The sequence below is a fragment of the Phodopus roborovskii genome, unplaced genomic scaffold (assembly GCF_943737965.1).
Source record: "Phodopus roborovskii unplaced genomic scaffold, PHOROB, whole genome shotgun sequence".
NCBI classification, from domain to species: Eukaryota; Metazoa; Chordata; class Mammalia; order Rodentia; family Cricetidae; genus Phodopus; species Phodopus roborovskii.
This window is the reverse complement of record NW_026126567.1, coordinates 31,436,378-31,508,466: the sequence shown is the minus strand read 5'-3', so window position 1 is coordinate 31,508,466 and position 72,089 is coordinate 31,436,378. Positions and strand designations below refer to the sequence as shown.

General features: G+C 39.6%; 1 protein-coding gene across 1 annotated transcript; it reads left to right on the top strand.

The window, feature by feature from the left end:
* Window positions 1-27,178: 27,178 nt before the first annotated feature.
* Window positions 27,179-54,210, top strand: Tnfrsf11b (TNF receptor superfamily member 11b). The gene is made up of 5 exons (XM_051202537.1): window positions 27,179-27,342; window positions 45,790-46,156; window positions 49,850-50,041; window positions 51,758-51,982; window positions 53,675-54,210. Exons 1-5 carry the CDS (start codon window positions 27,310-27,312, stop codon window positions 54,061-54,063), a joined length of 1,206 nt encoding a protein of 401 aa, XP_051058494.1. The 5' UTR covers window positions 27,179-27,309; the 3' UTR covers window positions 54,064-54,210.
* The last annotated feature ends 17,879 nt before the right edge of the window (window positions 54,211-72,089 follow it).

The window sequence follows — 72,089 nt, the reverse complement described above, 5'->3', positions numbered from 1 at the left end:
AAGCAAATTAGGATCAAACAGTTGGCAAGCAGTGGAGTTGAGAGTTCTAACTCAGATGAAGTGATTCTAATATTTGTCATTGTGTAATATTCTACTACTCCACGTGAGTTCTTTATCGAAGAAGCCACACTCATCCAAACACTAACTCAACTCCTCTTCCCCCAGCAAAGTCTGAAAATGTCTAGGGATAGTCTTAGATAAAATGTTTCTAAGGACAGTAGGGCTAGGAAGATGAGTAGATGTATCGTGGTTTAATAAGGATCAGACCGAATAAAGATAGGCCAACTATGGCCTGGAGAGATGGCTCAGCTGTTAAAGGCTAGGCTCACAACCAAAAACATAAGATAGGCAGAATCGATGTTTATTCAGGGAGAAATAACTTAAAACATAGACAGATGAATACCAGCAGGTTCCTGGTCCCAAGGATGCCTCCGGATGCTCTCCTGTATGTGTGCTGCAAGCAAGAAAGTGCTCCCAGGCTCCTCCTCAGACCTAGTTCCTCCAGCTAACTTCCACCCCAATGGGCATGGTCTGTGCCACGGATGCAGACAAAGTGAATATCTCACTAAATAGATGTTTTTAGTCTGGATTGAGATTTGACCATTACAAAATCATGTTCCAAGAAACTCTCAAAATTACTGGACTGTAATTTCACTTATGACAAACACCATCTTTATTTTCACTGAGCCAAGTACTTACTCTTTTTTAGTTTTGGTATCTTTGCCTATAAAGAGGTCACAATTATACTATTTTAAAAAGTGTGAAAAGAATGAAAAACAGACACACCTGGAAGGATGTAGCATGCAGAGTTATAATACTTTCTGATGATCTCTCACAAGTACAAAAGCAAAGGAAGGACTTCCTCTTGAAGGAAAAAGGACAGTCGAGAGTTTGTCACACTCCAGATATATGCTTGGCATATGGCACTCATTCAGTCTTCTGGATGTCACCAAAAAAAAAAAAAAAAAAAAAAAATTGAGGTTCCAATTAAAGGTAACAAAATATAGATCAAACACTTTACCCAAGATCACATGTTCTGCTCGCTGACAGGCCAATATTCTCACAGAAATACTGTGATTCCAGTTGTTGTTTCCATATCAGCCATCCTGTTACTGGTTACATGCATTTTCTACAAAGCATACAAAAGAGACTGAGTATTTGATGCCAGGATGCCTCCCATAGTGGAGAAGAGGCTCATTCCTGAATAGTTAGAATTCCAGAGATTAGTGTTAGTAATACCTACATGACCCATCCCGAATTCACTATGAAAAATATCACACTTTAACTGTTAAAGCCCAGCATTTGCCGAAGCAGCCAGGCCCACAAGGGATGGGGTCTGAAAAACCACACCACAGAGCTCAGGCCTTAGCCAGGAGACTATTAAGAATCCTCACTAAGAAATCCCCAAAGTTGTTATTATTGTTGTTGTTTTTTCCCAGAAGATAGAGAAAGTGACTAGCCCTTGTATACATTGCATTTTGACTTCTCTGACTGTATTTAGCTTCTTTTAGTGTTTGGCAAAGTTGGGGACAATGTGACACGATGAATCTTAGATGGTATCTGAGTCTGGAGTTGTCAAGGCTTGTGTCTGGGACTTTTCAGTTCTGCCACATATGATGGCTGCTCCTACAGGCAACGGCTCACTTGCCCATTCTACTCTTCCTGTCTTTACTGGAAGAGCTTGTGACTATGTAAGACAGTGACTATTTAATCAAATCCATCTACCTGCATCCTAGCACCCATACCATGGCTACTCCTAACAGATATCCAACAAATTTACCTTTCTTATTTGCTGATGATTATTAGAGACTTTGCATTCATAACAAAGTTGCTTTCTCCATAACAGCTTTTAGCAGCTCAGCCAACAGAGGATAGCAAATTCATTTGCTGGCTCACATTCTACTTTCAACATAGAGGAGTAAAACGTTTCCCAAATGCTGACATAAAAATGTGCACTCAGCTTTTGGGAGATGAAGCTTCAGTTGGTTAGTAACATGTAGTGTTGTTCTGTGGAGCAGGCACTGAGCCAAACTCCTGGAAGCCATTGTCAGAGAGGGAGGAGTGATGAACAAAGGGGTCAAGGCCATGCTGGGAAGACTCACAGAAACAGCTGACCTGAGCAAGCGATGAGCCCCAATCTGACAGTCAGGGAACCAACATAGGGCCAAGCCAGCCCCCATGAACATGGGTGTCAGCAAGGAGGACTGGCAGTCTATGGGGTCTTTAGCAGTGGAACCAGGATGTATCCTTAGTGTATGAATGGACTTTGGGGACCCATTCCCTATGGAGCGAATACACTTTCAGCCTAGATACACAGGAGATGGCCTAGGCCCTACCCCAAAAAACTTGACATATTTTGATGATCCCCCATGGAATGTCTCACCCTGCCTGGGGAACTGTGGGCTGGAGGGTTGGTGGGGGGAATGGAAAGATGGGAGGGAAAGGGAATTGGGATTGGTATGTAAACTAAGCTGACTTATAATAAAATACGTATTTAAAAAAAAAACATGGATCTGAAAACACTGTCCCAAGTTCTTGAATGATTGAAGGGTACCATCAATCCGTTAGGAAATTTACTAGATACCCTCGCTTCTAAATGGAATGCTAACAGAGATTTGGTGAACGATCAAAATCCATCAACTTCCAACTTTTTTCATTCCTAGACCTCTCAACTTCAGATACTAATTCTCGGGGCTCTTGTTAAAATATTTAACAAAGTACGAAGTTAAGGCCTACTAGGCTGAGAGATGAGCCAACCTGGAACTTGAAAGTTTCTGTCAGTGATCTTGATCCTGCCCAGCCAATGAGGGGTGAGCACACAATCCTGCCTGAGGCCCTAGCAGCATAAGCTGCCAGAGGTCCTAGGTGTGCCTTGCAGATGAGGAGTGATTTGGTGCTGGGAGAGTATATACATTTTTATCCACTTCTAAATAAAGGAACCTGCTGTTTCCTTTCATCTGACTCCCTCCGGAGGTTGTGTTGTTGACTTTGAGCCTTCTCACCCCTTCCCCTGAGAGAGCCCATAGGATCCAGCAACAGTGTTGTATAGACCTTATGTTTATTTTATGCAGAACCTTTATGATAATAGAAGTTTGATAAATTTTTGTTGAAAAAAATGAACGGCCAAAGTTTTTGGGCTTTATCACTTATAGGAAGGATACCTATAATTGGATAACCTATGACTATATTAGTTGCTTGTTGTTGTTGTGATACATTAGTGGTGGGAAAACACAAATATATTATTATCCTCTTCAGTAGCTCACAATTTAAAGCAGTGGTTCCTAATGCTGTGACCCTTTAATATAGCTCTCCAAGTTGTCATTACCCCCCAACCATAAAATTATTTCATTGCTACTTCATAACTGTGATTTTGCTACTCTTATGAATTGGAATATAACTATCTGATTTGTAGGATATCTGATATACAAACCCCAACAAGGTAGCAACACACAGGTTAGGAACAACTGATTTAGAATGAGTTTATGGAGTTAAATTAAAACATCCAAGGGCTGGCTTCTTCTGGAGGTTCCAGTAAAGAATCTATCCCTTGTTTCTTCAAGCTTCTAGAGACTTCTGGAATTCCTTGATTTATGCTTCTATCTATGCTTCTATTTCATAATTCCTTCTACTGACTGGTGCTCTTGCTTTCATCCTTTAAACATCCTGGTTATTATATTTGGCCCACTGGCTAATCCAAAATTGTAGTTCTAATTCATGACATTGAATTTGATCAAGCCCACAAAGTCTGTTTAATCATAAAAATCAGTACCTTCTTAGTTTCTGAATATTTGAGTCTGAATATCCATGGGGAAGCATAATTTAGCTTCCCCATGAGTCTTGGAATTCTGGAACTCTGAAATATTACCGTTACTGATTCTGAGACTGGGGACCCAGACAGGCACCTATTTCATTTTGTCCGTGGGACTTATATACCATTAGCAGTAGTGTTGAAAATGAACTATTCTATAAAATCAGTAACTGAGAGAGAATGTATGTGTCAGATGATTTCTGTCTGTTGTACAAACCAGATGAGTTGATGTCTATACCACACATTTTGAGAGACCAAGAGTTTTATTTATAGAGTTTCTTTTAGCGTCCCCTTCAAAAAGGCAATGCTCTAAGAGAACACTATGTAAGGCAGATGCTTAGGAAGAACTCATACTCTAGTGAGAATCATTACAGACCCCAAGCCCTAAGAGAATTGGGTCCCACTCTCATTTGTGGATCTACATGGTTCAGCAGGTAAGGCATTGCTGTCTAGCCTGACAGTATGCCTTTGTTCTCCAGGACCCACAAGGTAGACCCACAAATCGTTCTCTGATTTCCACATGTCACTGGGACACCCTCACAACCTCCACCCCCCTACCACACATACACACACAAGAATGAAAACAAACATGTCCAGATACAAACAAATATAAAGGGATACAATAGATATTGAATGTTTTTTTTTTTTCAAAAACAAACAAAAGACAAGTTTATTTAGCTCATGGAAGAAGTGCAATGGCTGTAACTGCCTGCCAGGCATTTATTCACAATAGAATTAATTGATGTTATTTACATACACTTAGGTGGAATAATATTAATAAATGTCATTTTCTCACCACATCTTCTTGTGGTGATACATGCTGGAATCCAGCCCTAAATATTTCCAGCCTACCAAATCAAGCAACAATAAAACAGCCTTTCTTACCATATCAGTAATTTCTATATGTCACTTACGATACCTTGGTGTATTACTGATGTCATTAAAGTGGACTCTGGTACTCTCTATACTAATATAACTAAATTAAAACATGAATACAGGGGCTGGAGAGATGACCTAGGAGTTAAAAGTACTTTCTGTTCTTTCAGAAGGCTCAGCTTTGGATCTCAGCACACACAACTCCCACTTCAGAGTGTCCAATGTCCTTTTGGAGCCCGTATCACCACCACCCCTTGCCACAAACATTTGGCATTTCATGCACACAAACATACACATAACTAAAAATAAATCTTAAAAAAGAAATACAAATCCAACATTTTTAATACTAAGAACCTAAAACAAAATCTGTAGAAATCACAAATTTAAGGCATACTGTGATATGGGAAACATTAAAAGATGAGCCAGCATCCTCCAATTCTTCATGGTCCTGCTGACTCTGTTCCAACATGCCTATGCATTCCTAAGAAGAAAGGCAGGGCAGAGAGGAGCCAAGAATAAAACTCCAGACAAAGAAACCACGGGAAATACATTGTAGGTAAAGTTAAATAGTTGCCAGCCATTAAAACAAAATGGGCCAATTACATCCAAAGAAGAATAGTTGTAAATAACCTGATGTTCATGTCTAATGTTTTCCATTCTCTGGGCAAGCTCTCACCATTCTGTGAAAGGACTTGACGAGCTCCAAAGATTTGGAGAAAAGTTATCTTAAAGGATCAAGATGCTGTGACAACACACAGATTTTCAAAGCTCTGCACAGAGGCTATATACTACAGAGTTAAATAGTTTTATCCCTCCTAACAAATTGACCCATTTCTTCTTTTAGCCTTTATGTGACATTCTTTGTGTTGTTGGTATTGTCAACAAACAACTCTGTTGTTGTTGTTTGTAGCTGAAAAAAAGCAAAAGAAGAAATGTCAAAATCTTCTAAATGTTTGCTTATGAATGTAGCTGATTTTTAAAGATGGGCTAATTTTGTGTCCTCTTCTACCTCTTTGTTTTAGTTTCCATGTGTAATCATCAGATAGTGAGTACCCTATTAGGATTTACTAAACCTTTTCCACATCCCAAGAGTCATTTTACAGTGGGTCTTTCTTCCTTCCTTCCTTCCTTCCTTCCTTCCTTCCTTCCTTCCTTCCTTTCTTTCCCATTAAAAGTGCACCCATGATCTTCTCAACAAACTTCCATTTCTTAAGATCTGGTCATTTTCCATTTAACTCAGTTTTCTCTCTCATTTGATTCTAGATTATATAACTGCTGCTAAATTAGGCATGGTTAAAAAAAAAAATAAGCCACCACTGCTTCTCATAATGTTGAATTAGTATTTCAGTTTAACCACCCACTAGAAATATCAATAGTCATTCATTCAAGTGATGAAATTAAATTTATTTTTTGTCTTCTGAGCATGGTATGGAAGGAATAGATGATTTCACTACTCGTCGGCCTGACCTTATATAAATTTTCTATTTGCATGAAAAGGATTCCGGAATCGCAGAATATCAATCGAATTTCTATGATGCAGAAAGCAGAATTCTGCCAGGTTCTGAGCATGAGGTCAATGAGAGATGGTGTTGGAAGCCCACACAGAAATCATCCCACATGGTTCTTCCTACACACACTTACTCCTACTGAACATCCCCTTCCATTTAACAGACAGAAAATGGCAGGTGAACCCTTTGTCAGCCTCACTTGCACTTACAACATGGGTATATGGTCTATTTATCTGATAAAGGGGGATCTTCTGAGATTGGGTTAATTGGGGAAACTGAGAAAAGAGTATAAGGACTCAGGCATTATGCTGGCCTGCCCCTTTCACCTGGCAGAATATACTCAGGCAGTATCCTGGTCAGCCCAAGGTTCCATGGAGTCTGCATTCAGATGCAAAGGAACCCTTTAAGAGAAAGACCCCGCCCACTTAACTGTCTTTTTGCCTGCTCATCTCTTTCTGCTCTTCTCTCTTTCCTGTTCTCCTCTCTTTCCTGCTCTTCTCCTATGGCAGGCAGGACTTTTCCTGTCTCCCTCTTCTCTCCTGTCCTCTCTCTGTCTCTTTATCTCTTTTCCCTTCCCTCTTCCATCTCTGTTCCTAGGTGGCCAACATCTAACCCTCCCTTTGCTCCCTTTCCCAATAAACTCCATGTCGGTTTGTTGAGTTTTGTGGTTTGTGTTTCATCGCCAGGAGCAGCTGTAGCAAACAACAACGAGGAGTAAGGTTCTTCTCTTTGGCAGAGAGCATTTTGAAAAAGCACACCTTTTGGGTGTGCTGTACAATTGTATAAACATAATATGCTGACTTCATACTTTTCCTTTCCTTAAAGTCTGAGTAAAATTCCATTGTGTACATGCCACATGCACATGAATGGGAGAGTGTGAGGGAAAGAAGGAGGCTGGGGAAGATTGGGAGAGAGAAACCGCAATTCTTTGTAAGCTAATAATAAATAATAACTGCTATATCCACAGAGCAGAGCATTGCTTAACCCCCATCAACAAAGAGTAAGAAACTTTGATATGGTGATACATTATTTATGATATAATAAAGCTTGCCTGGAGGTTCAGAATACATAACTAGCTATAAGACATAGAGGTCAGGCAGTGGTGATACACACCTTTTATCCCAGAAGTCATACTAGCTAGCCATAGAGCTAGGTAGTGGTGTCCCATACCTTTAATCTCAGGACTCAAGAGACGGTCAAGACCACTTAGCTACACAAACTTAATCCAGTCCTAAAGAGAAACAGCTCAAACAAAGGTGATCTCAGCATTTGGAATCACTCAAGTTTAATCCCAGCTTTAGGGGAGTATAAAAGGAAGAACCAAAGGGTCTCATGTGGAGATTTAGTTTCCAGACAGTGAGAACTACTGTCTCTGAGAATCTGTGGAAAAAGCTTTACACTCTGAGGATTCATGGAGACAGGATCACCTTTTCAATCTGAGGTAGAGGTAAGAGCTAGTGGCTGGATGCTTTGCTTATCTGACCCCAATATCTATCTCTGGGTTTTTATTTTTAGTGTTACACTTTGGGGCAATCATCTCCAAATGAGATATGTTTATAAAATTCCTCCTGTCAAGGCTCAGGGATCCACATGGAGGAGGAGATAGAAAAATAGAAAGGACCAGAGGTGATGGATGACTCCAAGGAAACAGCTTCTTCCACGCACTGCAGAGTGGATACAAATAAGAACTGACTATGACAGTAGGCACAAGACCTGCACAAGTTCCAACTGGACAAAATCTCATCACTGAAAAGGTGAATGTACAGAGTCCTTCCCTTAACCAGGAAACTATTTACAATTGATATTTGCTGAGAAAGAGAAATAAGTTTCCTCCAATGGAATGTCAGTGGGTATATCAACCACACCAGAAGATGGATGGGCCCAGGAGAAATTGGCAACGTAAACTGGACTCCATGTTTCTTTTGTATGGATTTTCTGTTTTGTTTTGGCATTTTTTATTCATATTGAGTTCCTTTTTTATTATTTTTTAGTTTCTTTTTATTTTTCCTATTTTTCTGAGAGAAAGACACATGGGGGGGTGGGGGAGAGAGAAAGAGAGGAAGAAAGAAAGGAAGGAAGGAAGAAAGGAACATGAAGTTGAGTGGGTATGGAGGTGGAGGTGGAAGTTCTGGAAGGAATTGAAGGAGGGAAAATATTGTGATCAAAACATATTTATGAAAAAGTTTGAATAAAATATAGAAAATAACAGTATGAATGTATACAGATACAAGTGTCCTACTTTGATATGAGAAACAATGTTTTGGATTATGACAGTCAAGACTGCCTAGGGTGTGTGCCATGGAGCCTATAGCCAGGATATCTAGATTTATGATCTTGATTTATCTAATGTTAGCTTTGTTATCTCCTAAGAGAGTTCCTCCCTGGCTTTCAAATCCAAATTTGGAAACCACTCCCACTCCATTTATTTTCTCCACATTGCTTTCAATATTTTCACTCCTCTCAAATCTCCACAGAAAATTACACATTTGTTGGCTGGAAATGTACTCCAAGGGTAGAACATTGACCCTTTGATTCCAGTACCACAAAACAAAATTACATGTTTGCTTTGTGTGTTTCCCTGTTTGTTTGCATATCTTCCCAGAGGGCAAATCTCTGTCCATTCTATTCCTCACTCTAAATCCAACACTTCATATCACTTTCAACACACACTAGGTGTACAATACCTAGCCAGTCATCAGTTAGTTAGATAATATTTCAAGTGACTGTGTATGGGAAGGTTGAAAAAAAAAACAATGCCCTTTGGGAGCTTCTAATCCACTGTGAAAAAAATAAGCAATTATGCATAGATAAAACTATACCTATTTGAGGAATATCAGAAGCCACTGTTTCAAAGATGTACCATAGACTTTACATTAAATAATGCAAATAGTTATCTCAATTCTGTCCTGATGTTGTTACTGATATTTTGATGCATACTAATTCTAGAGACATGCAAACTACAAATAAAGAGCATTTTAAGATTGATGAAATGTGGCAGAGTGAGTGCATGCTAAATGGTGGCATGGTGATGAGAAATACACAGGTAGGCAGCATGTAGCAAGAGAATGTACCTTGCATTGAAGAATGACTTATATAGAGAGTAAGTCATCAGGAAAAAATACACATATTGAGCAGGAACCAACCCTTTATTCACATGGCACATTGTGACTTTAGTTGCAGATACAGCCGAATACCAGCTATGGCAATTCTTACTATGGAGATTTGAACAATTTTTTCAGTCTTTCTCTGCCAATTTGAAAACCAGCAATAGTTACCAAAGTCACTAAACTTAAAAAGTATTCTGTGTATGAATGTTTTAATTATTTTCATGATCTACATAATGTCAGAAATGAACTCCATTTAATTTCCTTAAAAATTAAAACAATAGTTAAAATATAAACACATTATCTTCCTTTTCTTTTCCTTTCCTTTCCTTCCTTCAAATGCTCCTGTCTTTCCAGCTCCCTATCAAATAGATGACTTCTTTTCCTTTGATTATTATTGTTATACACACCCATTATATGTGTGTATATATGTAAACACACACACACACACACACACACACACACACACACATATAACCTGTTAAGTATTTTTGGTGTTGTGTGTGTATGATATTTTTGCTGACTTGATAGTGAATACCAATTAGTGGTCACATACCTTTAAAAAAATTCTTACTCTGTCAATAGTCATTAGTAGCCTATAGTTCTTTGTCTAGATGAAGCATTTCATGAGATTTTTCCCTTTCCATGTCTTGCTTAGGTAGCCATGTTCAGGAAGTGATATACGTTTATGTATTTTCCTTGCCATCACTAAGAGATCTCACAGTAGGATTCCAAGTCCCCTCACTTTTATAATCTTTCATTCCCTTATTCAGAGATGTTTCCTGAAACATCTCTGAAGAAAGGGATGGACACACTATCATCAGTTGCACTCTGCATTCTGATCAGCTGTTACTTTCTGAAATGGTTTTTGTCTGCTTCAAAGAGATACTTTTTTGATGCCAAGTGAAAGGTACACCTATTTATGTAAGGATAAGATTCAGAATGCAATCAGGAAGTTTGCTCATCCAATAAAGTGATTTTAGGGGGGTTTTCCGATAAGACTCATGACCTACCCAGTAGTACTTGGCTGGACTTGGAGTACAAGCCACGTTTTCCCTTCTGCTGAGCAGACCTTGATTGAGTCCAGTTAAATAGGTGCTGGTTCACACCAAAATTTGAGTGCTACTATGGAACGTTTAGGAACAGTTTGGCAAGACATTCATTGTTGTGGCTCATAGGCATCACAACTGGGCAGAAATATTTATTGTTCCCTCCCTTGGCAGTTTGTGTGGCAACTTATGGCACCATGAAAGCTAGACCTCACGGGGGAGGCTTTCAGGTCAAATCCAGTTCTAACCTTCCATGTGCTGTGATGTAACATACCTTCAACCTCAGGAAGTAACCAAGAGCAACAGCAATAACATTGTTTTGGGAATCTCTTGATCTACCTTGACCAATAACTTGAAGTTTCTTGTGCCTAGTTTAGTGCTACAAACTCTAACACCAGCAATTCAGGAACAGAGGCAAGTGGTTCTCTATTAGTTCCAGATTACCTTGGCCTACATAGTGAGTTGCAGACCAGTCAAGGCTACATAGTAAGACCCTGCCTTAAACAACGACAAAACCCTCTTTATGTCAAGTTGGGACCTCGCCCACACTCTATGAACCCCCATAATACTCCCCTCTTTTGTGTTTTATGTTCATCTTTTATATCTCTGATTAATATTTGGAAAGAATTTCTCCTAACAGATAATTCTTCCTTTAGCATATAGACCTTGACTTATTCATATCCAATGCCTGGCAACTAGAAGGTCCCTATAATATTTATTGATTGACCGAAAGAATCAATTTGAGTAAATATTTCCAGGAGGTAACTGTTGCAAATCCAACTCATGCAATCAGAGGACATGTTAATGTTTTCTTGAGGCCAAAGTGTGAAATAATAAATAATAATAGGTATTCATTTATTTGAGTCAAGTAAGTTCTAGTGTATGGCAATAAAGCATAGTACGTATAATTAATTAACAGCACTATACACTGGAGTAAGTTCAAGATCTGTCAAGTAGGTAGGTCACATGTTAAGTTTGTTCTCACTATAAAAAACAGTAACAGAGAAACAGGATCTTTTAAAGAGGAGCTGGGTATGCCCATTCCCGTGATTGCACAAACTGCTCAAATCACACACATCAGATGATTTCAAATTTTACATATTAATTATGCCTCAACAAAAATGCCTTATCAATTGAAATTGTTGGATTTTTTCCTAGAAAGCAGAACATTTTCATTACTACTTTTGAAATTTGTGGAGGCATCCATTCATTCACTCAACCGAAGTTTTACTTGAGAGTGAAATGGCAACAACTTTAACAGAGAACATTATTGTTTTCTAGAATACCCAGGAAAATCCTATGTAAGGTCTCATCCTGAGCTTTCCCCTTCTTTACCATAGGGAGCACCCTTTTCTTGGGGGGAAATGTGTGTGCTATGTGTCTGAGCAGCCAACAATCAGTTGCTAACCTTACAAGAGACTGAGATGATTCCTCATGTTCTTATAAGAATGCCAGACTTTGACCAGGTGGTGGTAGTACATGCATTTAATCCCAGCACTTGGGAGACATTAGCAGGCAGATTTCTGTGAGTTTGAGGTCTACAGAGCTACACACAGTAACACTGTCTCGAAAAACAAAACAAAACAAAAAGCAAAACAAAACAAAAAACCAGAGGAACAAACAAGAGTGGCAGACATCACATCCTCCACCCTACCACAGCGCCTAGTTCTTAGGTAATGCAAAACAACTTGGGGGGTGTCTACTTTTCAAGACTTATTTAGATGAGCATGGCTTATATAGTATGAGCTTGGCCTTGGGCCCATTAGCTGACATGCCAATTTCCTCTAAAAGTGACTTAGCTATTTTTCTATCTTAGGAACTGAGTAGGACATTTAAAAAAATATGTCAAGCTCAAACCCTTGTTGAAATCTTGAAGTCTCTCGAAGCAAAAATAACCTTCTTCAGCACTCAATGGTCAAAAACACTATTAGAAAAAAAATAACATCTGTTCAAAAAGGATTCAAATTCAACCAGCAAGGTGCCAAAATCAACACTGCTTTGACGCAAATGTGGCATTGCCAGAGGAGTAAAGCTCCAGCATCAGACATCCCTTCTCGTCTAGCCTGAGGGTGAAGAGTGGAAGAGGTGAAGTGAAGAAAACAGGTCAAGAAATCCACCAAGTACAGCATATCTCACAGCCATGTCACTATGTCATAGCCTTCAATGCTGTTGGCCACTTTCTCCTGAATCAACAAGACACTTGTAGACTCTCAGCCACAGGCTTCAAGCAAATCAGGATTTTAAGTATAAACAAAACTACTCTTTAACCTACAAATCCCCGAGAGCTTATTACAAATGATAGAAAATGGTTTTAATGAAGTTTTGTGAAAACAACCATTAAATTTGATAGGCCACAGTAGTTTTGAAAAAAAAATCTAGGGTTTAGTCTATCTTTAATTTGGGGTCCATCTGTTTCTAGCTGTGCCATCTTGTACTAATCATTTGTCCTCTGTGTATTTATTTGGTCCTTATTTTTATCCTTATTATATAACACACTGATATAATATTAGTCTTGTTTGAACCTGTCAACCTCTTACTGTATTGGGAAGGTCAGGTGATTACTTAATTACATGATAATTATCACTCTATAGGTGCTGTGGAAATGTTATCTTTTACCTTGTAATTTGGATCACAAATTGATACCATGAATGTAAACATATGATTACAAAATAATACTTTAGAAATAAGTATATTATTTCCTTTTTAGCTTTGCATGTTTATGTATATTTGTTGTGTGTGTGTGTGTGTGTGTGTGTGTGTGTGTGTGTATGTGTGTGTGTGTGTTGGGTGTTGGCAGGGACACGTGTGCCATTGCATGCCTAGAGGTTATGGACAACTTCCACCTTGTTAGAGAGTATCTTTTGTTTGCAGCTATAGACACCAGGCTAGGTTGTCTGCAAGCTTCTGCAGATGTTCCTATCTCCACTTCCCACCTTGTTTTAGGAGTGCAAGGATTAGGGATGTTCTTGTTAAGTCCAATTTTTACATGATTCTGGGGATCTGATCTCATGTTTTCACATTTGCATGGCAAATATTTTACTCACTGAGCCATTTCTCTCGCTAGGAGATCATTTCTCCCATTCAAGTGCTAACTAGGTCTGGTCCTCCTTAGCTCCCTAGATCAGAAGGGACCTCACATCTTCAGAGTGCGTGGCTACAGACTACAAACAAAAGTCCAGTCTAATTTCAAACACGTAGTTTTGCGGAATGGAAGAAGCCTTGTCTACAGTCATCAACACTTCCTGGTGTCATCTGTCCCAGGCCTTCGTCTTAAAGGAAACAACCTCTTTGTCTTTGTATTCTAAGAGCAATCAATGGGTATGGCATAAGTAGGTAAAATGAGATACATTTCTGCTACTTTAAATGTCACACCAGGAAGAACCAATGTAAAGAATGGGGGAAAAGATTAGTAAGCTGGTGTCTGTGATCAAAACCTTTGAGCCTCTACTACCCAGGGAACAAGAGCAGTTATTGTTAGCATTGTGTGTCCTTTTCCTAAGAGTCCTCTTTCTTTCTCTACAGTGACTGCAGGTTCTCTCGCCCGTGTCCATATCCTCTTCTGTGGGACCAAACTCCATGAAGTACCTATCCCTTTGTCGCCAATTGTTACCCACCTATCCCACACCCAGCCACTCGTGGACCATGAGTAGTCAGTCTTTCTCTTATCTGGGGTACATTCCCTTCTTGTGTATCCCATGCAAAACTCTACTAGCTCTTCAAAACAGCTGTTTGTCATGAAGCCTTTACGTATACCATTCCTATTCAATTTCAAGCATGGCCATCTTATCTTCTAAATGAAACTCTTTATATAATAGTTCTATATTTATGCTGTCTGAGCACAACAGTAAGGGAGGGTGGCTTCCCAAGAGTCAGTACAGGGTATACCTAGACACCAATATCCCTGCACGAATGAGATTTATTACCCTGGAGGGACAAGCAGAGGGTCAAGAGTACAAAAGCAAACATCAAACACCAAGGAGGCATTTTTTTTTTTTTTTTTTTTTTTTTTTTTTTGTGCAAGAGGAGTGAGTTTTTAAGGAAAAAATGGGACGGTCTGCGCTGGAATGAGATGGTAAATCCTGATTGGATATATTAGGCAAATATTAAATTTAGATTGCTGGGCCTTGCTGTTTTGTCTCAGTAATGAGTCAGTGGCCAAATAAGGGAATGGACCTTGGGGCCTAGCTTTAGGAATGTAACAGTTCTTAGCAAAGAAAAGAGAAAGGGGTAAAAAGACAAAACCTGTCGGCACCATATTTGGCAAACTTGGCCCTGTTCGAGAGCCCTTCAACTCCATTTATGAATCTTTTTGGAAAGTATGTCACAGGCTAAGGGAAACTTGGAGAAAGCAATCGGGTAAGAAGTAATTAGCATACATGGACATCCAATATAATAGGTTGTGCAGGGGTGGGCACTTGAAGGACACTTACGTCCTAAGTGACTTGACTTTCAGGGTCCTGGAATGATTTCTGTCTTATGATCTAGTTTTTTCTCTTAAGCAAATGGAAATTGTAGAATGGCCATTCTTTACAATCCTACAGTTTCTCTCGGCAATGGCCTTGGCAGCTGTGTTGACATAGTACAGAGTACAACTACTGTCTAGTAACTCAGCAATAAATTTTATTGAAGGTAGGAGCTAATGCCTGTGGGGACCTGCAGCTTTCCAGACATCATTGGTTTAAGTGATTCATGCATTTTAAGTTTTTATTCTTTCTTTTTCTTGCAGAGAAGTTACAAAACATGGGTACTGACATTATCATCTCCATTTTCAAGATGAAGAAATGGAAGCACAAAGAAATCGGATGAAACTATTGAGTGGGTGAGCTAGGATGTAAAAGCAAGCAGTCTAGCTTCATAGCCTGACGTCATGAGCATTACACCCCATTGCTCTTGGTCTAATGTCCCCAGATAGCTTGATTTCATAGGCTGCTCAACTGTCAGGGCTCTGTCCCACGTTGTCCAAGCCTCTTCTTATATCTATTGGTTTAAGAACGAACTGTAAAAGATCACACACCTAAAAAACAAAAACGAAAAAAAAAAAAAAATCCCCTCTTCCACACTTCCCCCTGAGCTTGCTGTTGGAACTTCTGCTTTTGTTTTCCTTTCATCTCCCCTACAGCTAACAACCACTATTTCAAGGGCAAAGCTTCCTTCAGACACAAACCAACCGCGGTAAGTACCAAGCTGTTGGGAATCCAAGACGCTCCTGAATCAGTCACTGTTTGCTGCGTCCTCTAACAAATATCTCTTTGAGATTCTAGGATGACTCAGCCACATAACCCACACCTGCCAGGCAGAATCAGCTGCCTCAATCTCTGAGATGCCAGGAAGCACACAATTTCGAAGGGTAAAAACCAGCTATGGACCAGGCTGGAGTAATGATGCACTAGGGAGTGGAAAACAACCCTCAATTATATATTGTGGAAAATTTAGTAGCCTGGAGAGGAACCCTGGAAAGATAAATATTGAAGGATGAGAAACGATGACACAATGATGTTGCTATTAGCCAGCATACAAACATCTCTTTAAAATTGAATAGTAAGGGACTGGAGAGATGGTTCAATGGTTCAAAGGGCTTCCTGGTCTCCCAGAAGACCCGAGTTCAAGTTCTGTTCCCAGGGCTCCTCTTGGGTCTCTCACAACTGTCTGTATAATGCCAGTGCCAGTATATCTGGCACCCTTGGCCTCCTCCAGCACTCCCACACACATGGCACATGTTCATATAGATGTGAACCCATATGCCTAAATAAAAACGAAATGTTAGAAGGAAGAAATCCCACAGAAGAGGAGATGGAAAGATTGTAGGAGGCAGAGGTGGTAGATGTTTCCACAGTAATAGCATCTTTCAAGCTCGTGTGAACTCACAGAATCTGAGTTCTGTGGGAACACACAAGACCTGAGTAGGTTCAAACCAGATAAACACCAGCCCTGAAAAGCAAAAGTAGACACAAAGACATATTGCTAGTCAAGAAGGTATTTGTCACTGATCTGATACCCACTGAGAAAGGGAATATCAGTTTTCTTCAGTGGAATGTCACTGGGTAGATCATCCACATTCCAGGGCAGACATAATGCCTAGGAGTAATTGGCCAACACAAAATAATCACATGGCTTTTTGAGCACTTTTTGTTTTGTTTATTATTTTTTTGTCTTATTTGTTTTTTTTTGTTTGTTTGTTTGTTTTTTCATTTTCTTTTGAGACAGAGAAAGAGAACATAATGTTGAGTGGCTAAGGAGGTGGGAGAGCTGGGGGCTGGGAAAGAATATGATCAAAATGTTTTGTGTATTTCTTTTCTACTAAGTAAAAAGTGAATCATATGAGTCTACAAATTTCTCAAGTAATTAAAAAATGAAAAATATTGTAAGCTCTTCAAGCCCTATCTATAAACAGCAAAACTTCTCATCCCATTTCAAATCAATTTCCCCTTTGGCTAACAGGCTGTGAGCCTTGTGAAATTAAATGAGAAGATGGTATGAGCTTACATACATAGTTTTAGTTTGTTTGTTTGGCTGGCTGGTTTTGATTTTTTTTTTCCAGGCAGGAGACCTCTCATTTTCAGACTTTATCTTGCTAAGCAAACATTTTTTTGCCACAAACTGACTGAAGTTGAAACAAATACTTCATCCTTTGTGAGACCAGCCTTTGGTCCCTTTGTGCAAAATACTCCCAAGTGGCTTAGAAGTTCAAGTGTTCCTTTGTCGTTTTTGGAAGTCATCCCAGCAAGAGAAGCAACGTGCCTTTTGAGAGAAGAAAGCAAAGCCCAGACAACGCCTAGCAGACACCAGGAAGTGACCTTGATGTTCTCAGGTTCGCCTCTTCTCACATTCCTAGCCCACAGGCAGTGCCATGTGCTGCCCAGACAAATATGAACTGTCAATGGTGATTGCAGTGGGTCTGAGGAGGAATGGCAATGGCAGAAATTGGTGTGCTTTTTATTTGTGCATTGCTTATTGTCATCCATGCCAACCCCTATCTTCATCTCTTTCCCAGACTCTAGCCTGAACATTTTCTGTTCACAAATTGTTTCCTGCTCACTTCTCAGTTGCCCTGGATTCCTCCTTCCATCCTCTTCCCTCACCCCCTTCCCGTCTTTCCTTATGTAGTCCTTGTTGATTAGGACATTGGAATTGTTCTGCCAAGGCCTCTAGAGCACTGGAATTACTGGGCTTGTACCAGCATGCCCTGCTTGGTTTTTGTGACTGTAATACATTTTACAATTCTTGATTACAAACACTCTGACCTTGCTTGCACTCCAGTCATGTTGAACTACTCTCTGCAAGGATGACATTTGATTTATTTGTTATGTCTACTCAGGGAAGAAACTACAAGCCCAAAAGCTAGTCAGCCAGCCTTGTAACACCAGATGCCTTGTTTCTTAATGATACTAAGTGATCCCTTGTTGTGGAAATTATGAGTAGTCAAGGTGCTAGGTTGGTTAAATTATGCATCTTAAAAGGGGAAATGTTGTGTGAAAGAGACAGAATTTGATGTTAAAAGTTTAAGTGGGTTAAACACCAGTAGGAGGCAACCTCCTGACTGCAGTGACAAGGTGTATGAGCATCCTAGCAAATCCTGTTCCCTAGTGTGTAAGTGTCTCTAGCTCCACCAACCAAGTTAGCCAGACAGTCTACTCCTTAGTATTTATTGCATTAAGTTAAATTAACCTTTTCTCCTATGTAGGTAATAGCAGCCAAAAATTCGGTAAACACTGGCTTAAAGCACGTTCTTATCCCCTAAGCCTTTGTCTAAATACAGAATGCACTCCCCCATTTATTTTTATTCTTTTAATTTTTTTACCACCATTTATTTTTATTAATTTCCAGCTGTCCTGGATTCCATTCTGATTCTAGAAATACTGGTTTGTTGGGCAGAGACATTGTAGTTCATATCCTTTTACTGGATCATGTTATATTTGAATTGCTTCATCTCTTTTGCAAATGGTATTCACAGAGGAAAGCTATAACTTCATCAACATTATTAGCTCGTATCAGGTCACAGTTTAGGAACTGGTTGCTATTAAGTACCTGTGAATATGCACATGTCTCTAATAAGAGAAGCTAATCTTTGCTTACTTCTAACTCATGGTGCTCTGAAGATATCTCAAACACTTAGCAGTCCTACATAATGAACTTAACTGAATTTCAGTTTCAGAAAAATGTTTCCACCTAGTAAAGGTAACAGAGATAATGAGAAATACAGACTCTGAAATTAGATTGTGCAGGCCTCAAATCTAGTTGCTGATGGTCTATAAGTTAGCTAACTACTCTAGACACACTCTTACCACAACAGTAAAGCAAAAAACAGAATCTGTGCCAGTGTGTTGTGTGTGAAATACTCATGCGGCCTTTACAGATTGGGAGCATTGAAGATGTTATTATTGTTTGGAAAAAAAATAAACATCAACTGTATAGAAAATATTTAGATAATTAAAAAAAAGCACATTTGTACCTGGAGAAATGTTTCATTTTTTATATCTTCCTATCATTTTGCTTTGTTTATTCTTATTTGGTCTGTTGTATTGAGAGCAGAACTCAAAGCCATGTGAATGCTAAAGAAATACTTTACTGTTGAGCTGTATAACCAACCAACCTGTCTTGGTGTTTTGCTTTGTTTTTAATTGGAAAGTAGAAATTATATGTATTTATATCATACCATGTAATGCCTTAATATGTATTTACACTGTATAAGAGTCAAATCAAACTAAGTCTGTCTATCTCCTCAAGTATCTGTTATGTCTTGGGGGATGAAAACACTCAAAGTACTTTTTTGTTAAGAGAGAATTAGGCAGTGCACCAGCCGCCTGTCTTTATATTGAAAATTTAAAGGCCCTTCTGTCCATTTTGAGTGTTAATTAATCAAGGAAGTTAGCTGTCATTGAAAGCTAGAGAAACTTAGAGAGCTTTGGGACGTATTAACTGTTACATGATTTGATTTTGCTAGAATCCTGATGCAGCAGGCACAGATAAGTTCAACGACTAGAATATTTTTATAAACAAAACTCAGAGGCTGGAGACACTGAGAGACACATAATGACTTCACTGTAGACATTTTGCTTATAAATGATGGACCTGAAACTCATTCCATCTCTCAAGACCTAAGGGTTTATTGAGATTAGTCCTGATGTTAGCTACCAGTGTTCCATCTGCTTTATGTTTCACATTCCCATCCCAGGAAGTAATCCTTTTGCCTGTGCATCAAACTATTTCACTCATGTTTAAGATGTATCAGTAGTGTCCCACTGTCTGTAGAAGAAGCTTTAGTTGAAAGACAGGCTTTTTAATATTCAGTAGACACCAAATAATCATTTTCTGAATAAATTAGGGGTGTTTTTAAGCATAGATAGACTTTATCTCCTGTTTTGTTTATGTTGTCTGTTTACGGAATATTAGATGACTTTGTCCCCTTCTTGTACTAGTTTCTCGTCTCATTCTCGAGACAAAATAGTTGCTACAAAGCAATTTAAGAAAGGAAAGATTCATCATAGCTCAGAGTTTGACAACAGAGTTAGGACATCATGGTAATAGAGATGAGAGAGATGGCCACAATGTGTCCATAATGAAGAAGAGACATGAATGCTCAGCTCAGTTTCTCATTTGTATCCAGCCAAAGATCCCAGTCCTTGGGATGCTGTACTCACCTTCAGGGTAGGCTTCCCTCCTCAGGGAAAACTTTGTTGAAATATCTTCATACATATACTCAGAGGTATGTTTCTGTAAATGGAGTTCTTAATTGGTCTAAATAATTAAAACCTGGAGTCAGGTACAGAGGAAAATGCTGAAAGATCAGACAGAAGGAGCAAGCCAAAGCCACCTTTAACTCATTAGCTTCACAGCTGAAAAGAGAGTGAGTTCCTGTTTCTTCCAGCTTATATCATTTCTCCCCCCAGTCATCTTCCTGTCTCTACACAGCCCTCTCACTTCCTGTTTCTGTCCAGCCATTTCACCTCCTATCTGTCTGTACAGACCTCCTGACCTCTATGGTTAGCTAGCAACAAGCTCCATCCTCTGATCTTTAGACTATTACCATGTTTTCATGGTAGTTCTGGATCCAGTCAGGTTGACAAGGTAGATTATCTACCACATAACTTTAAGTCAATATTTCCATAAAGGTATTCCTTTAAGTTCAAGTTTTTATAGACAAACCCCTGTTCAGAGAAGCAATTTAGTCCAGTAGATTAATTACTCTAAGAACTATCTCATCCAGGCCTTTGTTTCCCAAGCATAGATTTAGTTAAAGAAGTTTCTTTCCCAGATAGAAGCAGCCAATTGTCCATTAACAAAATAGTTCTAAGGATTCCCATGTTGTCTCCATTAGGTAGGCACAGACAAATTTCACAGACAATAAGAATTGTTAAATTAATATGACCAATGACCAGATCTCCACAAGGATGTTGGAAATGAATCCTAGATAAGCACATTTCTTTAACATGCTATTGTTATGAATATTTATTTGTACAGAAACCTTTGGGTGAATATTTATTTGAAAAAACATACCACTATTTAATTAAGGAACCAATTCTTGGGACTGTGTAGCTACTATGATGGATATCTGGATTCCAAGAAACTCCAGTTGAAGTAATTGCAGTGATTGGCAGTAAAGGTCATACATTTTGTCAGCAAGAAGTCATGCCTCTTTAGCTGATTGGGACAGAGCCCTGTGTTATGGGCTGCTGACATTTTTGGTCCTGATTCCATAATATGCATCTGCGGAGATCCCATACATTTAGCAATGATTTGTAGCTTCACGGTACTCCCTCCTGTGTGTCTGTGCTAGGATGGATGGATGGTCCTCACAATTTGGCAGGGTGAGAAATAGAAAAGTATAACCCACAGAAACTATTATATTCATGTCATACTCTTCTAGGCTGATTGTCATATCCTCTTTCCAAATTCTTATTTTGAATCTAACCACCCCCAATAAAGTGATATAAGAAAGAGAGGTATTGGCAGAGGTGAGGATGGCAAATCATGGGGATGGAATCCACATAGGTAGGATTTGTGTCCTGATAAAAGAGAAACAAAGGGCAAGATCTTTAAACCTCTTTTGCTGTGTGCAACTACAAGGGTGTGTCAGTAAGCTGAAATGCAGGACCTTCACCAGACTCCAGCCTGGTTAGCATTTTCTCCAGACTTGCAGCCTCCAGAACTATGACAAACACATGTCCCTTATTTATGAACGGTTCACTCTGTGTTATATTGTTGTGGACGTGAGGTTAACACCCTTGAGGGTCCTTGAGGTTCTTTTGAGAAAGATTAATCTCAAACTTTGCACCTTGGGCCACTCTTCTCTTTAGTATTTCATTCTTCTCAATCTTTTACTCTCCATGCCCCAGCCACACTTGCATTTCTGTTCCTTGAAGTCACGGTTCCTATCCTCCTACCTAGAGGTTACTGACCTGTCATCCCCACCACGTAGGGCTCTTTCTCCATAGCCTTCACAGTCTTCTCATCATCTGCTAACAGGCTCAGTTTTTAGAGTTCAATTTCAAAGTCATTCGAGGTCCAAGGTCTCCTTTGCAATGTATTTCTTTCCATTTGGTACATAGCCCTGATTATATTTTTCTGGGATTGACTGATTAAGTTTAATTTTCTGAAAAAGAATTACCTTGATGTATAAGTCACACAAACTTTGAACAGTGCCAAGGTAGTGGTTACTTATCAATAACTTACCACTTAAGATCAAAGCCTAGATCAACTAGAGGCCAACTCCATCAAATGGGACTTCTGTTGGCGCTTCCTTTTCATATAATACTTTGTATGTAAATGAATAAGAAAACCAAAAAGACCAAAGTTCTCATCCAATTCTTAACCTCATATACAATACCTTTAAAGTCAGAAAATTTAAGTTTAAAATTGTGTTAATGACACTAGCAACCATAAATGAGAAGATCAGATCAGTAAACTGTCAGTACTATGATTTTCTTTCTGTCCCTCTAACTTCAGAATGAAGGTTTTTCTTGGTAACAGGGAAATAACAATAATTATATCATTATTCTTCAAGTTAATGTCCTTTTATATACATACATTCAAAATGAGTATTTTTGATTCTCAGTGGAGGAAACTTAAGTATACAATGACAACTGATCGGTCACCTCAGAGTCCTTGTTACCCCAGAGCATGACTTCTCTCTCAGATCATCTAAATCAATCGATGTCTGGGTTTCAGCTATTCCGATTATGGTGATGGTTACAAATGACCTTCTGTATCAGGTGCTGAGCTGCTGTGCTTAAAAAGATGAATTGCTTCCCCATGGGAGGCACCCAGTCAGGTACCATTTTTCGAAGTGTTAGAAGTGACTGGTATGGAGGGTGGAGGGATGGACCATGCTACTGGGAATAATCAGCAATGTGGGCAGTGAAAATGTTTTAATATAGAACTTGATTTAAACATCTCAGGAAAGAGAACTTATTCTATGTATGAGGTCTTTCCTGGAATGATAGTATCATGCATACCTGGTGCTCAGAAACAGAGGTTAAATATACAGGGCTCTGATTACTATACCAAAAATGGCCACTGCCTGTGTGAGGGGCCTCTCTTGTCACAGGAAGATGAATGTAGTCTTCCAGGTTACTGTTCAAATGTGTTCCCTTGGGATTAGTACATACCTCCAGGTCTGTTCCAATTAATTCTTGAGATGAACTGTACTTTCAAGTGTTCAGGGCCTTCTATCCGTACTGGAAGATCACTTGGGAATATCCCAGGGGGTCAGTCAGATTGGTCTAGGAACATAACAAATGAAATGACCAATAACTCACAGTCTATGTCCATTTCCTGCCAGAAAATGATTAATGAACAGCCCACAGTCAAAGTCTGAGATACATAGTCAATATCTAGTCTATTTTGTAATTCAAGATAAATGATGCTCAAATTTGTGTCCAGTGACAAGTGATAACCAAATTAGCATCACCATTTTGGCTAATTACTTATTCCCAAAACCATCACTATCATGCCTCTTTCACTGAATAGTTACAAGGGACCAGAGACTGAGCTGTAAACTTCATGGAACACAGGAACATGTGTGGTTCCTGCCCTCAGGAGTATAAATTCACCTTCCACTCCTATACATGGACCTCAAATGATAGTGATTAGTAACACCTGAAACTTAAATGCAAACCAAAGTAGTGGCACAAACCTGCCATTCCATTACTAAAAATGTAAAGGCATTAGAATCTGGAGTTCAAGGCTAGTCATACCTATGTAGGAAGTTGAGGACAATCTGAACTACAGTGGACTGTCTAAAAATAAATAGGTAAAACATACATACATGTGAGTAGATATATAAAGCTTAATAAAACTCCATGTGGTACTCGAGTGCTTTTTGTGCCTTACCCATCCCCAAGTCACTAAGTAGTTCCATTTTGTAGATTGATTATTACTCTATACTGATAAAGAAACACAAATCACTTAGGTCATTTGTCTGAGATTACCGAAGTAGGAAAATCTGGAACTAAGGCTTAAACCTATAGATCTGGACTAAAGGTTCCATATCTCTTTTCCATAGAGCAATCACAACTCAAGTTGAAGCCAGGCATAGAGGTGAAATCCATAGTCCTAGCCCTCAGGAGGTTGAGGTGTGTGGGTGGGTGTTGGGAGATGTCATTCTGTATAAATGTTTCTCATACTGGTTAATGAATAAAGCACTGTTGGCCAATAGGAAAGACAGATAGGAGGGACTAGGAGATGAGGAGAGAGGAAGGAGTAAGGAGGAGTCAACATGGAGAGACGGGAGAGAACAGAACCGCTGGTCCCCCCTCTCCGGTAAGATAAGACCACGTGGAGATTAATAGAAATGGGTTAATAATTAAGGCAGAGCTAGCTGATAAGAAACAAGTAACGAGCCAATAGCATTATATCAAATACAGAGTCTCTGTGTGTTAATTGGGGCTGGCTGGCGCAGCGGCGGAACAAGACCAGTGGCAGGAGGAAAAACCTTACTCCTTACAGGTGGGGGTTGTTATGACTTCCATGCCAGCTGGACCATACTACGTAGATGATGATGGTAGTGATGATGATCCAGGATTCATAAGTTGGGGAGATAGCTCAGTCAGTAAAGTACTGGCAATACAAGCATGAGGACCCAAGTTAAAAATACAGACATGGGGGTATGTGCCCGGGACCCTAACACTGCTGTGGTGGAGACTTTCATGGTACTGCAAACTCACATTCAGCTAGTTTTGATGTTGGTTAGCCTGAGGGATCCTTTTGTCTTCACCACCCAGTGCTGGGGAAATGAGGTACAGAGAGGGCATGACACCAAATGCCTTTAATCCCAGGACTTGGCAGACAGAAGCTGAGGCATATCTCTGTGAATCCAAGGTCACTCTGGTCTACTGAGTGAATTCCAGGACAGGCAGGGCTACATAGACCATATATCAAGAAATATTCTCTAGTCATCACACACACACACTCACACACACACACACTCACACACACACACACACTCACACACACACACACACACACCACAAACCCTGACTTTTGTAATTATTTCCTGTGTGCACTAATTTGCTTGCATTCATTCTTTCAGTTAGTGATTAAAACTAAGTGAACATGGGCACATATTTAATATTATTTAAATGCTTCTAGTTGCTATCTTCTACACTACCAGGGGTTTTATTGTCGATGTTGTTGTGAAAGTAGAAACAGCCTTAGAAAGACAGGAATCTTTTTATAATTGACATTTCAGAATGTAATCCTTTTTAAGAGAGTAAGGGGGGGATAAGGGAGTTTAATTCATTTTGAAATTCTAGCTTATAATATCTCATTGTGGAAGAGTCAGAGCAGAAACTTCAAATTTGTAAGAGCTAAGAGACCGGCAGTCGCTACCCAGGGTCCCAAAGGTGAGATGCTTCTCAGGACAGAAGGAGGGGTAAAGATTTATCTAGTAACTTCCCACACAATCTGAGGGTCATGCCCATTGACAACTTTGAGACACAGATTTATTGTTATTAGACTGACAAACGAAGAATTAGCATGCTTTTCTTAGTAACCTTGGTAGACATCTGTGACTCTGACCTTGTGCAAGCTGTGACATTTTCTTTTTAAAAAAGCCTTTAGTCTAGTTTGAACTTTCTCTGATGTGAAAGTTAGCTAATTGTGTGCAGTAGTCTGAATAAGAGAACAAGGCAGGTTGTTAAGAGATAACAGAGTTAACACTAGTTAATACCTGCTCTAAATCTCATGGCCCCTGACACAAACTAGTGACATCCATAGTCAAGAGCTGAGAGAAAAGACATTCACACTTGTGTTCTTGTACTCATCTTTGTTTCTCCACTTTTATACAGTTCAGGGCACCCTAACTAGGGAATGGTTCTGCCCACAATGGGTTGGCTCTTCCTACATCCATTTATTAAGACAGTGCCGAACAGACCCAGAAGCCAATGTAATGTAGATAATCAGTCCCTTGCTGAACCTCTCTTTCCAAGCTATTCTAGGCTGTGTCACTCCTACATTGTGACTCCATTTTTCTTCACCAGTTTTGAGAAAAAATGCTTTCAGCTAATACCCCAGACAGAAATAATAGTTCTGCCATTAACACGGGCTTGAAAGTTAACATTTGAGTTTACACTGATCTTACAATTAAGTGTTAAGTGTTGGTATCTCCCCGTTTCAGAAATATAAACTAAAGCAAAAGGGGCTGGTGTAGAATCACACAACTTTGTCTTCTTCCATGGTGTGTTAATGGAGTGAAATACTTCACTTAAGAAAGCAGCAACTTGTATGTTTCTGCCAAGAATTACTTGTTTGGTCTGTGGATCTGCTTTGAACTCATGGTAAGACCAGATCCATCCTGCTGTGAAGAGGTGGGCACCCTGATTCTTGTTGACAGAAGACTTTGCCCCACTTAGGAGATATCTTTCTCGCTCTGCCCCTGATAAGGAAGCCAGTTCTTCAGGGATTTTGTCAGCTGTGCTGTAACCAACATTGTGTGTCCACCTACAGTTGACTTGGGAGCTGCCCATGGCACCTTGCAATGAGAGTTCAATTCGGAAACAATTTTATCTGACTTCCAAACAGTCTATGGGAGGACAGATGGGCGGGACAAGAACCTTGTATGCAAATCTGCAAATCTTTAACTGTGTCAACGGTAGAGGGCATTGAAGAGGCAACTTAATCATTGGCACTGGACTAGAAGCCCAGTGGTTAGGACTCTCAGGTGCCAACAAACCTTTTAGGGCAGAGGATGCTTGGAAGGGTAGAGTTGCTTGTGAGACTTTTCTTCTCCACCAGTTTATTCTTCTGGTTCTTCCTAGCTCTTGATAACCTCTGGTAAATATTAGTTTAAAAACAAACAAACAAAAAATCTTCTGAGGGTCTAGGACACTTTGCACAAACTCTCCCAACAGTCCTGAGGTCAATGCCATGCCTGTAAGAGAGGGGCTGTTTGGGGGTTCCTGAATCTCTGGGAAAGGGTTAAAACAATAGGCCAAAGGAAAACTCCAGACTTCTCCCAGAAAGGGAACAGTTCCCCGAGACACTCGGCAAGCATCTGTTGCAGTTAAAACCTGGGGTGGAGGAGCCAGCTGTCTGAGGATGCCTGGACGCTCCCCTGCGTGTGGCCAGCCTCTCACTGCAGGACTCAGCAGCCCCGAGGCTGGCCGCTGGGGGGGAAGAGCCTAGGAAACCTTAGAAGCAGCGGGGACAACTCTGCCTGATCCACAGCTTCTTTTTCTTCTTTTCCTCCTACAGAAACCAGTCACCCTCTCCCTTTGGCCCCACGCCTTCGCACAAGATCCTCCCACTCCGGCACCTAAAGCGTTAACCCTGGAGCGTCTGGTACCCCTACCCCTAGCGCCCAGGGTTCCTAAAAAGGAAAGGTACAAGGTTGGTCCAGAGACTTGATCAAAGGCAGTGCACACTTCCTGTTACTCAGACCTTATATAGAACGTCATGATCGCCTCCACTGCACAGACGCACCTAGCACTGACCCAGCGGCTGCAGCCTGAGGTTTCCCGAGTACCACAATGAACAAGTGGCTGTGCTGCGTACTCCTGGTGGTAAGTCATGGGCTGGAGGCTGCTGGCCACCTGGGTTCAGAACCTCCCCTCCGGGCTGATGGGAACCAAGCCGGGCTTTCTCCAAACCCTGGGAAGCCTTTTTTCTAGCTACACATTACTGCTCTAGGGGGTGAGTGGCTTTTCCATGAAAAGGTTCTGCTGAGTTTATGCAGAGGGGAGAGAGACCCAGCGAGAGGAGACTTGGACTTTTTGTTTGGCTTTACCCATTTTATTTACCTTATTTATTTACTTGCTTATGTGGTGCACTGTGCCTTTCCTTGACCTGAGTTTTTCATTACTGCAGATAAAGTATATGCTAGGAAGAGAGGGTAGGCTTTGAAACTTGTGTAGAACTGTTTGGGTGGGGGGGGGGGTATGTCAGACTTACATATGTGTGTGAGGCATTAGAGAAACTATTTTTCTATTTAACTGTACAAATTAATATTTTAATAAAGTTTTATTAGTCTAGTTCTCAATGTCAACATAGTATGAAAAATATTAATAGACTAATGATAATTGTGTCCAAGAACATATTTAATCAGGTCAAGTTCAACACTAAGTAGGGCTCAAACCTTTTTTAAAATGCTGCTTGGAAAATAAAGGAATCTCTTGGAAATAGTATATGTCCTTCCTTCCTTTTTTTTTTTTTTTTTTTTTTTTTTTTTTTACTTAAAAAAAGTTTTCAGCTTAAGCTTTTGGAAAATTGCTATTAGCATTTACGTAAAAGTTTTTCTGTGCCAAACCTCTTTCCTTTCCATCACCAGAGTGTGAAACACATGCAGTTACAAATCAGACAGAGAAGTTTCTCTGTGAATGCTTGTGTCTGGGATGCACTAGAGTTCATGTTTGTATTTCAACCTCTAATTCACACAGTGAGAATGGAAAGCTGTGTGACCTTCCCCTTAGCTCCAAGGACTCAAAGGCATGCCTATGGAATAGCAAAGTCACTCTGGAAGAGTGGTCAGGAGACTACACACAAGTATGTTAACTATATGTGTACATATGCAGATATGTATGTATATGTAATGCATATATCCACTAGTACAGATAAATGGACAATTTTAAAAGTATATTTTTTAGGTATATGCGTATTTTGCTTATATTCATATCTGCTCACCACTTGTGTGCAGGACTGATTGAGGCCAGAAGAGGGCATCAAATACTCTAGAACTGGAGTTATAGACATTTGTGAGCTGCCATGTAGGTTCTGGAATAAAACACAGGTCTTCCAGAGGAACAGCCAGTCCTCTTAACTGCTGAGTCATCTCTTTAGTTACACTTAGAAGAACTTTCTAAGAAGTGAAACTTTTGGGGGACAGTGAGATGGCTCAGTGGGTAAATGTCAACCTAACAACATGAGTTCCATCAATCTTTGGATCCTGTGTGGGAGGAGAGAACTGACTCCTGAAAGATGTTCTCTGACCTCCATCCCACTCTTGGGCCAGTCTGTGCCTGCAGTAAAAAACACACCAAAGAAACGGAAGTACCCAAAGAGGAATGGACACCCAAGGGCTTGTACAGGTGGTAGTGCCTAACGACAGTTCTTGAATCGAGCCCTTGTGAATTGGCAGAAAGATCTACAAATACATTATTAGCACCCTACAATAAGTCCTTGTATCCCTCCTTTATTGCAATGTTCATATCCAGACTAGTCAACAGCAGAAATTGGTTCTGCTTGTATTTAAACTTTATATACGGATGTTATGTATGTTTCACTTTGGTTCCCTTCAAAGTTCTGTTCAGAGATCCATCACTGAATTATTTCTTCCAATAATTCTTCATAAATAGTAAAACAATAATTATTTTAGAGGTGGTCTATATAAGGACATCTGTACATTGATAACACTAACTTTAGATAATACAATTTTATCAGAAAAGAAAGCCTGGAATGTGCCATGAATATATAAATTATGAATAGAAAAGATCTCACTCTTTCTTTACATTCTGAGATTGATTTTATTTTATGGATGGTGGGAAATGGAATATCATACTTGTGTGTAAAGAGGCTGAATTCCCCTTGGTAAAAAGAGAGGCTTAGCTGTAGTAACAAGAAGCACCACCGATACTTGGTTCTTTGTATGAAACATTCACTAGGTACTGGGAACGAAGTGAATAGGCAGGTAGATATCACTGCTGTCCTCTGGACCTAACAGCATATTGGAAGAGGCAGATGTGGGCCAAGTATGGAACATGTAATAACAGTAACAAAAGAGGGATCCCCAGATTATTGGGGAATTAAAAAAAAAAATAAAAACGGCCTTCCATGAGCTCATAAGGGAAGTTGGAGTACAATGGTTCTCCGCTAAACCCAGTTCACATGCCCACATACCACTTGCCTGAGCAACAGCAGTGACTGCATTCTTCCCTCTGGAGTTCCTGTGTTCTATAACCTGGGGCGTGCATACCTTAAGACAACACTCTGACATCTCTACTTCTCAACACTACCTAGGTGATAACAGATAGCTAGAGGGTAACCTGGAACCATCTGTGTACAAGAAGTACTGCTGTACCAAGACGAGGAAGGGATGGCCTCTTTACTGCACCTTGAGAGAGCAATTGGGTATGCTGTTGCTGGAGGTGAAATCGAGACATCTTATTGAGAGATGGAAAACCTTGTAACAAAGTATGTTCCATATTCTTCCCTGAGAACAGGAGACATACACTAGTAGTCAGAAAGTAAAAGGAGAGGAGGGCAGTCCTCAGGATAGGTCTGTGGTCATGGGTATTCCTAGAATGCCCGCTAGCACAGTCAAGCACAGAGTTGTCCTGCAAGGAGAGAGCATTCATCAAACCAAGTCACTTCCTTCTTGGTTACCATGTGTTAAGAGAACAGGGAACATCAGCATGCCTGGCTTAAGTCCTAGGCTTTAACTGTGGTTAAAACTTCCCATCATCCATCATGCAGTGTCAGAACCCACCCTGACACCCAAAGCCAAGCTCTGAATTCATCCTTTCATAACAGATGGGGGTGGAAGGAAAAAGGAGAGAGGCAGCTGCTCAGGAAAACTGCCTGCTGTTCCCAGTCTTCCTTTAGCATAACACTCCTGGAGTTTCTGACTCCTGCTTATATTCATTTTTGCCTTTCCTCCCCTTCCCTCAGTGACTTGCCCCTAGCCTCCTAAAATTTTATTTTTATTTTTTGACACTGTGGATGTTCTGAAGGCTTCTAGAAGCATCCAACACTGACATGCATCCAACTCCATGCAGGCAGCCCTGCCCTGTGTCCATAGCAACCTTCTTGGCCTGGGTCACCTAGCAATCTTCAGCACAGTTACTAATGTCAATTTAGTTTTCAACTTTATATAGGTTAAAAAACACAGTTGCTGAATACCATTCATGGAAGGAGCGCCAAACGTTTAATTCAGAAAGTTGTAGACACTATGGCCATGTTTTTCAAAGGGATACTAAGCCCACAGTCTGCTATCCTAGCTTGTCTAGACGTTCAGGAACATGCCTTCTGGGTTTTGCTTTCAACAGCTCCCAGCCCACATGCTTCCTCTGCATAAAGACGTTCTGTGAGAAACACTATTTTCCTTAGTATGGCATTAACCAAGAGAATTTTCTACATTATTAATTTCTACTTTGCAGAGGGTGGGAGATGGGGGGAGTACTTAAGGTACATGAAAACAAACAAACAAAAAAAAACTTTATATCTTTGGTTGCCACTTTTGTTGCCCTGATGGAGTAAAGTTGCCAAATTTACTAAAAAAATGTTTGTGTTTTACTCCATAGGGCAGGGTTTTCTCAACTATATTTGGCATTCTCTAACATGCACTTATAACCCTGAATCCTTTGAAACTACCTCCATGTCTCTCAAAATGAAATTTGGTGTACATATATTTTGCCTGCACATAAAGCTTTCATGAAATCAATATCCTGGCATAACTATACTGTAAAATAGTAATACAAGGAAAGTGATTTATATAATAAAACTAGCTTTAGTGGAAGACATAATGAAGTCATGATATGTTGGCATTTTAATGTGTTATTGTCACCACAGACACACAGCTAGGAATGAAGAGGAGCAGGTATGTCTTAGTGTTGACCTGGAAGCTTGATCAGGCATGGCTTTAGTGTGTTGGATTTCTGTATAAGTACCTCATGCTAACCGATTGCGCCACTGGAGCTCAGTGCTTTGGATTTCTAAAACGGTGAGCCAATCTTGGTAGCCATTTTAATTTCATTGCATTTCTTACCAAGTCCTTTGTTACTGAATTCCTGGCAAACTCATTGTGGAAAACAATGATGAAAACAAGTACTTTATGCATAAATAAAATGGAATTCCAGCATAGTCTGGATGATGGCCTTCGTTTTATTTCTGTGCCTGTAATAAAATGCCTGGATGAAAGCAACACAGAGAAATGGTCTGCTTGGCTTACACTTCCAGGTTGCAGTGCATGATAGCAGGAAATTCGCAGTGGTGGAAACTTAAAGCAGCTAGCCACATCCACAATCAGGAGTAGAGAGAAATGAATGCATGCATACTGGCTTGCTTGCTCATGCTCAGTTCTTTTTCTAGACTTTTACATAGTCCAGAAACCCTTGCCTAGGGGATGGTGACAGCCATATTCAAAGTAGGTGTTCCTACCTCAAGTAGACAAAGAAAAAAGTCCCTCATAGTCATGCTCACAGTCCACAGTCCAGCCAGACCTAGGTGGTCCTCCACTGAGACACTTTTCCTAGGTTATTCTGAGTGATGTCAATCAGACAATTAAAGCTAAATATCACAGTGATATATATATATATCACTGTGATATATATATATATATATATATATATATATATATATATACTTTTAACCTAGTTTATTATTCATCAACTGCCAACAGGACACTTGAAGACATGTAGGGCATATAATTATTCTTTGTTTTTCTGGATACCTAATGGCAACTGTCATGACACCCTTAGAAATACTTCCATCCATTTCCAGACTTTCTCCAAGGACAGGGTGGTAAATAAAACATGAGCTCATTGCAAGGACAGATTTTCATCTTCCTCATTTGTACTCACAAGATTTCTACCATCACGATATGTTTGTTTTCTGTGTTTAATGGACTATGGTGAAGTTTTCTAGAGCCCAGGTAATCTATCAGACATCTCCATGGATGCTGCAAGAGTTTACTTACCTATTGTGCAATTGCAATTTAACCTCCTGTGGTTGGACTGACAGCTTTCTGGGCTCCTCATACTGCCAGAGGGTTGCTGTCTACTGACTAGAGAACACAGGCCTCATAGTATTAAATTGGATCATTACTCAGTTATTTCCTGATAAGTTGTAAATGATTTTTAAAAGATTCAAACATAGTTGATGAGTATTAGACCCGAGAAATTTAAGTCTCTAGAAGGAGCCTGAACTTAAGATAAAAATAATATTAACAACCCAGGTCATTACCCTAGAGAACTATAGAGAAAGCTGATTTCACATGGCAAGGGAGAAAAGGCGCATTTCTAATACAGAGAGTCTTACAAACAAAATGCAAATGAGAGCAGCAGTAGCAACCATGTTTAGAAAAGAAAACAAAAATCAAAATAAAATTTAGCAACCCACAATAGCAGGAACTAGTGAATCGGAAATCCTAGCAACAGCTGTAAGCGATCTGTATAAGGAGAAAGAGTGAGGTTCAGCCAACTTGAAATAGATACAATGACAGTATTTTTATGTGACATATAATTAGCTTTTGGAACTCATTACCACAGAATATTTTGGAATAGCTAGCATAGAAAGTCTAAAAAAAGGAATACGCTTAGACACTTGTAAGGGATAAGAATAGTGTTACAGCACATTAGGTAAGGTGTGTGGTACCCCCCCACACACACACATTCATTGTGCCTCTGTAAGTGATGTGTGCTCTACCCACAGAGTAGAGCAGTTTATCACACACACACACACACACACACACACACACACACACACTCATTGTGTCTCTGTAAGTGATGTGTGCTCTACACACAGAGTAGAGCAGTTTATCACACACACACACACACACACAAACACAAACACACACACACACACTCATTGTGTCTCTGTAAGTGATGTGTGTTCTACCCACAGAGTAGAGCAGTTTAACACACACACACACACACACACACACACACACTCATTTTGCCTCTGTAAGTGATGTGTGTTCTACCCACAGAGTAGAGCAGTTTAACACACACACACACACACACACACACACACACACACACTCATTGTGTCTCTGTAAGTGATGTGTGCTCTACACACAGAGTAGAGCAGTTTAACACACACACACACACACACACACACACACACACACACACATTCATTGTGCCTCTGTAAGTGATGTGTGCTCTACACACAGAGTAGAGCAGTTTATCACACACACACACACACACACACACATTCATTGTGCCTCTGTAAGTGATGCGTGCTCTACACACAGAGTAGAGCAGTTTATCCCAACTGTAAGGTGACACAATATCCCAAGGGCTTGGGTAGACACTTTTTCCATGCAATTTCCCCCAAGTGACTAAGCCTGCAGACAGTAAATTGATAGGGAATGTAAAAGAAGAGGGGGATCTCAGTGAGGAAAATGCTTTGACATACATAAGGACTTGTGTTTGTATCCTCAGAACCTAGTGACAAGTGGGTGTAGTACCCACCTGTAATTTCTGTGCTCACAACATGGAGCCAGGGGATCCTCAGAACACATGGGCTAGCCCGGTAAGCTAAGACACCAAGCTGTGAATTAAGCTGAGAGACTCCATCAACGAGTGACAAGGAAGATATCCACCTTCAGTCTCTGACTTCTGCACACATGTATACATACACTCACATGCACACACATGGATGTCTATACCTATATAAATATATACACATGCATGCTGTACATATATACACATGACAAAAGAAGAAAGAAAACATACATAGAAAAGAGAGAGAATTCAGCCAGTGTCTAAGCTAAAGCTTGTTAACCTGTCCATCTGCTCTCCTAAGCACTTTTATGTTTGAAAACATGTAAGATCTACTGTCTGAACAAATTTCAAATACACACTGCAGCACTGCTATTAGTTGCATTATACAGGTCTCTAGATTGTACTCAATCTAATTGAAACTTGAGGCCCCTGGACTGGAACCCCACTGTGTTTTGCCCCTGGTAATTAACATTCTACTCACAGTGGGAGTGCCGCGTCTTTGAAAATAAAAAGACTAGCCCCAAGGCCTTCAATTCAATTCTCTCTGTGCCCAAGCAACACTGCCTGCAATGGTTTTGTAAGTACCCATAGATAAAGGGGAGAAACGGGTGAGAAGACTAAATTAGACTGAAAACCAGACAGCAGCTGTTCTGAGCATGCTCCCTGCCTTTGGTGATTAACTTCCCTGTTGATGTTTTTGATACAAAAAAATAAAATGAAATGAAAATCTTAGTTGCCTTTGCTAAGCTTCTTGTTAGGTAGCCGCTCCTTTTTCTGTTGTCCCCTGTCCTTGGTCATTCTCTGCTTCCTGTTTTCCTCTTATTTTTGTTCTTGCATGTGGCTTTGTTTTGTCCTCACTCTTGGTCTCTTGTCTTGTTCTTCTTCATAGTCTACACTCCATCCTGTTCCCACTCCGACTTTCCCTTGTCTTGTCGTCTCTTGCTTTCAGTCTTGCTCTTTGCACCATCTCCGGCTTCTTCTCAGTCTTATTATATTCTGGATCAAATGCATGTCCTTTTTAATTTCTTTCTTGTTCAAAACTTATGTTCTTTATCCTTAGAAAATGTTGATAGCAGGAGCCTGTTCCTTATAATATTCCTCCCCATCAATTTGCATCAACACTGCCAAAACCTGCAGTGTAATCTGGATGCCTAGATGCAGAGTGGTTAACAGTACTCTGCAATAGCAAGGCAGGCAGGACTCAAAGGTTTTGATTTCTTACTTCCGCCCTTACCTTTGAGGACTAGCCAGTGACCCTATTTATGCCTCAGCTAAACAGATGAGTTGAGCCAGGTGATACATGGGATGCCTGCTATAATTTCAAAGTTATGTCATCTGAAATTTGTTTTTAAAGAATCAATTATATATTGTTGTCTATCAAATATCAAAACCCAAGTAAATTTGTTTGTCTGTAAAACATTACAGGTATGTTTTTGCAGTGATCTCTTCTGTTATGGTTGTTAAAAGTTTCTTTTACACCATTGGTCATACTTAAGAAATCAAGAAATTCTGCTGAAGTCACAGAAATCATCCGAGAAGGAGCTTTTGAAATGTTACCTAACTTTAGAAAGTATATACTGGAGGGTCATACATTATTCTTCTAAACCAAAACCATTCCCATTTTCTCATTCTTATCATCAGCTGGTATACATAGAAATGGGCAATGTGGGCATTTTTTTTTTTCATTTAGTTAAAAGCCAAGTTCAAGACATTCCCCCAGGACTTACTGAAGAGGTGTAATTATGGTCACAAGCAATCTCCTTGAGTCATTGAGTAAAATTTTCTTTTCGTCTATATTCACAAAGAAGTACTTGACAACTGCATACTGCTCTTTAGAATAAATGTCAAACCTTCAGGCATTTGAAGCATGGTCATAGGCAGCCTGATAAGACCATTAAATCTACACTTTAATAACACATCAGCTGACAGGCAGCAGATCGCTATCCCCACATGCTGCTGCTTTCTTTCCTCTTCTTTTAACGTCCAGTAAAAAGGAAGAAATAAGAAGTAACTGGTCTGTGAGGATGTGAGTGATGTTTACTGTGATGGTATAGTCATTAGTGTGGTTTTTTTTTTTTTTTTTTGGTCTTTTTCTCCTTTCTACCAAGGATTCTCAATTCTCCCTTTCAAAACTTGATAGGGAGTTCTAGCCTAGTAAGGCTGGAGTGGGAGGGATCTGGTCACTTCAGGTGGAAGACTGGTGAATTAAAATGATCTCTTTTTTACTTCCAAACCAGGCATTTTATCACCAGTGTTGTGCAATACATTTCTGTACCTTTTGGTTGTTTGATTTTTCTCCTGATACTCCCACACACATAAACAATCTGCAAATATTACTTCCTAGGCAAGACTCTTTGCTTGACTGTTAACAGACCAATTGGGTATGACAGCCCAAGTGAAAACTCTCCCTCTGGTGTCAATGACAGGCATTGAGATTTTGGAGTTGCTTCTTTGCACAGAATAAAACCCATCCAGTGTCCTGACTGACTCAACAGTCAGTTCCCCACTATGTGTGATGCCTGATTCACAGTCATGGTGAAGGGTGTCACCAACAAAAGCTACAGTTACAAAGATTCACAATTAAGGAGAGCTTTATTTGGATGAAAATTAAAATCTCTGGGCAACAAACATTATAGAAAGCCTTAGCTGGGCAGCAAAATAGAGCAGTCATCGGATGCTTGGCAGAAATCTGAATTAAATACCCAACTCTGGGCATCACCAAGCTGTCTATATTCCCTCTCCTTCATTACTTCCTGCTGACATTTCCTCTGTAAACAGTCATTCATCTACAGTGTCAACCCAATTAAATGCCTACAAAGGGTGCAAATATAAAATAGACAGACATTGGTATTGTTTACAATGGCGATTACAGCTGCATGTCACATGTAACATTCCACATATTTTTCATAAAAATCCTGGGGGTGCAGAGATTCACAGACTAGAAACTGGGGAATTCATGGAAGTTGAGTGGTTTTCACTAATTTCCATTTTCCCTAAGGTTACTCAGATGAGATTTTTTAGAACATGCTAACATCTAGCCACTGAGTCCAGTGAAAACTACTACCAAATCAGAAGACCTCTGAGTACCTTCAACCCAGAACATTAAGCTGGTGTGGAGGATAGAATAGGGCCCCCAGTGCCAAATCTATAGAAGAAGTGATTCCATTTACTTTTTTCCTTCCTGGGCCCATTTAGCTTTTTAGCTCAAGGGGGCACTATTTTATTTTGCAATGACCTTATACTGAATATGAATTTAAGCCCTAATTTCCTAAGTAACAAAGTGTAAGACAGGATGGTTATGGCTTATTAGCCAGTGAAAGCATGGATAAGAAAGATCAAGCATATAAGAGGAATGGTGGGGAAGGGATGAGGGTTAAGATAAGGAGATGCACTATTGAAGATTTACTGCTTGGCATGAGATATAATTTATTTTCCAGTCTCACAGGCCTTTTTACCATAATCTCATGTTGACTACAGGAGAGTTTCTGCATCTGTTTGAGTGAATATAGATGGATGGTTGAGAGAGAATTGATTTAGTAGATGAGCAGATAAACAAGTGACAGATTATATCATATTTTACATGTAGTTATTCCCATGTCTGTCTCTCTTAAGACTGGAAAGCTAATTTCTAAGACTATAGCAAGAATATCCAGTTGGTAAAGCATTAGTTTCAAGCAGGTTTGGGTTTGAATTCTGGAAGGTTTGGAAATGTTATCATTTCTGACTAGTCACCCATCCCTCTAAGACTCAATTTATTCATCTCTAAAATGGAGATAATCATACCCTTTGTAAGGTGACTGTGAGAGATGAAGGGTAGTAGTATATAAAGAATGGGCTTAGGTGACAGCCTGCTATATAGTAATATTATAAAATGAAATGCTATTCTTCATACCATATGAGATATATGGTGTGATTCTTCAGCCATCACAGGTAGACAGTAAACAGCTACATATTTAACACAGATATTATTTGATTCCCCCCTTCCTTCTAGCTTCTATTTCACTTTGTTGCTAACATAACTCTTGTTACATTTTTCCTAACAGTGGCCCTTGGCCTTATGTTAATTAAACAATAGGTTTTGTAAATCAGCAATGTGTTATCTGTCAAGGAAAGGACCATAAGGATAAAGTGCCATCTTAGAATTGTGTTCAGAAGTATCAACATACTAAAATACAAGACCAACCCACAGTTTCTAATGCCAGGGTCTCTAGCTGAGAGCTTTCAAGTCTTAATGCTGCTTGCTGATGATCAAGGTAGGCCGAATCTCGAGAGCCAGGCAAAAGTAAGCCAGTACTATGGTGGAGTTGTTTTCCAGAAATACTATTATATCTCCAATGAGGTGATTATCATAAGACTAACTGAAGAAATATTAGGATCTAGGAAGCCAAACATATGAGGTTTCTACACATCTTTTGTATTACCCTGCAACCCCAGGTCTTTTTTCTTGAATGTTAAATTTTGATTTTGGTTTATTTTTTTCTTTTGTAAGTTGGTTAATTGGTAAAATGTTAACCACCTGTAAAACTTTTCCATCATAGCAAAATAACTTAATAATATTGCTATATAGCGATGTAGCATGAGTCTGTCATACGCAAATTGTTTTGTTCATTCTGACTGGATCTAAGCACAAACAAAACACTGTTCATTAATGTAAATGCTTTCAGAAAACTAACAGAAACTTGTGATATGAACAAAAATGACATTGAAAGTGAAATTTTACCTGAAGACTGTTCTTCAGCCTTAAGGGAAACAAGCTTACAACAAATTTGGCCCAGTAAGTCATCTAAGAAATCATAGTTGCATGTGTTTCCTTCCCCCATTTGCCTAAGAAACCAGTTGGCAGCAGAGCACAGGTGTAGAGATGAACAGATTCAATTCATTTGCTTTTACTTCCTTACCTAGAGACATAATCCTGGTTAGTGTGGAAATTACTATGCAGGCTACTCCTCAGGAGGGGACCTGGCAGCAGGAGATAAACCTCTCCAATGAACTGCCTTGTTTTTACAGAGGCTAAGTAAAAATGAAACAGTGCTTGCAAAACTTCAGGCAAATGAAAGAGGCCTTAAATAAAACCCTCTAAGTAAATCTTTTATCCCTGTCATTCTATAAACAAGAATATGCAGGCTGTGTTCATGTCCTGGCCAATGTTCCTTTACATGCTGGATAGTTACCTATGCTGTGTAATCCCCAATTATCTGAAATTTACATAGAAGGCATTCAAACTAAGCACTGGATTTTGTAAATATCTAGCTATATCAAAGACTTGCTATCCATTCCAACTCATATCAAACATTCAAAGAATGTGGAGACAAACTCTACTCTCTGAGTCTTTCAGGGAGTAGAGTGGGGGAACACATTGATCAGCCTTGAATCCCTTGGCAGGACCAAGAAAGTAACACCATTTGAAAGATACTGAAACTGATTTTATTATATGGTGCATCTTTATTATACATACTATTATGTACACATATATTCAGAAAGAGAGTCCTATGAACTCCAGATTGTCCTTGAACTTTATATAGAGCCAAGTACAATCATGAACTTCTAATATTCCTGCCTTCCCCTAGCATCTGCTTGGATTACAAGATACACTATAACACCCAGGTTTACACATTGCAGTAGATAGAATATAAGGATTTGTTCATGGCTGCTAGACACTCTACCAAGTGAGCTAAGAAGAGGATAGACAGTTAATTTTGGGACACATGTAAGGTGTGCAACTCCCTATTGACCAAGAAATAAAAAATATCTCCAGAAATAGATCTAATTCAAAATTTTTCATTTTCTACTACTTGTATAATCAACACACATAACTATACAACATGGTTATTTGAGTCTTGTGTTCTTTATATTATATGAGAAAAGAATGTATGTTTAATAAAAGAAAAATGAAATAAATATAAAAAATAAATTTTGGGTAAGACTCCCCAAAACTTGTTCTGAGATTCATTTACCCAACCACGTTAAGGCAGAAAGTTAAACATTAAGTCATGGTATGAAGATGCAAAGTGATTTTGATGAATTAGCCAATAATTCCAGCCGAATGACTGAACACGATTGGAGATAAAGTTGTGGGTCCTACCCTATGGGCATGAGTGATTAAAAACTGATATTGACCATTAAAGAAAATAGTTTCTATATTCCCATTGATTTAAAACTGATTCTTTTTAGAACATAGGGATCAGAATAACTCTCATTTTAGGAATTAGTGGTAGAACTAAGTTTGAAATCTGATCAAAATAGCCTAACAGAACTCTCCAACTTTCCAGTAGAAAGTGCACGGTAGTTCACATTGGGTTGCCAGGCTATATGCTTTTCACAATTTTATTCCTAACTCATTTTGTATGCAACTCAAAACTGTCCATGATATCTGTACATTTTCCTTTCTCATTTTTTCATCTCATCTCACAAATATTTGCAAATACTAAGTTAGTGTGTATTTTTTCCCTTGTACTTGTATTTGGTATCCTTGGGTAATGTATTTGCTCTGTTCTGTTCTATCTCCTACAGACATTTATGTGCTTAGAACCTTCAAGGCATGCACCCCAGTTGCATTTCTGCCCTGGATTCTCAATATGTGTTTCCAACTATTTGCTTAACATTAACACCCGTATCTCTTTTTTGTAAGAGTTCTTACCTAAAGTACTTCTTTTTATTCACCCACACTCACACTTCTACTTTCAGTAATTAATGGAGACCTCAGGAAATTCAAATTCAGCTTCTTTTATTACCAGCCTTTTCCAGCAAAATCAACCAACAATCATCTATTCTTCCCTCCCTTACCATCATTTGTTTCTCATAATCTCTGACATGACTGTATGTACAGTTCTTTCCTTCATCTCCAATCTCTTTTTCTGCCTCCATTTTTTAAAAAATCAGTGTGTAACTTATACGTATTTTATATCAGGCAAGGTTTACATTGATGCCATCATTTATCTGCATTTCCAGAGAACAATGATTGTTTTAGTCAATGTTTGATGAATGAGGTAATTAATTGAGGAATGGAGGGAGAGCGGGGGACTACAAAAGACTAAAATGACAAAAAAATTAATAAATAGAACTTAATTGGAAAAAGTTTATTTTTAGTATATTTCACAACTAATACCCCAAAACTTGTTCTAAGGTTCATTTACCCAACCATGTAAGACAGAAAGTTAACATCAAGTCATGGTGTGAAGGTGCAATGTGATTTTGATAAATTGGCCAATAATTCCTTCCATGTAACTGAGAGATTGTAGAAGAATCTTCATGAAACTCTCAATTGTATGTAACCTGAATGTGTCCTTTAACCACTGAGATGAACTTGAAAATGGCATGGTTTACAAACTGACCAGATGTCTAGCTAACCCTGGACAGCCCTCAAATAGTTCTCTGTGGCAAAGATCATGACGGGGGATTACAAAAGGAACTCCCAAACCAACTGACTATTTTCAGGCTCTGTGGAGGATGCTCTTAATGAATCTTCCATAAATGGAAACCCACTGGCTCATTCATGGTTCTGTAGACCAGAGAGCAAGCCTAGGAGTATGGGGTTGCCAGTATTGCATAATGCAAAAAATAAGCCTGCCAGAGGAAGTGTACTCTTTTGTGTTTTCGGAAGTCATAAAGTCAAATAAACCAATAGAGGCTCTAGTGAAACCATTTGGCATTTAAGAGGGGGTGGAAGGGATGAGTGAACCTAGACCTCAAAAGTGGGGATTGGTATACAAAAGGCTCCATACCAAGAGGTTGCTAAATAGAGGAGAGCAAAAAGTCTGAAGAAGGTGAGAAAAGGAGACCTGCCTGTTAGTTCTTTACTAACTGAATTGTCAAACCCAAGAACAGAGCAATGCTAAAGTTAGAAGAGTCACTAGAAAATGAGTTAAATCTACTCTTCCATCGTTACTCAATTTCATCTTCTGGAAACATGTGGTAGATAAGAAAAGATGGAAAGTGTTGGAATAGAAGATTCTTTAATGCTGTAACAACATTGAATATGGAAGTGGGGAATAAGCCTTTAGAGACAGAACGCTATGCTTTAGAGAAAAATAGTATGGAAGCTTTCCGAAGAAATTCCAGGTTAGTGAGAAGTGCTACACTGTAGGACTTACAGTTATTTTCAAGTACAGGTGATTGGACCAGATAATGTTTGGGTAGAGAATGGAAAAAAAAAGGCAAGAGAGAAAATACAAGAGAAAAGAAAAAATAATTTAATTTCTTTTACGAATTAATCATAAAATAAAGAAAGGATGTTCCATCTATAAAAAGTGCATTAAGGCTCAGCAGATGTGTGTATGTGTGTCTCAGCCTCTGCAGATGTTTGGGGATATCTGGAATTTATTTTTAAGCCCTTATTTAAGGTTTAAAATCTTATCAGTAGTCAAAGGAGGAATAACTAATGTTACAACCATGTGCCTTTCATTGCTCTAGGCAGTGCTAATGGAAGTGAGAACTGAGAAGAACTGTGTTCATCTTGTCCATCCTCTGCCCAGCCACTGAGTCCAGAAATTCTGTGTGGGAATTGGGGCTAACCAAAGGTTGAGAACTAACTATCCAATTTTGACCACACAGAGTTCTGTCCTTTCACAAAAGTGGATTTTTGTCCAAGTGAAGCACAGAGGTCCAATTGAACTTGCTGAAAACAAGTCTGTCATTCTTCAAAACCTTCTGGGTTTTAATTCCACGCAGTAGTCTTGAGGAAATTGCATCTACTAATTACTCCCTAATTCTTAAATCCACAACTTGTGTATTCATTTTTCTCTAAATTCCTCCCACCCTCACTTCTCTGTATCGTAAAGAAATGGTTAATTTCTATGGTATTACGGCAGGGAAACAACAAAATCAAGTCAATTTCCTAGGAAAAGGCAAATTGTCTTAGTGTTCTTGGTGATGACACTCTGAGCCTGAAAGATATGGGGTCTGAAATATTTCAGATTCTGACTTTTAAAAATGATTTAAGAATATCTGCCTATGCTTTGACAGCTGAAACCGCTTATCCCCAAATTCTACAAAATCGGAAAGTTCATGAACACTTCCATGAGAGTTGGGAAGGTTTGAATTCAGGTTTTGTATGTCCACATTAGCAGTACTAAGCTATTCTTGGTGTTTGTGTGGCCCTGTAGGACAAAGCACATGAGCAGTTGTCATTGTTTTCCTGCCACATCCTGTCTTCATCACATTCAAGTAATGGAGTAATCACTACCACAATGGTGATGAACGAATGAGCATCTCTACCCTGTGGGAATGGGCACAGGACAACTATGAGAAGCATAGCTGGATGTAGCCTGTCTGGACCAGTGAGCCAGACCTCCTGAATACAGACAGAACCCTCAAATGTGGCTTTCCAGGAAACTTAAAGTGAACAGCAAAAGAGAAAGAAATAAAAGCATGTCTCATTGCTTTCACATGGGTTGTGTTAAGAAAACCTTATGCCATGGCACTGGGGATTGGAGAAATATTTGAAGCAGATCCTTAAAACATGGCTCATAGCATATTCAAAGGAACAATCAGCCAGCCATTCCTTTCATTTTTGCTTCCTGCAAGCCAACAAATTGCCTCAGGGAAATGAAAAAACATGCTCAAGTTATGGGGTGCCCTGGTGAACCAGCAGGCCTGACTTTGCACCTCTCCACTCTCAGCTTGTAGATTAGAGTGTCTCACCTCAAAACACTCTGAAAAATTCTCTGCTAAAAAAATCCATCATCTTGGAGGAGGCATTTTTTTTTCTTTCATTTTATCAGCTCATATGGTCTAAGATGCTGCCCATGTTCCAATGGGAAGTGAATGGAGTCACTTAGATTAAAATAATGAATGCTCTTGAAAGAAGCTAGTCTTTACCTTGGCCAAATATGATTTAACAGGGAAAGCCATTTCTCTAGCTCGGTGTGTTTTTCGTAGGTGTGTGTGGTAGGAGAGGGGGACGTTTCCAGAGCTCTCCAAGCAAGTGCGTTTGGAAAAAAGAATTATTGTGTTTGCTTTACTGCTTTCCTCAAACCTGTAAATGGTTCTTGTTGATCCCTGTATTAAAAAAACAAACTATAAAAACCAAGCAAGCCACCTTCTACAGGCAGATGACGCTGCTGCTTCTGGGGACACACTTCCTGTAATTAGTGCCCGAAGACCTTTGGGAATGCAGAACAAGAGGCAGAGTTCACATACAGTTGGCCCTCCAAAAAGCACTCTTGCCTGCTGTTTCTTTTCTCTTGCCTCACAAACTTCTTGCCATAATGGATTGCTGGGTGTGTCCTTCTGTATATATGTTTCTCTTATTGGTTGATTAATAAAAAAAACTGATTGGCCAATAGAGGCAGGAAGATAGGCAGGCCTAGGAGATGAGGAGAATGCTGGGGGAAGGCAGGGAGAAGAGCTGAAAGAAACACCATGCTGCCCAAGGAGTAACATGCTAGATTACTGGTAAGCTACAGCCTAGTGGCAATACATAGATTAATAGAAATGGGCTAATAATTAACAAAGAGCTAGCCAATAAGAAATCATAGCCATCAGCCAGCAGTTTTATCATTAGTAAAGTGTCCTTGTGTTTATTTAGGGTTGAAGGGTGGCAGGACCAGGTGAAACAGAAACCTCCATCTTCAGTAGACGGTAACTTCTGAAACTGACCCACTGATGTTTTCCCAGGCTAACCCTGGCACTGGCAGTCATTTCATCTTGTGTTTTACCTGTGCAACACAAGATTATTAGCCTGCAAGCTTTTTGAAAAAAAATTTCAATTTCTAAGGTTCTAGGAATCTTCCTAGTGGATTGAAAGCTTGAAGATAACTGTCATGAAAGACTCAACAGGATATTCCTAGTTCCTGACACCTCATAGACATTTCTCGTGGATCTGTTGCATTAATAAATCATTGAATGAATGAATGAATGATTCATGCTATGAATGATCACTGATAATATGTACTTTCCCACACCATCAACTCTTTATTCCATTGCTTTTCATCATTAAGTCATAATTAAGGAAACTAAAAGAGCCATTATCTAGTTCTGAGTCCAGCTACTGTGATCACATTAGCAAGTATATTCTGCCTATCTCCCATTCCATGGTTTCCAATCTCCTTAAGCTGATTCACCATTTATTTTTTTTACAATAATGCTTAGTTTCTAACATTCCACTTAATTTTACTGTATGCATTTTCTTCTCTAACTAGACTGTAAACTTCATGGTCCAGAGTTTCTGAACCATTTCACTTAGACCTGTATCTGTCATACTTAGAACAGCCTGTAAATGTTTAGTAACTAGTTGTCAAATCAATAAGATAGCAAATCTTAGTTCATTGGTTCCATACATCAGAATCAACAAATTACTTTGATTCATTTGTATTGCTAATTCCCAAAGCTCAACTCCCCACCAATAGAACCATACTGCTTCCCGGCATGAGTATTGGAGGTTTACATATTTAACAAGGAGTCTAGATGACTTTGGTGTAACTATTGTGTGTGACCAGTTCATCCATTCACTAACCCAGAGATGATCCTGACACTTGGGATATCTGAAGTCTCAAATGGTTACTCAGTGGTATCTTAAGTGTTATTGCCATTAGTGCTATTCTTAACTTTTTTTTTTTTAAAAAAAAATATATTGCAGTTGTCTGTGAGCGTACATCTTTTCGTTTCTGTCTGTCTCCTTGGCTGTTGGCATAAACCACTGGGAGCAAAGCTTTGGTTTTGGAACCTTCTTTGTATTGGGTCTCCTTGGAATAGCATTGAAGTTAGGTACTGAGTAACTTTTGTCTCAGATATTGTGTTTGCACAGAAATACCAACCTATTCCCACCCTAATTAAGCACTGTGTCCCTTCTAGCTCCTAGACATCATTGAATGGACTACCCAGGAATTCTCTCCTCCAAAGTACCTTCATTATGACCCAGAAACCAGTCGTCAGATCCTGTGTGACAAATGTTCCCCTGGCACCTACCTAAAACAGCACTGCACAGCGAGAAGGAAGACACTGTGTGTCCCTTGCCCTGACCACTCTTACACAGACAGCTGGCACACCAGTGATGAGTGTGTGTACTGCAGCCCAGTGTGCAAGGAGCTGCAGTCCGTGAAGCAGGAGTGCAATCGCACCCACAACCGCGTGTGCGAATGTGAGGAAGGGCGCTACCTGGAGCTCGAATTCTGCTTAAAGCACAGGAGTTGCCCCCCAGGCTTCGGAGTGGTACAGGCTGGTAGGTATCTGCTATAATGTGCAGAAAAACCAATTAGGACTATGCAAAGCCAGACAGTAGCTAGTTTAGGGGACACTTGTCCTGATAAACGGTAAACGTACCTGCTGTGTGCTGTGTATCTGGGTGGTTTTCAAAGGACCTTTCTCAAAGAAATACTTTGTCACTACAGTGTAATTTAGTGAGGAGTCTCAAATGCAGGGAATTACTCCCTAATGAGCTACATGATGTATGGCTCCGTTTTCAAGGCCCATTGTCTGAGTGGCACCAGGAGTAGCTGATATACCCTGCCCCATCTCACTTCGGCGGGAACGGATTCAGATTGCAGGGCTTTTTGACAAACATCCGAAATGTTAATCAATACCAAGAGAGTAATTATGCTGATATTAATGAGACTCTGGAGCATGAACAACGAGCAGTTATAATTAATTATGTAAAAATGGGAATGGCTAGGGGAAATACATCTCATTATTAAAAATGAAGCTGGTTTCTCCTTCTGGCATGGGAGTCTAATGTTTGGGAGGATAAAGACAATAGCAAACCTTTAACTGGCTATTCCTTATCATAAACAAAGCAGATAGTCAAGCCACCAGGAAGTCCTTGTGTATAAACCAGTACTATCTCTTCTTGCCTTCCCAGCAGCATGGGCTGAGGCTAGTGAGAAACTTTGAAAGCTGAGACCCAGACATTGCTTTCCTTTTGTAACACATGCTCAAAGTGGCACTGTAGATTACAACTGCTTGTGTCTTAGGAAATGAACAGCCTCCATGTAGGAGGAGGAAGGGAAGAGTGATCCCGGTGAATTTAGATCACTCACTTTAAAGCAGGATCACTCAACCCAGCCTCTCGACTTAAGCTGGACCATTCTCTTCTGTATGAGGCTGTCTTGTGCCTCTCTAAGCCCCAATGATGGCTTATCAGCACCCCTGGCGCCTAGCAACTAGCTAACAGCTATAGACCTCCCTCAGGTGTGGGAGGCCAATTTGCTCCTGGTTGACAGGTTATCGTACACGTTCCCCTAGTATATGTTCATTGCTTGTGACAAGTTTAGATAACAGGTATTTTCAGTTTGAAGGCATATATGGAAAGCATATACTTATTATTTGTGACTAGGTTAAGTTTAGATGACAAGTATTTTCGATTTGAAGGCACACACTTAAAGCATATCCAATTAAAGTCAGGTGTAGCAGCAAAGGCCTGGGTTGTTCCATCTCCAAAGACACAACCAGGATGGAGACAAGGTTGAGGCTAACCAAGGGTATATATCCGTGGCTACAGAGTGAGACCATGTCTCAAGCAAGGTAACAAACAAGCGAAACCCCAAACAAAATCTTGAAATCTAAGTCTCTTTCGTAGTGAATCGTTAAAAGAGTGAGCACTGCAGGAGAATCCACAGTAACCCTGCTAGATGGAGCGTTTGAAGGAGAAAGAACTTCTATGCCCTACTTTTTATTGGGACTCAATACTATCCCAACCGATAGGGGGAAATACTCAAGCAAGCCTACTTACTCCAGTAAGCTGGACACAGTGAGCTGTGTCCATACAGAGAGGGAGATAAGGCAAGGACAGTGCAGCTCCAAACCTTGAAAACTGATAATACCGGAAATAGTTGGGAAATAGTGGGGTTGTTGCCCTTACAGGCATGGAAATACTTCTGAGGGGTGAACTAAGTCAGAAGACTTAGAACAAAGGCACATGGTGGAGCTTTTTCAACTTTTTCTCTCCAAAACCCTGCAAAGTGGTTCTGCCTGGAAATAAGAGGTTTCAAGGTCAAAGGGGAAAGAAGGACCATGTGGTGTTATCCTACAACATGTGTGATGACTACTTTTGTTGTTGTTTTGAGAACAAGATCGCTTCATTTTCTTCTCTTCATATCCACTTGCTGGCCAGCTCTCTACTTCTTGTCAAGTTACTTAGGGCTGTCAGATTGAATTACAATTCATCTTATCATTGTAGCATTTTACATTTGGCCTGCCAGACTAGACATTTGCTATTTCTACCAATCCCAACAAGGCAAAACCTTTCTTAGATGGTTCCATCTTTTTTAGGCACAAAAGTCTTGTCAGTTTTAAAAGAAATCCTGCTAAGAGATTTTTTTAGATGAAGTTTCCAAACAGATATAAAACTGTATGTGTCATTCTTGAATTTCTCTTGTTAAAGAATTGGAAAGGCCAGTTTACCAAGAAACTATTTTATACATATGACCTTTTAGTTAGGTGACATAAGAAAACTCAACCCACAAACATTGTACCTGAAGAATGACAAATTCTTTCTGTATAGATAATGTGGCCGTCAGCAAATAGATCCTTGGGTTCACACACTCACGTCTTGTATTCTCTGTAAGTTGGCAGGAACTGGATACCAAAATATTTCTACTTACAACATGGTACAGTTTAGCATGGAGTAGTAGGGTTCCACTGAATGGGAGGAATGTAGACAGTACACTGGGAACCAAAGAAGCCCACTTTGTGGGATTAGGGATGGGGGTAGGGGTGGGGAATGATTTTAAAGACAATATCCCTGCAGTGTTGAAAATAGCATTTATGTGAGACTGCAGGCCTGTGGTTTCTCCTCCCCCTTGTCTTGCTAGTCCTTTATCATTTTTACAGGTCAATGAATAAAGGAAGAGACAGGAGACTAAACTAGAACCAGTCCGTTTCACCACTTTCTTTCCAGGATGGGTAAAAGATATGATGAAATAGGAGGTGGAACTTTTAATAAGTAAATTTTAATAACTTTCTGTAGCTTTCATTTGTCTCTTTTGTGTTTGTTATCTTGCATGAACCAGAGTTGCACTGTGAAATCTACATTTGAATACTGAAGTCTAAATCTGTTCAGCCAGCTTACACTAGGTGGAGATAGTTTCATATGCACATACACTATGATGTGTGCTGCGTCCATGCATAATTGAGTCCAGGGTTTGAATATATTTATTTTGTGGCATCTCTATTGCAAATCTCTTGGTTAGAGTTTTTGAAACCAATGATGTCTTCAAAGGTATTGAATGTCTTAAAACCAAGAAGTAAAACACCCTTGTATTTACCCTTCTGAAAGTTTTAACAACATGCTTTACTCAACACCATAAATAAATGGTATATCATCATCTGTTTATTATGTAGCTCAATGTCCGGCTTACATTTGTGAGTAAGCAGTCAACTTTACCACCACCTTCAAGAGTTTGCTATAACATGCTGTTCTCAAGGTTAGCACGTTTCACAATTAGGAACTCGGAGAGAAAGGACTTCTGTAACAAATGACTGGAATTTAAAGATGCAACATTCAATGGGTGCTGATTTCAAAGTGACAGTAAAGCAGACACGCAGCAGTTATCTTGATGATTTTCCCAGGAATAATTGCGCAAAGAATACGGTTGACAAGCCTCACTGGCGCTTCATCAGAGACAGGACTAATGAGTACTCCACCTTCTTGTCTTTTCATCTACAATTTCAGGAGCATTTTGTAGGTAACAGCACTGCAAATTTGCGTGGGTATTACAAGAAAGAGAAAGAGCCAGAGGGGCTGACTGTCGATGTTTTGTTGTCTTTGTCTAATGGAGTGAAAAATGGAAATTCTGAAACTTTCCTGCAATAAATAGTAGTAAGCACAGTGAAAACTTGGTTCAGAACTGTGCTTAGTCTTTATCTGCAGAGAAAGGGTTGGGGACCAAGGCACTAACTTGCTGGGTGTTTTCCACAGGAACCCCGGAGCGAAACACAGTTTGTAAAAGATGTCCAGATGGGTTTTTCTCAAATGAGACCTCATCCAAAGCTCCCTGTAGGAAACACACGAACTGCAGTGCACTTAGCCTCTTGCTAATCCAGAGAGGAAATGCATCCCATGACAATGTATGTTCTGCAAACAGAGAGGCAACACAAAAATGCGGAATAGGTAATTATGCGCCAAACCATGCTGCCTTCTTACACCATTTCAGCGTATCTTCCTCCTCTGAGAGGAACACACACTCCCATTTTCTCTTTTTTTTTTTTTTGACACTTAATCTGCCTGACAGTTGCTCAAAACTCAAACTCAAAACACAAATGAACAAAAAAGTCCTGAAACAATCTGTACCACCTCATTACTCACAGGGGCATCTCAGGCTCCCCACTTCTCCCCTCTGCCTCCACACTAAAATCAAGTATAGCCCACTGGTGGTATCAAGCTGATTGCTTGTGCCCAAATTAACTGTGCTTAGAAGTTATCTGCTGAGAAAGGGTTGGGGACCAAGGCGCTAAATTACTGGGTGTTTTCCACAAGGAGCCTGGGAGTGAAACACAGTTTACAAAAGATATCCAGATGGACTCTTCTGGAGACCTCATCGAAAGCCCCCTGTAGGAAACACATGATTTCAAATTGAAGACTTACACATTTTTATCATTTCTAAGAATGTCCAAATTAGCTAAAGTATAAAGCAGTAACTAAAAAGCAAAATGTCATAAACTGATGAGAAATTAGAAATGAAAACTTGGCTTCATTAGGAATTTTATCCATAGCTTCACTGTGTGGAAGCTGCAGGATGCTTTGGTTGTGTTAAGTTCTCTGCCTGTGGTCCCCACACGTACAGTACATTAAACCACTCCCTGTTGGTGATGGGATCAATGTATTCTCTCATCCTCCCTCCCTGCTACCACACTAATCTCAACAAGTCACTGTGAGTTCTAGTGCTATGTGCTTTCAGGCATCAGGGCAAACAATGGCACAAACCAACATGACTCTCAAAATCTCTTTCTCTACTACATAGAAACACGAAGTACAGGAATGGACACAGGCATCTTCTATAGTTCCAAACACTTCAGCTGTTTTTCACTGTGTTACCAGATACATTAATTTATCCTTTTTTTTAATTAAAAATAGTAAAACGAGTGAAAGGGTAATGAAATGGGCTAATTTTAGCCTTACCATTGGTTTTTATGTCAGCATATGTTTTATTTTTGCAGTTAACTAAGTATTTAGTATATAGCAAGCCCTCTACTTTATAAACTTTGATATTTATTGAAAACACTTTGAAATCTGCTTAGAAAAACTATAGATGGCTAGTGGCTTAACACTCATCTTCATGTCTCCTGATTCATTTCTACAGATAAGCAACATGTTTGCTACATATACATAAAATAATACACTACCACGATTGCACATAAAGTATTATACTATTTTGATTATTGCTTAGGTTCCTTCTAGGCAGCGATTTGGTGTTTTGTTTCTTATTTGACACTGACCTTGTGGTACCCACTAGTCACTAACTAAACTTTTAGCAAATAATTAATATTTACATCAAGTTATAGAATTTTAGTCTACTATTTGTGTGTATCCATATTAAATTCTCATTCAACATTTATTAACTTACCCTTTCCCAAAAAATGACAAAGGAACACAAAAGAACACTACACAGTACATTAGCCCAGTTGTCTCTACCACTAAGGGCATCCAAGGAAGTTGTTTATTTGAATTTCCCATTTTAGCATGTTGTTTCACAGAAAACACAACCCCATATTTAATTTGTGGTTGATTTTGCTTGGTTTTTTGTTTGTTTGTTTGTTTTATTTTGTTGGAAAGACTGTGGGAAATGAAAGTGTTCAGTGAATCTCTTTATTTTCCACTTTCCTATAGATGTCACCCTGTGCGAAGAGGCATTCTTCCGGTTTGCTGTTCCTACCAAGTTTACGCCTAATTGGCTCAGTGTTCTGGTAGACAACTTGCCCGGGACCAAAGTGAATGAGGAGAGCATAGAGAGGATAAAGCGGCGACATAGCTCACAAGAACAAACTTTCCAGCTACTGAAGCTGTGGAAGCATCAAAACAAAGAGCAGGATATGGTGAAGAAGATCATCCAAGGTACTGTCTCCTGAAGTAAATGAGTCAGTCAACAGAGACACCTACTTGTCATAAAACACGAATGGGCTACTTGTCTATGTAGTGGGGTGGGTGCTTCCTCTGGAATCATCATAGACCTGACAATTTTTCGCTAAGTGATAGTGTTGACATGATTCCTGTCACATCTAAGGAAGAATCTGTTCTCACCTCTTCTCTGATTGAAAGAAGAGGCACAAACTCTTATACGATGAACTAAGCTGAGGGGGGAAAGGACCCGAACTCCCCTCTCCCCAGATTCCTTAGCTGTTTCTTCAGCCTCTAGTCAAGTTTGCCTAGAAGAAAATCCTTGAGCCCTTGGTGCTTGCTTTACATTTTGTGCCCTGCTGTACTTAGTAAATTTCTTCAGAGAGGTACCAAGTGTTTTGCAGATAACCCTCTCATTAATCCTAACAACATAGCCTGCACCCAAATTACCATTTTAGTGACATCTGTGGTGAGGATTAGCAATGTCTGATACACATTTGAGCTTCTCAGAGGAAAAGGCTGGCTAAAAGCACGTGCTAGAATATGCTAGAGCTTCCTGGAGAATATTTAGAAACAATGTGGAGGGTAAAAAGCGAGGCATGGAGGGAAGGAGAGAAGAGACCCAAAGAAAAGAAGGTACCCTTTAGTCTACATGTCGTACATACTTCACGATGTCCAGTTGAACGAGTTCTTATTTCATTTACCATTTTGAAGACATGCCATAGAGATGAAGAAGGGGTTTCCCAATGCAGAAATTGCCCTGCTCTACCCTGGTATCTGACAGAGTTTCCCCATGCTACCCATGAAGCATCAGACATGGAAAATCAGAGCAATAGATTTTAGGATAATTACTTCCCCTTTGACAGGCCAGTGCTTTCACTTAGGCAGAGCAAACTTTTCTTGTGTTTCTGGCAAAACAAAATTATTCTCTGAACCTATAATTAGCCCTGAAGCAAAAAATAAAAAGAAATGGAAAGTCAGGGACTGTCAGTACGTGAAGGGACCCAATTCCCTGCTTTATAAATGAGAACATTGCAGCCCAGAAAGATGAACGGAATTGCCTTAAGGCTCACAGATAGTAAATGACTCATGTCATTAATAGAGACATTAGTTACTCCTTCTCATGTTTATGCCCAAGCTCATTGCTGAAATGCCCTCCAGGCTATGTGTTTGCTGTTCTTGGATTCTTGTTACTGACTTTCCATATCTGCCACACTCTGGTGCTTCTCTGGTGCTGTGTATATTTATTAAAGACTGGTTAAAATGTCTCTTGTTAGTAGGGCCAAGGTTAGATACCAACTTTTATCATATAAAGAACCTGGATACTTTATTTCTGTTTTTTCTTTTTCTTTCCTTTTTTTTTTTCTTCCCTGAAATGCTGTGAATTTAAATAGCACCTTTTTTTTTTTTTTTTTTTTTTGGCTTGTAAAGTTGAAAGCGATGAGTCTATAATTTTCCATTGTTCACTGTCAAAAAACGGAACTTCTCACAAGACTGTTGTTGGTTGTTTCAAAGAGATTGTAGGCTATCCTATAATCTCAGTGACATCTTAGCAACTGGAAGTAGCTAAGTCACCTAAGAAAGTTCAGGAAAAGCTTATCTTGAAATGAAGTTACAAATTGTGTGAGAACATCTGTCTGGGGTCTTAGATGAATAGGAATGACTTGAGCATTTCTTTGGTCCATACAGACATTGACCTATGTGAGAACAGTGTTCAACGGCATATCGGCCATGCCAACCTCACAGACGAACAGCTTCACGTCTTGATGGAGAGCTTGCCAGGGAAGAAGATTGGCCTAGAGGACATCGAGAGAACAAGGAAGATATGCAAACCGAGCGAGCAGCTCCTGAAGCTGCTCAGCTTGTGGCGGGTCAAAAACGGAGACCAAGACACATCGAAGGGCCTGATGTATGCACTCAAGCAATTGAAGTCATACCACTTTCCCAAAACTGTCACCCACAGCCTGAGGAAGACCATCAGGTTCCTGCACAGCTTCACTATGTACAGGTTGTATCAGAAGCTGTTTTTGGAAATGATAGGAAACCAGGTCCAGTCAGTGAAAATAAGCTGTCTATAACCAGAAATGGTTATGGTGCTGTTTCTTCAGGATGGGCCAGCTCCAATGGAGGAGAAGACTGTTTCTCAGGCACATAAACAGGCACAGTGATCCCTTTCTCATCAACAATGGGAGCGCAAACAACCCCTTTCCCGACCCCATATTAAGAACATTGAGGACTCTGAGTGGTCAAAGCGATGCACTCTATTTAGTAACTTTGCAAAGTCAGCTCTCAGCACAGAACCGCAGGCATGCTGATTGACAGCAGAGGATAGTCTTTACAACCCCACACAAAAGTCCCTTCCTTCCTTGCCTCTACAGCTGGATAATAGAAGTCTTCTGCTATCTTGCATGTCACTGTTGTCTTATTCTTCATTCTGAGGCCATTTGTCTATCACATTCTCTTTACTGTAATCCTCATCGGGAGCACTAGCCTTGTCGCATTCGCAGGGTCTTAGGCAAGCTTGACTATTAGTTATTTTTTTTCCCCTCTGAATATTTAATTTGTGTTGCAGGGGTTGGCTGGACAAGCTGATGTGGGGTTTAGCAGTCTCTTTAACAGACTGCTACAAAGAGCCCAGTGCCAAATGTTCACCTGTAGTTGGACCTAAGCTGGCTCGAAGTACTTTTATTTTGAAAATAATCACCCGATTTTATTTCTTACACCAACAATCTGTGTTGCAGGGCACTAAAAGAAACTATAATATGGAGAAAGAATTGTATCTCCCTCTATGTTCAACAAATCCCCAATAGTTTATCCAGCTGTCACATCTGGCCTAGTATCTGTGTGTTCTCTTGTTACTGCTTGTAGTAATTCAACTGGAAATAATAATAGTAATAAAATCTAGACTCCATCGAATCTCTCAGAATATGGGAATCTCAAACTTAAAATAGCTTTGAGATTTCAGTTGTGTTAGAGGGTTTATTAGAAAGCCACTGTTCTTCTGTAAAAGTTGCTAATATATCTGTAAGACTATTACAGTATTGCTATTTATATTCATTCAGATAAAAGATTTGTACATGTTATCATCCTAGAGAGAAATGGTGTAAGACTTAATTTTAGAAAGAAAAAAATATTCTGTTTATTGTTATTACAAAAGAGATAAAATATATTTTTAATAGAAACTCTGTAGTGTTTTCTAATAGATACTGGCAGTTTTCCAGTGTGGAATGTTTTTATAATGTAATTTTATCTGGGTAATATGTGATATCATTTTATAGAAAAATACATTATATAGTCAGTTGTTTAATGTCAGAAAGTGTATGAACTATAAATTATCTGAATATTAGATACTCTGAGGAATTGAATGTACCTTATTTAAAAGATTTTATGATCATACTATATAAATAACATCATTAAAGTTTTCAAATTATTTTTCATTTCTTTTCCTCTTGCTTTTATTTGAACGGGGCATTAATGGGCTTACACACTCACAATTTCCTTCTTTGTTTTTGATCATCACAAACATCTAGGAGTTGTTTAAAATGTAAATTCCTGGACCACACTGTTAAAAAAATTATAGGGATGAATAAGTGTGGTCCAGGACAAGCTTCAAAGTAATTCTTCTCATACAAAAGACTGGAGAATTTCTGAAGTCAGGATTGATGTATATGCAGAACAAGTTAAAAGTGATACCACTAACATCAGGAGATCAAACTAAGTACTTCTGTCTGTAAACAAATGAAAAATGGCATTCTCAAGCTCCTTAAAAGGAAGATGTTAATTGGATGGTATATTGATTGGGTTGCAGATGGTCCTCAAATCCATTTGTTTATATTCCTGACAACACATGAATGCTACCTTATTCAGAAATAAAATTAATTTATTGATGTAATCAGATTAAGGATTTTGAGATGATAAGATCACCCTACATTATCACTGACCCATTTCCAGTGATGAGGATGTTTATGAGAAATGCACAAAGTGAGGAGAAAGAGAAGATGGTGTGAAGACAGAAATGGAGCTGGTGTAGCCAGAAGTCAAAGAAGCCATAGACCACATCTCCCAGGGCCCTGGATGGGCTAGTGGGCTAACCTCTATCCTTTTCTCTATATCTATGAGGAAAGGCTTCCGCTATTCTCACCCATCCCATTGGTGACAATTTGTTAAAGGAGCTAACAGAAATGTAGTGGTGGCATCTGAGCTTCGGAAAGGATGGATCCCTTTGAGTGGGAATTCCTATTCCTTCTCCATTCTTTCAGGTCTGTCTGTCTTTCCATCTAGTGTCAGGTTCGCAAGAGAATCCAATTGTCTTGCTGTAGAACTGATGGGAAGACAAACCCAAATGATGCTCTGCACTTCTTCATCCATTTTATTTTCCAAGAAGTGAATTTGTGAGCTGGGTCCACCTGCCCCTCCTGCTTTCTCTCATTTGCTATCACTTATAATCTAACATCAACACACATTCTACTGTTAATGGCCAACCTCATAGAAGAATGGAGGGGGGTAAGCACACGCAGGCTCTGAAGACTGAAGAATTTTTTTAAAAAGGCCAAGTCGAGTGACCTTGAGGAGTGCGATCCCACTGCTGCCCTACTAAGGCAGAGTCGTGGAAATCAAATATTGAAAAATTAGGAGAGAGACTGGGCATTAACTTGGAGTTCACACCTTTTCCTTGAGAGCTCTAGTTCATCTACTGAAGAACTTATTGCCAGCTTTAGTCTGTAAGCTAAAGACATTGAGGCAAAATCACTCATGTTCTTAGTAGATGAGCCTCCTCAGCTGCTCTTTTGGACTTGGTTTATCCCAAGTTCTCTCTTTTCCAAGAGAAAAATCCCATCCTCATTGTTCTCTCCTTCTTATCATTCTGAAATAAAATAGCCCTTCCTTCACACCTATAATTAGGTCATTTTTCCTTTCAGTAAAATGATACTTAGAAAAAAATTATGTTTAGGGTCCAGTAGGATTGATTCCTCATTGGGTAGAAGTGCGTGTCCCACAACTTGGTGACTGGTTTAATCCCTGGAGCCCAAGTGTAGGTGGGATGAGTGGATCCACTTCATAAAGTCTTCTTCTTCACCCCATATGTGTACATGGCATATGCATCCCAGCGGTCATGCACACACACACACACTAATAATTAATACCAATTTCAAAATAGCATTTCAAAATCAGGATCTGGGTGCTAGGTTCATTCTTGTCCCTGTGATGTCACTACTTCTAGGTCTTTCTCAATGAAGAGAGTTGTAAGCACATGCATTCATATTAATGCACATAAGCACATATATGCATATTTACATGAGTAAATATACATACATACATACATACATATCCGTGTATGGTGTGTGTGTGTGTGTGTGTGTGTGTGTGTGTGTGTGTGTATACACACGGATATGAGCAGGTGAGTGCAGCTACCTGTGGAGGCCAGAGGCATCAGATCCTCTGAAGTTGAAGTTACAGAAGGTATGAGCTGTTCTTTGGAAGAGCAGCGAATTCCCTTAACTATTAAGCCCTCTCCCTAGCCATCTTTCCATGTGTTTACTGCCTTCTACAAGTCTTCTTCAGCCATGTTTTTGTCTAGATATTTCTCCCATTTTAATTATATTGTACCGTTTCCAATTGTTGCTTAATAGTTCTTTATATATGCTTGGTATGTCTTTTGACCCATACGTGGTTTACAAGCATCTTTTCTGTCTGTCTCTTAGCTTTAGTATTCTTGTCATGAGTGTACAAGAGCAAAAATTTGAGCTGTTATATTTTTAATAGTTTTTTTAAATTTAAATTAGAAACAATCTTATTTTATTTATCAATCCCTGTTCCCTCTCCCTCCCATTCTCCCATGCTCCCCACTGACCCCCATCCTATCCCTCTTCTGCTCCATAGAAAGGGTGAAGACTTCCATGGGGGAATCATCAGTTTGTTACATTATTTGGGACAGGTCCTCCCTAGTGTGTCTAGGCTGAGAGAGTATCCCTCTATGGGGAGTGGGCTTTCAGTGACAATTTGTATATTAATATAAATGCTGTTCCATTACTAGGGGCCCCATAGACTACCCAGGCCTCCTAATTGTGGAGGGCCTGGTTCCATCCCATGCTGGTTTCCAAGCTGTCAGTCTGGGGTCCATGAGCTCCTCCTTGTTCAGGTCAGCTGTTTCTGTGGGTTTCCCCAGCCTGGTCTTGACCCCTTTGCTCATCACTCCTCTCTCCCTACACTAGGATGACACCAACTAAGAATCTAAGCAATAGGGGAGAGGCTATCTTAAATGCTCTTCCCCTATAATGAGATTGATGACTACATTATATGCCATCATAGACCCTTAATCCAGCAGCTGATGGAAACAGAAGCAGACACCCACAGCTAAACACTGAACAGTTATTAAAAACATAAATGTCTTCTCTTTGTGTGGAATGAGGTCTCACTGTATATACTTAGAACTCACTACCCAGGCCATGCTGGCTTTGAATTTGTAATAATCCTCCTACCTGTACTTCAAGAGTGTTAGATTACAGATTTGGGTCAGCCCAGGCCTCTCTCTCTCTCTCTCTCTCTCTCTCTCTCTCTCTCTCTCTTCCTCTCTCTCTCTCTGTTTGTATGTGCATGTTGCACACTTTCTATCCAAATACCCACACCAGATCCAAATTTAACAGTGTTTCTTCTGTTTTCTTTCATAGCTTTTCCCCCTTTAAAATTTTTTATTTATCTATTTCTTATAACTTTTTAAGTGTACATTTGAAACAAGCTTGTTTTACATATCAATCCCAGTACTCACACCCTCCTGTCCTTCCCTGTTCCCCCCACCAACCCCCATCTCATCCCCTTTCTGCTCCCCAGGGAGGGTGAGGCCTTCCATGGGGAGTCTTCAAAGTCTGTCATATCATTTGGAGCAGGGCCTAGGTCCTCCCCCATATGTCTAGGTGAGGAAGTATCCCTCTATGTGGAATGAGCTACCAAAGTTTATTTGTATAAATACTGATCCATTACCAGAGGCTCCATAGACTGCCTAGACCTCCTAACACCCACATTCAGGGAATCTGAGTTGGTCTTATGCTGGTTTCCCAGCTATCAGATTGGAGTCCATGAGTTCCCTCTTGTTCAGGTCAGCAGTTTCTGTGGTTTCTCCAGCTTGGTTTGACCCCTTTCCTCCTCCCTCTCTGCAACTGGATTCCAGGAGTTCAGCTCAGTGTTTAGCTGTGGGTGTCTGCTTCTGCTTCCATCAGCTCTAGATTGGCATATAAGGTGGTCACAAATCTTATTATCAGGAAAGGGCATTTAAGGTAGCCTCTCCACTATTGCTTAGATTGTTAGTTGGGGTCATCCTTATAGATCTCTGGACATTTCCCAAGTGCCAGATTTCTCTTAAAACCTATAATGATTCCCTCTATTATGGTATCTCTTTTCTTGCTCTCCTCTATTCTTTTCCTAACTCAATCTTCCTGCTCCCTCATGCCCACCTCTCTCCTCCTCATTCTCCTAACTCCCTTTCCCCTTATCCCTACCCACATGCTCCCAATTTGCTCAGGAGATCTTGTCCCTTTCCCCTTCTCCAGGGGATCATGTGTGTCTCTCTTAGGGCACTCCTTGTTTCAAGCTTTTTTGAAAGTGTGGATTGTAAGCTGGTAATCCTTTGCTCTAGGTCTAAAATCCATATATGAGTGAGTACATATTATGTTTGTCTTTTTTTGACTGGGTTACCTCATTCAGGATGGTTTCTTCTAGTTCCATCCATTTGCCTGAGAATTTATCATTTTAGTTTCTTCTTTACTATTCTTTTTACATTCCAACCCCAGTTTCTCATCTCTTCCCTTCTCCTACTTCCCCACCTTCCTTTCTTCTACTCCCCATCAGCTCCTCAGAACTGATAATGCCTCCCTTGGGGAGTCACCGAAGTCTGAGATACCAAGTTAAGGCAGGACCCAGCCCCTCCCCCACTTAATCAGGCTAGGCAAGGTATCCAACCATAGGTAATGGGCTCCTTGAAGCCAGTTCATGTACCCAGGATAAGTACTGGTTCCACTACCAGCCCCCACTTCTGCAACAGATCTAGCCACATAACCATCACCCACATTCAGAAGGCTCAGTCCAGTCCCAAGCAGGCTCATGTGTTAGTCCAGAGTCCCTGAGCTACTGCTAGCTTAGGTCAGCTGTCTCTGTGTTTTTCCCCATCATGATCTTGAGTCCCCTTGCTCATATGATCTCTCCTCCCTCTCTTCAACTGAACTCCTGGAGCTAAGCCTAGTTTTTGGCTATGCTTGGAACTGCATCTTCTTCCATCAGTTACTGGATATCAATTATGTGATGGGAGTTAGAGTAGTCACTAATCTGATTACAGAGGAAGGCTCATTCAGGCATCCTCTCCATTATTGCTAGCAGTCTTAGCTGGGGTCATTCCTTATGAATTCCTAGAAGTTTCCCTAGCATCAGGTTTCTCCCCAACCCTGTCTGTCCCTCCCCCAACTTGGCCTTTTTGATCCCTCATGTTCCCATCGCCTACACCCTTAATTCAGTTACTTTAAGAATTTGTAGAATGTGTGGTGGATTTTACTTGTTCCAGCAGCATACTTTGTAAAAGCTAGCATTTGTCCATTGAGTTACATTAGCCTATTTCTAAAATATTTAACTGATAATATGTCTATGCTCCTGCCTGTCTCTGTTCTACTCCATTAATTTGTGTATTTTTTGTTTTCTTTTGTTAATTGGTTGGTTGTCTCTACCTCCCATCTTACATTGAGACTGGGCATGTGTGCCAACAAATCTGGCCTAAAGTGGGTCTGGGTCATCTCTAAACATTTTCACCAGCTGAGTAATTTATTGCAGTCCATTTGCTTCCTGAGATAAGTTTTACAGCCCAGGTTGGCCTTGAACTTGTCATGTAGCCAAAGCTGCTCTTAAACCTCAGATCCCCCCTCTGTGCCTCCAGAGCACTGAGATTGCAGGCATCCACCACTATGTCTATCTCCATTTACTTCTTAATTCTATCCTTTCACTGATACCATAGTCTATTGATGAATTTTACCTTTTAGGAAGTCTTGAAATTATTTTCAGCAATTATTCTGTTGCCTGGACATGTAGTAGGGTTTGTCTGTGTTGTTTTTACCTCTTCTTTTCTTGTCTCTTCTTGTACTTCAAGGTTTTTTTTTTTTTGTTTTTGTTTTTGGTTTGTTTGTTTTTGCTTTGTTTTGTTTGATTTTTTTTTAAAGCTACATTGGCTATGATAGTAAGTGAGCAGAAACATGAATGGCTTGTAGGCCTGGCACTTAATTTTCCTTTCTTCCCTCTTGCTGGAACTTGAATGGAGGGCTTCATATTAACCAGCTTAAAACAGGACCTACTTGGTGATTATAACACAAATAATAAAAGCCCAGAGACAGAAATTGGGGTTCAAGCTAAAGAGCAGAGAAGCAAAGCAGCTAACCTACCAGAGAGCTCTTACCTCTACCAAGGCTGGAAAGGGGATCCTGTCTTCAATGTGGCTGGAGACTAATTACTAGACCCCAAGACCCTGCTCCTGTCTTATATACATCTCTAGTGCTGGGACTAAAGACATGTGCTCTGTTTATTTTTTAGACTGACTTACTCTCATGTGGTCCTGGGTAGCCTTGAACTCACAGAGATCCATCTGCCTCTGCTTCCTGAGTGCTGAGATTAAAGGTGTGTGCCATCGCTGCCTGGCCTCTATGGTTGTTGCTAGTTTTGTATTCTGATCTCCAGGCAAGCTTTATTAGATCATAAACAATATATCCCAACTAGTGATTATTTTTCTTCTTGCTGCACAGATTTTGCCTCCTTGGACATGGTGTTTCTTGGGTGGTAACTGGCTATACTCAGAAGTGATGTCTGTTTAAATAAGGCTCTGGTCTTTCCCTGGAGCCTGTGCCTCAAAGAGGCTCCTCAGCACAGTCATGTGCTCAGTTCTTTCCTGCTTTTGCTGCTAGTTATGCAAAGCTTCTTGGCATCACCTGGGGAGTGGGAGGTACATAGTCTCTGATATTCTCATTAAGGCTCTGTATTAGGTATGTGTGTGGCCTTTGCAGTTCTTACAGCCGTGGGCTCAGCACTGAATCCTGCCTCTCTTTCCAGGAAGGATTTTTTCCTCTGCCTCATCTGCTCTCAGCTTTGATGAGTGATTACTGAAATCATACAGCCCACAGTTTTTTCCCATTTCCCTGATGGCTTAACCATTTTGTTTTTCTAAGTAGGTGTTTTATTCCTCACTTAAGGGGACTGTTCTACCTCTTCCTCCTCAGATGGTATGGCTCTCTGAGGACCTTCTGAGAACACACTGAAGCAGAACCTGCCAAAGGAAGCCTCCCTTTGCTATAGCCTTTGGACATTTCTACAATGACCCACTATCCTATCCTGGCTGGCTTCAATTTTCACCCAGCTGAATCGATCCTCCTTGCATCCAGTCACCGTGTTCCAGAGAGGTTTGCAGTTGGATGTCCTGTGTCCCTAGGACCACTGTCTGGTCTTAGATTTGAGACCACATATTTGTTTTATAATCTCAGGTCTCCATTGGATTTTGTTACTCATGAATTTGAACTTTCATACTCTGTCGACATCTTCCAGTTCTGTGTCTACCACAGTGGATGCCAAAATGTATCAAGTCAGTTTTGTTACTTAAATGTGGATATAGAAGAAAGAACTGGGGTTAGAAAGTATTCCCATGAGTCTCTGATATATTTAATTTATTTGAAGCAGTTTCTTGAGTTGAACTTAATCTAAGAGATACGCTTCTATTATTCTCTTCCTGTAATCCAGTGACTGATCTATGTCTGATCAATGTAGTTACTATTGCTGATGTTGGCTGCCATTGATCTCTATTTCTTTAGGACTTTCATGCTTGGCTTTCCACACCCCTGTTCCCAAACTAGAAGACTGAAAAATATATTTAACCATCATAATAACCAGCAGCAATATTGTCTGGAACTGAGCTTAAGTGTACCTTTTCTGAAAATAGTTTAGTGTCCTTGAGGAAATGGGATACACGACTGAAAGTGTAATTGCTAGAACCATACAGCATGTACAAGTGCCATTTGAGTTTAACAAACCCGGAAAAGTTAGCAAGTTTTGTGTCTGAACCTCAGGAATGCCCTAAACTGGCCACGTCAGCTAGACTTGCTAGGAAACCATAGGTATAAAGCTATAAGAGGCATGTGAGAAACATGAGATATTGCACAGTAAAAGTTCTAAGGCCTAAAGTACATGGTGTGTTGAGGACACATTAGCTGGACCCATGTGGTTTCTATACAAATTTAATGGGTGGCATAAAAGAAGCTTGTAGAACCTGATTACTGAAACATCGCATTATAAAAGCTAAATCAATTTGTTTTGTTAATTCAGAATCATTTTCCTAGTGTTGCTAGCAACTAACCTCCTTGGCTCCAACTGAGTCTGATAACCCTCACACCTTCCACATCCCTCATTCAAGACATTTGAAACTCTTTTTAGGATCAAAACATTCAGAATTGCTTGCAGTGAACTTTGTGTGTTCAGTGACATCACAAAGGTGTTAATATAAAACAAGGCTACAAATAAATAGATGTAGCAGAGGACCTAGGGAGAAAAGACAGGCATAGACAGACAATGAATCCTGACAAGAATCGAGGTCTGGCTTCTTCAATGTTTAGTTTTGTGAACCATTAGATTTTCCTTCCCAATCAAACCAGTTTCCAGCATTTCTAAATAAGAACCAAGACTACAATGTGGAGCAAATAGGTGGTTTTGAAAACAAGTCAAAGATATTTGGGCTGGAGATGTTGCCTGTCTTGGTTTGTGAGGTCACATCCCTCGTGTAATGTTAACACTGCAGAAGCCACTGTAACCACAGTGGGAGTCACTGTGATCTTAAGACTCACATTGATTATTTCAAAAGAGCATTTTGGAAAGAATTTTCTGGCAGAGAAAAATAAAATAGGATGGATTGGAAGAGAGTACATAGACAACCCAGACAAAATGTGGGAGTCCAGGATGGAATGGGGATGCGTGTCAGATTAAAGGACAGTTCATCTTTATGCAAAAGTCATAACAGGAGGTACACCATCCCTTGGCATTTGGTTATGACTAATGGATGGAGACTTCTGTCTTTTTTTCTAAGTATTTAATACAAAACAAATCTTCCATTTCCTGGGATTTTACGAATCTTATTCCCCCCAGGGAAATCCAGCTCATCTTGAGAGACACAAAAGCTCAAGTCATATTTCCACAAAATTGTTGTAACTAAAACAAAATGGCTTCCAATTTGACATTTCTACTGCAACTTCGGTTTCTCATGTTTTACAGGCTTCTGACAAATGAAAGTTTAAAGCGGGGTTAGGGGAATAATGTATAAAATCTGCATCATTCTTGTATAACATATGAGGCCATCTGTCCATCCTTCCTCCTTTGGTCCATCTATTCTAAAACTGTCCTGCATAACTGTGACTTTTATCAGAGAGCATTACTATAATGTCTCAATCTTTTACAAACACATGCACACTCTCAGCCAGTTCAGAAGAGCTCAGTCTGAAACAGACTGAGCAAAGATGGTTCCCTTACTGATAGAAACACCCACTCTTCAGGACTGTTAGAGCAGGTGTTGGGGGTAGTGAGGCTCTAAAGATTATTATGGCCACATGAAAACACCTAATAAAAATCTCAGTGGCTCCTAAGAATCATGTGGGGTGCTTGTTAAACATTCATGTTCCTGGGACTCCTCTGAGGTGATTTTGATAACAAGGATCAGAGGGTGATGTGCTGGATTCATATCAGTCAACTTAAGGAAACAGTTTCCTTCTTTATCTTGAGTCATATTAAGACTGCAAAGATAGAAATAAAGAGTTATCCCTTTCTGGGTGCAAACACTGATCCACACTTGAATGTCTGACCAGTTATGGTCACTTTCTACCTACTCCTGTTTCTTAACTCTGGACCTATTTACATTTCTGGAAAGCAACATTACATAAAACTAAAAACCTTGACATCACTTTCTCATCTCCTACTTATTTGCTATTGTGTTTCCTGACCTTGGTACTCACAGTAAATGTCATTTTTGAGACCTAACAAGGAGCACAGCCCTACACTTAAGACCATTACAGATATCTCATTAAATCTCAATGTTCCAATTATCTTACTCTCCTGACCTCCACTACTCATTTATTCTATCCTCATCATTTCATTAAATCCTAACAGTGCGAGCAGCAGACTACTGTGACACCCACCATCATTTGTTGGAATCTCTCCTATTATTGCGTGGACAGGGCACAAAATGCACCTGATCGCACACCTCCAAGCAGCTCAGGCATTGTATACTATATCAGCAATCATTTTTAATTTCCCCTTTAGACTTAAGCCAGGGAACTCAGACACCACTCCTGAAATAGGGTCGCATCAGATATCAGGAAATCTCAGATTACAAATCTGAGAACTAGAAATCCACTATCCATGAGTCCAGTAGTAACAGCTTTAAGCAGAAAATTCAAACTGTTATTTGTGGGGTTGTTGGGGGAGATCTGGTTCAAATTTTTCTCTCCATGCAGGGAAAGATGTCACCTTAGATGGTGTGGAGAAGCATTTCGCTGTAAGCCCTTACATCATAGAAAAGAAACAGGACTTGTTTAGTACTAAGGGGAGATAGTAAAAGAAATAAAACTTGCCAGTACTTCCAGAATAAATAAATGTCTGTAAAAACACAAACCATTGAAGATGGTAATGGGAGTAAAACAAAATTTAAGACCAGTAGACTTCCACTTTGGGTGTGGCTAGCACTATATTATTTCCTACAAATTTGTAAGTAAACTCTATTGACTAAGTCATGTTTTAAAAATAGAGACTGCCATAATAACGTGTCTCCAAAATAAAGTCTAGCAGGGCCTGAGAATACAAGGAAAATAAGTAAAAAGGAAATGGCTTGGAATGAGACATAGCAGTTTTTCTCCTGAATAATTGTATCTTTGAGTCACTTGCTTTGGGGCTTAGTGTGCCTATCTTCATGACAGTGAGACAAAGCCACAGAAGCTTAGTTGGAAAATCTCTGTGACTTCATATCACTGTACTAGGTATAATAAACCCTGCTTATAAATTTCTTTCCTTTTCAAAAGATTAATGCATGCAAGGAAGGTGGCTGGTCACCTCACTGGATGTATTTGAGGGCATGATTAAGAGACATCCTGCTAGCTGACTTGGTTCCAAGTTGCAGCTACATCTCCATAAAGGGAAGCAAGGCAAGCCAGAAGAGGAGGTTGAGGAGACAAGGAAGTACCTACAGCTGTGGTTTGCTTTCTGGGCTCCATATTTGCTTTTTGTCCCAGGAAAAGTCACATAAGTTTATGTAGCCATGACACTAGCTGCTCAGAGCTCCAGAAGTGCACCATAGAAGTAGTGTTCAAGAGTATGGTACCAAGCAGTGTCAGGTACAACATAGGGGTTACCTTTTTTTATGCACAGCAAATGTGAATATTTTCAGTACAGATGTCTCCTTAAGTCCAAACTCTCTAACTACTGATGTGTGAGGGAACAAGTTAGGGCATCCTGAAGAGAATTCACTGAGTGCTCACTGACTCAACATCAGTCATATTGACTTTTGACAAGTCTTAAAATAATACAAAATAAGGTCTTAGTAAGAATCATCCCAACATGAAGTGATTTAAGGACAGAGGAAAGTACCATTCACAAAGCTTCCCTTGGGTATCCACACTTTCTTCTTTGTGTTCAACTCCATAGCTTACAAAATGGGTGCTCCCATTTTAGGATAATGTGTTACAACCCAAAGAGTGTAAGTTATATTCTTACTCCTTCATAGCAAGTAAGAATTCCATCTTTACAACGCACACCTGGAATCCTAAGGAGTCTGGAACTTGAGGTATGAAGACTGAAACTATAAGGCTGGCCTGAACTACAAAGTGAGTTCAAGGTCAGCCTGGAAAACTTAGTGAGTCCATGTCTCAAAATGAAAAACAAAAAGGAAACCCAGGACATAGGTTAGCAATAGAGAATAGCATACTCTACGCTATAGGCTCTAACTCCAGTTCCAAAACCCAAATCACAAGTCATTCCCCAGTCAAGAAATGCATTCAAAAATAACATTTAATGCTTAGATTCTTCGCTGGGGTCATCCTTGTCCTGGGAATTTCCCCAGTGTTAGACTTCTTCTTAACCCCATAAATTGCTCCCTCTATCAAAGTATCACTTTCCTTGCTCTATCTCCCTCCTCTCTGAATCTAAGCAATAGTGGAGAAGGTACTTTAACTGCCCTTCCTCTATAATCAGATTGATGACCACCTTAAATGCCATCATAGAGCCTTCATCCAGTGAGATTCACAGCTAAGCTCTTGGTCAAACTCCTGAAGGCCAGTTGTGCAGAAGGAGTAGCAATAACAAGAGCAAAGGGACCAAAAGACGGTGCTGGGCAAACCCACAGAAACAATTGACCCTGAGCTAGTGTGAGCTCACTGACTCTATACTGACATCTGAAGAACGTGCATAAGACCAAACTAGGTCACCTGAATGTGAGTGTCAGTTGGGGGAGGGGGAATCAGGCAGTCTATGGGGTCACTGGCAGTGGAACCAGTAATTATCACTATGTGTATGTGAATGAACTGGCCTTTTGGAGCCCATTCCCTATGGAGAGATACATAGCTCAGCCTGGACACAAGGGGCAGGGCCTTGTCCTGTCCCAAATGATGGGACAGATTTTGATGATTCCCCCCCCATGAGGAGTGGATGGGGGAGAGTGGGAAGAGGAGAGGGAACTTGGATTGGTATATAGAATAAGATTATTTTAAAAATAAATAAAAAATAGCATTTAATGTTTTTTTGCTCCAGTGTTAAAAGGATAAATTCTCTATTACATAAAAAACACCTAACCTAAGTACACTCCTCAAAATTGTCCCTCTTCCTAATATCCCTAAAATCCCTAATATCCTGCTAGAGGTACCACTAAGTAACTTTTCTTTTATCAAATCAAACCCTAAAGCCCCGGATTAGCTTTGACTTGCTTCTTAATGCTTCCCGTATTCTATCCTCTTCACTCCCATGGCCACTGCCAAGCAGACTGTAAGTCAAGCTCTAGCCTCAGGAATCTCAGTCAGTCTAATTTCCTAACTCTCTCCCTGTCTCCAGATTTACCACCTTCAAATCTTCATGCAAGTAACTGTGGGACCAAGCATTTAAAAACATTCCAGTAATTATCATTTGTTTATCCAACCAGCTAGTATATATGTTAATATATAAATTAAGGTGTCCCTTGACATCACACTTCCTTGCCTTATATTCAAGGAAGCCAGAAAACCACTACAATTTCAAATGGTCTTAAGATTATGTTACATACTGCAAAGAGCAGACAGGTACAGCAGTATACAGATAACCCAAAATATATCTTAGTTTATTCTTATTAATTACAACATATTTGCCTCTACTATTATAGCCAGTTCTCTTGTCACAGGCAAAGACCTTCTCCAAGTTATTTTATTATGTACATCACCAGAAAATCTAATCTTCAGCCAACTGTTTATTTTCTTTCTTACCACAGCTTTCTTATTTCTGGGAAGACAATTTATTAATTTCTTGCTGAAACAAATTGTCATGGATGGTGGCTTAGAGAATGAAAGTCAGTTTTCTTACAATACTAAAGGTCAGAATACTCAGGTGGACCTCAGTGGGTTATGATAAAGAAGTTGGCAACGTTGAGTCAGCTGGAGATGCTCTGAGAGAGTAGGTACTTCCCAAACTTCTCCTGACCACCAGAGTCAGTTTTCTATCTTCAAAGCCTAAAACATCAACCCAAATCCTCCTCCTGCTCCCATGTCTCTGGTTTTTCTATTTATGCCTCATTTTCCCCCAAGGCCCATGCCATTATCCTTGGGGTGCTTTAGAGAAGCTGTGATAATTTAATAGCCTTACTCTATTTGCTATGTTATTTTGCTTTTGCCACAATAAAGAAACATATTTGCTTTCATCTTGGATTTGAACTGGGTACTGTTCTGTTACTTCAAGTCAAATTCTTGCAAGTTATCACACCTTATTTAATAATAACCTAACATTTTACTGACAACACTTTCCTTGAAGACATTCACATGAATTGTCTTGAGTCCTCTTATTCAGTCATTTCACATGTATCTTAATTATATAGTACAATCATCTGAAGAAGTTTGTAAATGTCTGAATCCCATTCTCACGAAGTGAATTAAATTGGGCAATGGATATTTTTCAAAGGCCTCTTTCAATGATTCTCTTATGAAGCCAAAATTGAGAATCATATATCTTAATATGTCTTAATATGATTAAAAGAGAAAATCTGCTTAACCCAGTTTCACATCTGAGTACTACACTGGGGTAAACAGTTACCTGATTCTCCTGTTTTCTCATTGGTTAAGTTACTGAGCATGAGAGGGCTTAGCATCCTGTGGCTGAGAAGCATGAGCTCTAAAGTATTTTGTGGCCATTCATGCTGTCTTCAAAGACACCTAGACATAACCAAGTCTTTTATTTCTGTGGTTCTCAGAACACACTTTATTTGATGAATAGAACACAAGCAAAGTATAGCCAAGCCACAAAATTGCAGCCCTTTGAACCAGTTATCATATTTATTTTATTTTTAGGGTATTTTCTTCTTTCTTCCCAAATATATTCAGCATGAATACATAATAGAATCATTTGATTCGTTTTTAAAAATCAGGTATAGGATTCACCTGCCACAAAGATAATGACTCAGTTGGCACACGGATATATCTTAGTTCCTTCAAGTAATTCAATACACAGGAAGGCAAAAGCTCAGATAAAGACCAACTGTACATATTTTTGAACATTTCCAATGAAACTAAAGACTTATATTTGAGGAAGCTGGTGCATATGATGCTGTATGTGGACAGAAAGAAAAACGGAGGAAAAGTAAGGAAAGGAAAAATTGCCAGAGGTGAAATCAGAGATAGAGAAAAGGATATGGTTGCATGCTAAGTCTGCACATTGGTGTCCATGTCACAGGTAGACTATGCTTCTTCATCCTAACTAGGTATTTTATGAGGATGGCGATTATTGAATAGAATCTCATTAGAGAAATGTAATTATGTACTCTTCTCAGAGTATATATTCAAAGTGTATTCCAGAAGATCTGAAACTAGTAAGCTACAAATATTTGCTATGTGACTACACAAGAAGGTGACTCTAGTTAAAGGCTCAGGGTTATTTCATAAACATCTTAGTTGCTCATGCTGGGTAGCCATGGGTTCCAATGGTAACTACAAGAAACATAGGGCAGAACAGTTTATTATTCAGGGAAATTACACAATATCCTTCCATCTAGTGGTGGAAAGAGGCTCTTGGTAGTCTGAATGTTATTCTGAGATTACTAAAACCAGCATCAACAGAATTTTGTTCAGGAATTACAAAAATCACCATAACTTGTACATGTGCTTCTTTCTAACTTACAAAAGTATTTTCCACTGAAGTTCTTACTTGGTGTTTTTTTTTTGTTTGTTTGTTTGTTTGTTTTTTCTTTTCTTTTCTTTTTTTTCTTTTCTTTCTTTCTTTTTTTTTTTTTTTTTTTTTTTTTTTTTTTTTTTTTGGTATGGCACTCCAGATGTACTTAAAGCTGAATCCAGGGTTTAACACATGCCAGGCAAGTAATCTACCACTGCTGCATGCCAAGCTGTAATTTTTTTTCTGAGAAAATAAAATGAAACATTTGTAAAAGTCATAAGTCACATATCTTCCCAAAACTTAACATGAAAAAAATTAAGTTCAAACATGAAGATGAAAAATAAATTGAGATGGGAACATAATGGAGGAGAGGTAACATGAAGGAGGTAACTAATATGATAGGTGTTATGAAAAAGTCATATGGAAATATAATACTACAGAAACACATAAAATACATACATATATAAAAAAGAGGTTTAATGGAGTTACCCTACAATGGGGGGCAATAGCTCAACTAGACACCCATGTTACCAATTACAATCCCACTACTTATATTAGGTTACTTCTTTTTGAGTTATTGGCCCTAAGAATTATAAGCTATTTCCAATATACCTGGATACATACATAATTTAAAGGCAGGACCTTGTTGCTAAAATCACCAGATACTTGAATATGAATATGGCAACATCAAGCTGGCACTCACTTGCAAGCTCATCAACACTATGGCAGTAACCAACCACTTTTTGATTGGATACTAAGTCTGCTCCATGAGATAGAAACCATATTTGACATTGTTAATGAAACCACGAACCTGTGACTGAGCAGGTCATAGATCCTGGGGAAGAACCTAATACTGTTATTCTGCTAAATGAACATAATATTGAAATGACTCCTAATGACCTATTGTTATATCAATACTTCAAAGCATCCCTGAATGCTTACCATTCATCAGGGAAACTTCTTGCAGTAGCTGGCTGTTAACATAGAGATTCTTAACTGCATAAAAGACTATGGAGTGGTCACATCTCAATGGAATATTAATACCATGACTCTCATCTGAGGCTTAGAGATCTTTGTAGAAGAGGGGAAGGAAAGACTTCAAAAACCACAGGTGGTGTATAATTTCAAGAAAACAGTGTTTTCCAGAGACAAACTCACAGCAGTTATGAAAGCATGCACAAGATCTGTGCAAGTGTTATCTAGACAAAATTCCAGGATAGTGGGGGCAGGGTGAATGTATAATCAAACCACCAGTTTAGGCACTATTAATATTCATTAGCTGCTGGAAAAGTGAGAGACAGGTAGTTGTTTTTTGTTTGTTTGCATTTATTGCTGTTGTTATATAGGCAGATTTTCTGTCCCATCTGGTCCCATAGTACTTTTCCCAAATAAATGCACTGAGGCTTATATTAATTACAAACTGTTTGGTCGATGGCTCAGACTTCTTAGTGGCTAGCTCTCTCTTAATTATCAACCCATATCTTTTACGCTATGTATTTCCACATGGTCTTGGCCTCACCAGTGATGCCCAGTCCCCTTTCTTCCTCAGCAGCCACATGGCATCTTCCTGGCAGCTCCTCTCTGCATCCTCTCCCAGAATTCTTCTCACCTGGTAGCCTCTCCTATACTTCCTGCCTGGCTACTGGCCAGTCGGTGTTTTATTCACCAACAATAAGAGAAGCATATATACAGAAGGACATCCCCCATCACTGTTGTT

Bases quoted from the DNA above. Each gene is read 5' to 3' on its own strand.
- Tnfrsf11b (XM_051202537.1), top strand. From the start codon at position 27,310: ATGAACAAGTGGCTGTGCTGCGTACTCCTGGTG. The intron at 27,343-45,789 runs GTAAGTCATGGG...TGTCCCTTCTAG, and splicing joins TGTGCTGCGTACTCCTGGTG to CTCCTAGACATCATTGAATG. The intron at 46,157-49,849 runs GTAGGTATCTGC...TGTTTTCCACAG, and splicing joins CTTCGGAGTGGTACAGGCTG to GAACCCCGGAGCGAAACACA.